General features: G+C 43.6%; 1 protein-coding gene across 1 annotated transcript; it reads left to right on the top strand.

The window, feature by feature from the left end:
• The first annotated feature begins 13,531 nt into the window (after nt 1-13,531).
• PAMR1 (peptidase domain containing associated with muscle regeneration 1) lies at nt 13,532-71,524 on the top strand. Its single transcript, XM_074909114.1, has 12 exons — nt 13,532-13,629; nt 25,124-25,300; nt 26,049-26,177; nt 32,327-32,441; nt 37,516-37,733; nt 41,781-41,888; nt 60,016-60,216; nt 62,856-63,068; nt 64,872-64,938; nt 67,115-67,347; nt 69,350-69,645; nt 70,884-71,524. The coding sequence occupies exons 1-12, from the start codon at nt 13,557-13,559 to the stop codon at nt 71,418-71,420; spliced, it is 2,367 nt and encodes a 788-aa protein (XP_074765215.1). The 5' UTR covers nt 13,532-13,556; the 3' UTR covers nt 71,421-71,524.
• Nucleotides 71,525-71,871: the final 347 nt, after the last annotated feature.

Raw genomic sequence — 71,871 nt, 5'->3', positions numbered from 1 at the left:
CCTCCCCATAAGGTGCTGTCTCTTACTGGTTGTGCAAGGGCACTGCCTGTAGAGATGCTGGGTTACCCCTATTCAGCAAGCCGCTGCTGTGCCCAAAGTGCCCTTATAGAAGTGTCACTGCGGCATCTTTGCTGCTGCCATCCTGTAGGGTACAGGAACAGGAGCATCTCTTCCTGGTATTTCTGCCTGGAGGGTGTTTGGGATGATATTGTAATTGCCATGCCAGGAAAAGTAAGCATTCTGGATGTAAAGTCTTGAAGAATACAATGATTCACTTAAATAAAAGCAAAAGTAAAGAGAAGTAGTGGACAAAGTAGTGAAAAATGCCTGCATCTTAGTTTTCTCTGACAGGCATTTGACTAGAACAATGAATGAAAATGACTTTTTTCTTCAGTCATGGTGTTTCTCTGTCACTTTTCTTCCTTCCTACAGAACAGCTTGCTTTGCCTGCCTATTCCCACACATTAGGAGAAGACCTTCTGCTGTGAAAACATTTATTTGATCCTCTCACCTGCTAACGTTTTCTGTCCTTTGTGAATTCCTCAGTTTTATACAGCCCAACACCAACATCTGGTCCTTTTGCTTTGATGTTAGACATCTTCCACTTTTCACTTCCCCTTTTTCTCTTGCAGAGAAGTTGGAGGAGCTAATGAACACTTGTAGCCAGCCCGTCCTCCCAAAGTATTTCCTTTAGGCAGGCTATAAGGGAGGTTTAGTGACTGCCACCTTCCCTTGCTGGCAGGCACTTGTTGAGACACCACCAGGCCACTTTCCATGGCAGAGCACTTCTGGAAACCAGGGTTCACGCTTGGGACAGAAGCGCCTGCTCCAAAGCTGGGTTTCTGCCTTGAGTAAAGGTACTTGCAGAATGTGCTACAGAGTTTGCTGTCACACTGCCCCAGCACCTATTTAGTTCTGTGTTTCATAAATTAAAAGTTATTTTACATGACAGGTAAGATGCGTAAATCAAAGGCAATCTGCAATACTAAAAGAATCTCTCCACTGGTGTGTGCCCAAGGCTGCACCCTAGGCCAAATAACTCTCTGGCAATTAATATTCAGAACACCCATGTGTTAGTTTCTGAAGAGTCAAAAGAAAGTACAGAAAAGGTAAATGCCTTTCATGGCAAACCTACTATCTAGAGATTAATTTCCCATAAATACATTCCTTATTCTGGGGAACTACAAAGAATAAAAGAAACAATGATGAATTTCTGTGGAGGCTGAAATTAGGTGTTCATTGCCTGCGATCTCTAGGGAGTTCATATTTATTTTGTTGAACATTTTACTAACACTGGGGAAATAGTCTTTTTTCCTAAACATTCACCCTTTGTCACGTTGCCAAAGCTTTATAGAACAATGAATCACTCGTTAGTGACAGTAGTGATATTATTTCTCGTTTGTAACATAAGCAGTTTTTCTGGTGCAAAAATTTCAGTCACCTTATTAGTGATGTTGCAATGGGACCTAATGCCTGCATATTTGAGCATATGGTGAAAAAGTTCATGAAGCTATATAAAAATATCATAATTCCTTTGGTAAAATTAGGCAATAGTCACACCAATCACTCATACCAATGGGACTGTGTGTATACTTGACAGTGAGATCCACATCGTAAATAGTGGGGAATTGCACAGGTGAAGACAAAAGTTCAGCAGGAACCATCTGTGTCTGCATCAGGTGAGGACAGAGGTAGCTGTGCCAGTGCTGTGAGGAGCTCTGCGCTCCCATAGCAATGGGCATTGCAAGGCAGAAATCCAGTGACTTTACATGGCAGTAAAGCAGCGGGTGGAGGGTAGCTGGTTGCCGTAGCTCAGTTAGACTTCCCTGCAGCCCCTTCTGAGGGGCCTTACAGAAGGACAGAAATAAATTTAAATCATCATGGCTTAGAAACAAAGAAAACTGTCTGAGAGGTAGGAAGAAAGAGCAGGAATGAACGTTTTATTCTCGTACCTGACAACAGGTGCAGTGCGGTGTGTAACATGGATGTGAAGCTGTATGTAGTTTAATACAAATATTAAAGAGGGGTGAGCTGAGACCTAGCGATTTGACAGGTAGCATAAGGTTAAGCTGCTCAGTCCAGACCAAGAAATATCTGTGAGGAACTTGCAAAGGGTCCAAGCACAGTGTAAGCAAGGGTCTTGGGACGCCGACAACACGACAAGCAGAGTTCAATACAAGGCTCAGAAGGGTAAGTCACCCCTGCACTTGTCAGTTACAGGTTAGCTCAGCTCAGGCAAGTGAGCCGGGTCTTGCTCTGGGCAGGTCAAGGAGGTGGTGACTGCAGCGGCAGCTGCATCCCAGCAAGCCAGCAAGCATGGACAGAGAATGATGCCATGCTTGGATCTAATCGGTGTGATGGGTGCTGTGGGATACTCAGCTCATCCCAGTCACTGCATTTCAAATGAATGTTGTGAGACTAGAGGATGGAGAGGAAAAAGGGAGAGGCAGGGAAAAAACATTAAACTGGTCTCTTAGTAACAATTAAAAAACTCATGAGAATTGTCTTAGCAAAAAATAGTAACCTGTAGAATCAATAAAATGTTAGAGATGTATGGTTTAAGTGTTTGCCTTGTTTTTTAGGAACCAGAGGTAATTTAATTAAATAGAAGGTGGTCACTTCAAATCTGACCAGAGAAATGATTCTTGGTGCAACATGTAGTTAGATAATTGATCATTTCCATTGCATACCTCTGAGAGCAAAATCTTAGCAACTTTAAAGGGGTTATTAGACATAAATGTAGATAGCAAGAGGTAAGGAGGATAATTGCTAAACCATAGACACTTTAGGAGTTGAGTTAGTCCTTATTAAAAGTGGAGAAAAGGATAGAACTGTGAGCTGGAACAGGTTAACCCAATGAGTTTACTGTCTATGCCTGTTGAAATACACGGTCCTGACCATTTCTGGAGGCAGAACACTACAGGATATATCTATATATCTATTTATCTATATATCTATATATCTATAAAGAGGATACTCAATCTTGTCTGGCCTGACTGTGTTTATGTGACAATATTCCAACAGACCTATGAACCCTAGTACCCGAAAGAAAAGGAGGGACTGAGGAGTGAGGCTTTTTGGCAGAGCAGTTTGTAGTCCAATAACAAAACAGCAGGGGATACTTCAGGTCAGTCCTGAAGTGCACTGCAAGAGCCATGCAGTAATAGAAGTCATCCATTATCACTCAGGCACAAATATTTTGAAAGTAAAAAATCTGGACAGGCTCGGAAAAGCTGGCTGGCTCATCATTCTGATGAGATTTCCATAGAGAAGTTACAGTATTTGCAAGGTTGCCAATTTTTAAGCAGTCCTCTCTCAGCCAATTTCTTTATTTCCCTCCCCACGCTACCAAACATGATTAGATCATATTATGAGCATATCGCCTGCCAAATTTCATCTCCAGTTAATCAAACTGAGCACTGTGGCCTTATAAAAGAATCTTAAACTGATTAACCTGTTTACTCTGCGCTTACAGACAGAGGGGGGAAAAAAAAAAAAGTCTCAGCAACTTATTTTGGAGTACTGTTTATTAAAGCATCCTGATTCATGTTTGTCTCCTCTTTTTGCAGTTGATATATCATACTTCAAAGGGAGAGGCTGTAAAAGAAAACAGTGGTTCCACCTTAGTTGTGATCACATGGAGGACGGGGATGATACAATATACAATACTAAGTACACTCCAGATAGCCAGGAATATGCCGATCTCTGTCATTTGCATCTTATTGTTCCCATTTATTTGTTTACACAGTGGCCCACGTGGCTTCTTTTGGTTGAGAAAATCATAGAACATTTAAAGCAGCTCATCTGTGCTGGTCAGTAACGCATTACTCTGCTAAAACAGCCGAGAAAGTCTGGCACTGAAGGCCGGATCCTCACGTGGCACTTATCGGCCACCTTTCTGGCATCTGTACTCTGTAAAAGTAGGTTCACCTTATCTTAAGGTGATAAGATAACCCTTAAAAGGGTTCATCTTATCTGACATCATACATCCTAAACATCAGTGTTTACATCAAAGGTAGTAATGTAAGAATGCTTTCTAGTGCATGGAGAACAGAATGCTTATCCTAATGCTGGTTTTTAAAAGAATGCTATTAAATCGCATACCAGAAGTTCCTAGTTCTCTCCATTTCTAATGAAGAGCACTAACTCGGATATCTACATACAAGCATCTAACCTTTGGTGAGATGGATGCTACCCTCATGTCTGAAACGGAAAATCCATGCAAGTGTACAAAATGCGAGAGGCCAGGACTGAGACATGTCGGTTGAATTACACCTTAGATCGGGAATAGATGAGGCAGGAGAACCAATTGTCACTGACTGACTCCCGTTGAAAGAGCAGAAGTGCCGTGTATTATGAAAAGGAACATGATTGCTGTCTACCTCAGTTATGCACTGTAATATTCCACATGTGCAACAATTCCATTAAGTGGGTCACTGAGTCGCTATTGTGGGCTTCTGCCTAAGATCTCTTACTCATAATGACGTGTGTGATGTGTGTTTACAGCAGAGAGATAAAAGCTGCACTTGAAAACTAGTTAAGCATTTTGAGGTGCTGGTATTGGCTTCAGCCTTGAGATACTACTGTTAAAAGTTAATTGTCTAAAAGGAAATGTTTACTAAGTGGCTCAGGAAAGATGCATAGTTTTAATATGCCAAAACATTTGGGAAATATAGCTGAAGACATCAACAAGAGAAGAATTTCCCTCAGAGGTCAGACAGCTGGATGTACTCAGTTGTTCTCCTGTCTTTGACAGTGGCTACTTTTGAAGGTGTAGAAAAGCCAACTTTTGATAGTTATGACATTAAACAGTCCATACAGGAAATTTCTTCTTAATGTTTATTTTGATAGTGTTTGGGAAAGTCCTTGTTCATGAGCACATTTAATACAGAAAGAAATGTTATAGGTAATTTACAATTTTGCCTGTAGTCACACAGTTCTAGAAAATAAAGTTATTTGAAGTGGTGCACTCATATTAACTATGCCTGTATTGTCTGCAAAGGGTGGTCCCGTGACTGCCCCAGAAGATGAACTGCCTTCCTGCCGTAGGATGAGCTTCCATCCATGGCCTGAGGTATAACTGGATCATCTACAGGATCATGTATGCCCAGGCCAGCCAAGAGGTAAGTCAAGACAGGCAGGAAAGGAAACAAAACAGGCTCACAAATGCTCCAGAGGTTTCTGTTTCAGCCTAGCATAGACATGGCCTTCAATTTCAGTTAAATTTGTATCAGCTAATCATCTGGGCCCTTATGGGCCTGCCCTTATGGGCAGTGAATTCAGTGATAGTCTTTCCATTCACTTCAGTGGCTTTGGATCAAGATGTTTTGGATTAAAAATACATGAAGAGAAACCCAAAGCAAATGTCAGTGACCAAGAGATTCTCCAGACAGAAGGCAGTGACTGGATACAAACAGTGGAATTATGGACAGAACCAAATATATAGGAAAAATCCCCACAATAATCAATACTCTTTTAGAACAAATGAAAAATTCACTGCTGGGTTCCAGACTTCCATTCTGAGGTCCTTCCTGAAGCAGTTTAGACTACACAAAGCAGACTTTTCTGTGCAGACTTTTCTTTCCTTTCATGATTTTTTTTTGTGTTATAGTGCAACAGGGGTTTGGGAAGGTCTCAGGGAGCCATGAATACATATTAGAAGTTTAAAGCTATGCTGTTATGAGGCACATGCTCTCATTGTGGTTTCAAGATAGAGAAATAATAACAAGGATGGAGAAATGTGGATTTCCTAGCAGGACGGAGTGTAATGGAATAGGCTATTCCTTTCTTTTACTGCTTAAACTTGTAATACCAGAGTCCTGCTGGAGAAAACAAGAATTGCTATTTCTTTTCTACTCCTTTTTGTTGCTTCTTTTATATGAAGAAATGTTCAAAGTAATAAAAATCAATACCCTCTCTGTCAGCTTGCATGCCACTGAATGCTAACAGTCAAGGGGAGCAACAATGATGCAGTAAAATCTTTTACTTTGCTTCAGCTGAGTTTTTTCAATCTTTAAAGAGAACCAGCGGTGTTGATTTCTAATCCTGGAGGCCCCTACATAAATATTTACTAAAAACTCTGATACGCCTATTAACAATGAATGCTGAAGGCTGTCTTGTTTAGAAACTCCTGTCCGTCTTACAGTGTCTCTGAAGCAGCGGTCTGGTGCTAGTCTGTTGGTAATCCCAGTGGGAAATCTGGTCAGATGGAAACCATTTCTTTTTATTCCTGGTGCAAAGCAGGCAGCACACAGCAAAATGAGAGCCTCATTCCTGTCTGCTGCTGCATGATGACAGCAGTGCTCCCCACCTCTGGGGGTGCGGAAGGCCAGGCAGCCCGGGCACCCAGGCAGAAAGCTCTGTGTGACCCCTGGAACTGTCACTTCTCCCACTTTCGTTTATGGTTATCCACTAAGACCTTCAGGCTTCAAAAACTTGAAAGGCTGTCAAGTGGCCCCACTGAATTCAGTGGGATTACTGGTTTAATCAAAGTTAAGCATGTGCTTAAATCTTTGCTAGGTCAGTTTAAAATACCATTGTGATCAGCACTGTGCAGTATCTTCACGGGTATTTTAAACGGAAGTCTTATGAGCTATACAAAGTCTTCCATTAACCCGAATGAACTTTTTAGCTCATGTTTTTTTTCTGTATAGTGTTTTTCCTTGATTAACAGCTTATAAATCTTCTAAATCTTCCCAGGTTATATAGCTGTAAGTAACAGAATTATACTAAGGTTCATTTTTTGGGTGGTGTTAGATACACAGAGGGGGATTTCCTGAAAAAAACCCATATGCTACTACTCACTGAGCATGCATTCCTGAAAAGTGCAACAGTTAGTGATCTGACAGACAGCAAAACAAATTTTCCCATAGAAATTAATGTAAGGGCTGTGGGTGGGACCTGTGCTTCAGAATTACTCCCAGTTTAAATACTGAGGGACTGTATGTTACAACATAGGATCTTTCTGATTCATATCCCAATATCGCTGCCTAAAAAATAATGAAAAAAAATTATTAGGAAATTTTTTTTTTTTAAAAAAGTTTTTACGTGAAACATCAATCTGGCATGCCAGAGTTTGAAAATGACAAGGATGACATGGAGAATAAATATGTGGAAGCAGAATCACTGGGACTGTCAACTGCCACACTGATGTCTGATAGGGACAGAAGAGGTGGACAACGTGCTTCTTTTCAGCAACTTGCTTTTCAGCACCTGGTTTTGCACTAGTTGAAGATGCTGATGACTTTTTTTTAAATAAAACTGAAGACATGACTGCATATTGGCCTGCGATTTTGATCAGTATATATTTTTATACCACGAGATCGAATTTTGCAATTCCCTGGTGACCTTGTCCAATTGGTTTCAGAATGGACTACTGCTTTGAAAGATCTCAGCCACTTCACCTATTAGTTTGAACAATCCTGCTCTATCTTTCTGAATCATTATATTTTTATTGTCTTTGTGATCTTATTCAGTTCCCCCCCCCCCCCCCCCCATTTTTGTCAAGGTCAGTCAAGTCATTCAAGGGAGGACAGAAAAACTGGGAAAAGTTTAGCCTAAGAGGATGTTAAATGATGGGTGGCAGAACTCCCAAAAGATGCATTGGGAAGATCCATGGCACGTTACTGTACATACTGTACATTTCCTGGTTATTTACTGGTATGACATGTAAGACAACTGTATAAAAGGTTAATTACTTCATTACTCCTTGTAATTAGAATTGCACAATTGTTCCTAACTAGACTTTCTCACAGAACATTCATAAGGACATTTTGGCAAATTTGACCTACAGGGACAGAGAAAGTGATCCTTAATTTCAGTTTTTATGGGGATCAATGAAAGGAGAAAAGGAGATCACAAAAATCCTGCACTTTAAACTAAGCTCTTAATTTGTTAGACACCACTGCTCAAGTCTTACATCACTCCATTATTTAACTGCAATGCAGTTACAGCTTGTGTGAATCATATTTCCAGAAGTGCTCTACTTTTACATTTCCAGTGTGGAAAATCAGACATTCAGCACCTCTGAAAAGCTGACCTTCCACCAACTACTTCCAACATACATTTTTCTGACCTTTATTTCATGCTTAGATTCATCTGGCTGGACTTCGTCCTGCAGTGCTAGGCTTGCCTCCTAGATGGAGCATGGTTAGATTTTTATCTCAAAATCATATTATCTTCTTGGTTTCCGTGCTGACTCACATGTACACAAGGTCATAAAATATAAGACACATTTAAATAAAACCAAAACAGTTGCTAATGTTCTGTGTCTCTGTTGGTGATCTGTTTGAATCTGCTATACAGACTAAAAGTTTTATTCATTAACCTAGAAAACCTTATTTATTAACCTGTGAAGCAAAAACGTGTATCACAAAAATGAATCTACAGGTTGTTCATGTGCATGTAGAGAAATATGTAATTGCAGCCCTTTTTTGTTACCCCCTTAGACTCTAATATCAATGTCTGACTGATTGTTAAGTAGGCTTGACTACCGGCTAGTTTTAATTTCAAACCAAACCTTCCACCTGTTTCTTTTCTTACATGTTGCTATGGTGAAGATCATCCTAGACTGTATACAAAAGCGAAACACAGAAGGATCACTGAAAAAAAACATCCAGACATATTAAGACATGAAATAACAACTGAAAAAAAGCATATTTCTTGTTAGGTGTCTTTTTTGTTTTTTTTTTTTTTTTTATATTAGCAGTCATATTTTTCTGGCCTTATTTTGCTGATCACCTGTCTAGGAACGTTTTTGGAATCATAAACTTTACCTCGATTTTTCTGTCAAAATCTCTTTAACAAACCTAAGCATTACCATTGTCGGTACAAATCCCATTAGGTCAGGGGCTGTAATGTGTGCTGGCACTATGGCTCCTAACTCTTTGGCTTCTCCCATTCTCACCTGTTTAGCTTTCCTGGACTGTGGTACCTCAGTCACTGAGGATTAACATCCCACACAGAGATGGGAATAGTTTGTGTAGCTCAGGCCAGAAAAAGCCCTCGCCTGCAGGTGCCTGTGTAGGTAGGCTGCTGCAATTCTACTGTGGTTCATAGATGCTGGATATTGCATTGCACACATTTGGCAGAACTTGAAGCCCAAAGGGCAAAGTATACTCTTAATACTCCCGGAAACTTATAAAATGTTCCTCAGATGTTACAGTAAGGTCTGGGATTTCTTTTAAAAGCTGCATTTTAAAGGCAAACACTTTGTAATCTCTTCTCTAAAAGGACTCCCTTACTTGACAATTATGCTTTGATGGGAGGAATAAAACATTAGTGCTAATTTTTCATTAACTGCTCTTCCTGCTACTCCTAAAGCTCCAGGTCTGAGTTTCATTTGAACTTTATTTTCCCTCTGAGATACAAGACCTTTCCAGCCTCCCAGTGAGTCCCTTTTCTTTTACAATGGCAAATTACAGCCTTTTAAATGGTTTCTTCAGATTTTGTTTGAGTGGGATGGGCATTATTGGACAGTCACTAAAGTTCAAGACCTAACTCCACCAACCCTGCTGGAAGCATGTTTGAGCTCAGATGATTCAAACCCTTTCTTTGGCAGAAGACTTCACTAGTTTCAGTGGGAATCTTGCCTGTGAGAAGAGAGAGAGAAATGGGATCCAAATGTTCTTGTAAGAAGGCTGTCCTGTGAAGGCATCCAATCTGTAGTAGTGTCACTGAATAACATAGAAAATCACAGATTTCCTTCCAGCAGAATCTCTGGAGCTCTGGAAGATCATCAGGACCATTTGGGATGGAATCATCTGAGCAGAAGTCACAAAAGAAGAAAGCTTTCTGGTAATGTTCCAGTAACAGAAATGAGATTTCAGTAGTTTGTGAAAATGGGGGGAAATAAAAAGTTCGCTAAAATTTCAAAGACTGAAACAAAGCCCTTCTGGCTCCTAGACAGTGATTTTATTTCAAGTCCAAACTGATTTTATTCAGAACTATACATTATTCTTCACTGAGTCCTCTCAAGCAGGACAGACCAGAGTCACCAAACGGGGGTGAAGTTACTGTGTTCCCTTCTTGACCTGCCACTGCTTCAGGATATGAACCTCAGCTCATCTCCCTGCACACCAGTTTTTCCCCACTATAAAACAGTGGTGTTCTTTCTGTTCTTGGAGATTCGAGCACACAGTGTTTTCATGTCTCGGACTTGATGTCAGATTATCAGAAGCACAAGTTAATGGTATTAATTACACATTAATTATTCATTCAGTGGTCAATTATTAATTATCAAAGGGCCTGTTATACTCTAGGTTGAAATGGGTTGCTAGGTACTTTAAAATGACTATTAAAATATGGTAACTCTATCAATTTTTGCAGCAATCTGCTTTACAATTCAGTTTCAGTGGAATGTGATTTTTCAAACCTATACTCTAAGTATGTTCAGCAATAGGGCAGATACAAACATCGCAGCCAAAAGCTACAGTGAGATTCCTCAGCAGCACAAACACATGGTTAAGAGTTTTTAGCTTTCTTTCATGGCAGATTACATACCGCCTGAAATATTTGGCCGGTGCAATCTGCCTGGTTTGGTCCCTGCCTCTTAATAGGAATGCAAGAAGTGCATTCAGGAGCACTGTGTAAGTTGCCCAGAGTCATTCCTGGGGCTAAAGCTACACCCCACTGGACAACCTGTGTAAATAGGCCACGTGCAAATCTGTGGGATCATGGCTGAATCCACTTTTTTGGCTGCTAAGCCATTCTCTAAGGAGGAGCGGATCCACCAACTATACCAATTTTGCAAGGTGCCAAGGTACGATGAGCTAACCCTAAAACAGAAGGTGTCCCTGCAGAGCTGCTCCATGCATGGAACAAAGACACAACGTCAGCTACTCCTTTTCCACCGTGTTGAGCGTCTCGCCACAGGAACTGGCTCAAATAGACAAATAGTTGTGGCCCTTGTGGGTGTGTTTTCCCTGATGGTTCTGGCCTTTATGAGAAACCTAAGTGTTAGGTCGTCTACATCTGGCCTTAACACTCTGTTTCCCTGTGTCCAGTCGCATTCAGTGCTCTGGGATTTCCCTTCACTTCACACACCAAAAGCAGATTTTGGCTTACATCCTCATCAGACTTCCCCTCAGAGATATCTAAGCCTCAGATATCTGTAAGCCAATTTTCAGTCCTAAAAGGACGCTTAGTTTAAATAGTTTACTAGAAAAAAGGGTTAGGAAATAGACTAATCATGATTCTACAGACATTAAAACAGTTTTGTGTTTCTTTGTGAAGAGGCAGGGGCTCCCCATTTTCACTGTTTTCCTCTGGTTTAGGGGGGCTTCAGTTTTTTTCCTTAGTTTTTTCCCTCCTGACCCTCACCAGCAATGGCTTGTTAGAGGAACCCAAAGCTGGAGTTAGCAAAGAGTTCTGAACATGTGTGTGAGCCATGAGAAAGGAGCAGGGGACCACCAAGGCAGAGTTTCAGGGCTCTGGGGCACAAGATGCCTATCAAGGGCTCCGGGGGAACGGGGTGGCTGAACCATCACAGGGCCCAGTGGCACTCAGAGAGCGTTGGTGGCCACCTCCTGAGGTGCCGAACACCCTGGGCACCAGCTGGTCTGGGACTGCGAGGACAGCACACGCACTAGGATTGGACAAAGAGCTTGAGTCCACTTGTTAGAACTCTGGTTTCAGATTGCTACAGACTGTGGTTGCAGTGACTCCTGTGCCCTGAGAGAGCTTTTCACTCATCAGCCTTGGTTTCTTCACCTTTTACAAAAGCTGTGAACATTTTGCCTGTGATGTCAGAGGTGGAGAACATGAGCTACTACGAAATACAGGGGTGTGTGAAAAATAAATTACTGTTTGGGTTTCCCTGTTGAGGGCTGGTAGTGGGGGCTGCAGGGGCCTCTGTGAGGAGAGGCCAGGTCCACCCACCACAGTTAGTATCTATAGATCAGACTGAAATTGTTAAAAAGATGGTGTTTGAGAAGTGCAAACTATATGCTTATTGTCTGATTGTTACTGTATTTGCAGTTAGCATTGGTTCCATTGTTGCGAGCCATGCAGAAGGTCAAAGGCAGCTGAGTGTAAAATGTCCTTCAAGTACTATGTTATGTTGACATGTTCTGAGTAGCATTATGTGCCATAATGGTTAAAATCTTGACATCTATCTCAGGTCTTTTTATATTGGTATTCTCAATGGTGGGTTTGCATCAGTGTTAAGAGATTTAGAGAAAAAAGATGAACATTAATACTTTGGTATTGTTTTATATGGAAGGAGCACAAATACTTCGAAGACTGTTCACAGCTAAAAGTCAATAGGTTGGTAGACAAGCATAACCTAGAGAGCTGTCTGGATAAAGGAATTCACCCCATGAAAGACCACCTGAAGTTGTAATGGATTTTCCACTACAGTAAACTACTCAAGGTTTCCATTGGCTACTGCTCTCAAATTTTTGAGGTTGCTCGACATGCTTAAGAACTTTACAAACAGCTGTAGGTATTTGTTAAAACTTTTTGAGATACTTGAGTTTCTACTCCAAAGCAAATGCCAATAGTTCAATTCTTCCCTCCTAACAATATATGTGAATTTTGAAAACTAGCTACAGAAATGGAATTGAGAAAGTCTAATTTAGAACTATGAAATATTTCCTTGAAATTGTATTGAAAAATTGTGCAAGAAAAACATTAGAAGAAATGAAGTACACTGCTATGAAATATGAGCTGAAGACCAGATAAAATCAGTAGCACGTGTTAATAAAAAAGGCAAAACAAAATATGACACAAAGATAAAATCCAAATTAAATGGTCTCCTTTGTTTGGATTGAACATTTCCTCAATATCAACATGTTCCGACAAAACATTTCACTTTTGCCAAAATCACATTTCTGGCAGAAATGGACTCTGTAAAAAGGTTTTGACTAGCTCGAACGCATGTATGCCAAGTGATTCCTTTTGTGTTTTGTGGTTTCATCCACTGTAGAGTGAACTTTTAGCGAGCCTCATTCATTCATCTGCCCCACCGTAAGAATGCGTGGCTACTTTAGGCACGTCATGAAGTGGAACATCTCACTTGGCCAGGCTGCCCAGTGATGGGAGCGTGGTCCAGAATCCCCCTCTGTGCCCACCCTGCGCCCAGCCCTGCTGTTCGGGGCAGCAGCATCCCGGGGGTGCATAAACCCCGGCATGCCCAAACGGAGCATGTACAAAGTGCCTCCTCCTGGAGAGGTCTGTAACTTCAGCTCACCCACAGCAACTGGGATGACTCATATAAAGAGATATTCGCATTTCTGTTTCTTCCCCCTTTACAATAACTTTCTTTCCGAGATGAAAATCGCTATCTATCTCACTGAGCCAATAGACCCATCACAAAAGGGATCGGCTGCCAGAGTCCAGAAAGGGTTAAGGCAGCAGTTGGAGAGGTTTGGGGTGACGTCGTGCTTCTGGACGCCTGAGAAGTCTCTTGAAGGTAGTTCCCCTCTGGTGAGGATGGGAGCGAGCTGAGGTCTGAAATCCGAGATCCCTCGCAGCCTGGAGCTGGTGAGGTCCCAGTAAAAGCTGTTTGCCTGCTTTCCTTTCCTGAGCAGTCACACCGCTGCACTGGCCTGGGCAGTATGGAGCGAGCCCCCTGGACACATGTAGGACTCACTCTCCTCCAGCTCCTGCTCATCTCCTGCTTGCCAAGAGGTACCGTAAGCGAGCGTGTGCGTCCCCGGCACGGCCGAATGAGTCCCTTCCCTTCAGTGTGGTCAGAGGGGTTTGATCTCATGTGCTGTCATGGGAAGTGGAGAGATCTGCAGGGATGGTAATAATAGAAAGAAGGGGTTCTGCTTTATTTATTTTTTTTCTTGTTGGCATGGAGTGGGTGTGGGGGAGGTTTGCCCACGGATGATTTCCAGACAAACTTAACAGCCTTAAAGAGAAACAACTGGCTGGATTTTTTTTGCCAATGGCCATCAAGAAAAGGGTATGCAATCACTTCGCTTACTACTGCTTTATTTTCTCAACACTCAGTGCTAAGGAAATGATGATAAAAAGAGGCATTTAAGTCTCTGAATTGTAAAGCATAATTTGTTTAGTTTGGCAAGACAGAGACTTTCCTCTCCAGTCCCAACACCAAGAATGAAGGCAAAGGAGAAAAGAAGTGAAGGAAAAAAAGAAAACAAAAGCCACACATTGTTTCCGATCTGGGCTTTAATTCTGCCAATATTATTCTTTCGAAGGGGAAGCCTTGTTAAAGCAGAATGATCTTTTTTATGATCAAGCCTTGGTCCAGTTTCTGCTGAACCAGCATGTATAGTTTCTTCTTGATAAGATTAAGCAAAAAGCATTTACTGTTGATTGAAAAATTGCTGTTGTTATGGCCACGAATGTGGGCTGTTTACACCTGGAGGTGGCTGGAGCTGCTTGCAGCAGCTAGCTGTCAGCATCGCAAGCTGCTTTCTCAGGAGCTGCAGCCCCGAGGACTGGGAGGTGAGGTGCCCTCAATCACCCACCCTTCATGCTGCCGCAGACTGAGCGCTCCTGGCGAGGTAAGCGCCTCTTGCCAGGGGAGCTGTCAGGTACGCAGCACCCCAATTGCCATGGCTGTAGATAATTGGTGTCGAGGATGGTGCTTCAGAGCCCGCCTCGCCAGGGTCTGTCTCTGTGATGCCCTTCCCTGCCGGCCCCTGGGGTCCCAGGGTGCGGGTGACAGGTGGTGGCCAGGGACATCTGCCGTCCAGGCTGGCCACCACGCCAGCAGCCACCCTGGCAAGCTGACCTCGTGCCAAAGCTTCCCCCTGGGGCACAAGCACAGAGAGCGTCCCCACACCTCTCCCCACATGGACCGACTCATCCCTGCCATGGCCTGTCCCACAGCCACGTGCCACCTTGCACACTGGCCAGGCGAGGTGGCTCCGTGGCACATGCCCGAGTGGCACAGAAATAGTCCTGCCAGTGGCAGAGCAGCCATGGCTGTGGCTGTCCAACAGCTACACGAGCACCAAATCCTTCCTGCTGTGGGGGTGACATGTCTCATGACGAGAAGTGGGCAGACACTGGACTGCTGGCGGCCCCCCCCCAGAAGCAGCAATGAGGGGAGGTGGGAAGAAGGACAACGACGGGCAATGGGACATGAGGGCTGTGAGGCTGCGAGGTTGGGAGGGAGGACGCAGGTTCCCCCCTGACAACAGCTCCTCGTGTGCCAGGAACAGTGCGAAAAGCGCCTGGGGGACACATGGAGGGGCTCCATCCTCCTCGCCCTCTCTCCTCCCTCACCATGGCTCTCCTGCCCTGCTGGGGGGGTGCCCAGCACACAGCTGGCAGTGGGGGGGGGGGGGCAGGAGCCCCCCTCTGGCAGTGGAAGGAGGGGCACTCAGAGACGGGGAGTGATTCAGAAGTGCAGTGGCCTTAGCATGTCAGGGCAGGTTGGAAAATAGCATTTTTCCTCCTCCCCACAGATGTATCCAATTTTTATCCATATTTATCACACCCAGTTGCACAGGGCTTGCCTCAAGACTTGGGGGCAGGAGTCGGGGAGGTCTGGGAATTGATATTTGTAATAAACTTGAAGTGCAAGTGACTCATATTTCCTTAAAAATATATGTGTGTTTGTGTGTGTTTCTGCCTATCTAAACCTTTCCCAACCTCTCTTCCCCTCCCCCTCCAGCCTCTGTCTAGAGAAGTGGAGACCAGATGCACTCAGACGTATCCAGATGCATTCAATCTTAGCAAATGGGTTACTTTAGTTCACATGTTTAAGGTCCTAGCATGGACAAAGGGAAAGAAATTTGCTTTTTATTTTGGAGAAAAGCTGGGGTTACTCACTCTCAACCCCTTGGCCACTTCAAGGGGCTCCCAGTAGCCCCTGCAAGCCTGCCAGTGCCTAAGATTGGGCTCTCCCTGCTCCCAGAGGGAGCCCTCACCACCGCAGGGCCGTGCGGGTGCTGCGGGCAGCATGACCTCCCATGAGGACGTGGGTGCCCCTCTCCCTCCCGCAGGACCGGGGGCAGGCAGGGAGGGAGCCCACAGGGCAGGGAGACAAGCTGCCAGCAGGGACAGGGGCTGCCAGCCTGAGGGCATCGGCAGTCCTTGGTTAGGGCTGGCCGGCACACCCTGGGGGAGCTGTGTGAAGTAAAATTGGAGATGGAGGCTCCAGGGTTTCGCTGCTGTCTGTGTGGACTATTTCTATCTGGGTGACATTAACGGCAGTTAAACTGCCAGCGTGACCCAGGACTCGTGCTGTTACAGCAAGCAAGCGCTCCCGACAGGTCTAGCACCACTCCTCCACGTTTATAACACAAGCACATTCTCATGTTATGTGGTCATGAATCTCAATACTGCAGCTGCTTCTTCTCCACAGATTCCCAGATATTCTCCCCTATCGCAGAAGCCCCCCAGACCCCATTAGCAAAGGCTGGGCTGGGCTCTCTAACCTCATCATTGCTGTCACTAACGCAGAAGTGCTACATTCATTACCTGTTTCTGTTCCTTGTTTTGCAGCTCAAAGAAAAGAAAATCTCTTCCTGATCGCACTAGTATAATTTTTCTAGCCTGTCCCTAAAGGGAAAGGAGGGGATATAAGGGTTCACTACAAGAAAATGGGGAGAAGAGCAGCGTTTCAACTTGGGAGATGTGGAGCATGGCTTTATGTTGCATGTTACAGCTTACCACCAGAGAACGAGGGCTGCTGAAATGTAGGAAGAAAGGGAAAGGGAAGTTTCCAATAGCATCCTACCCTAGAGCTGTCCGTCCTCTCCGTCCTCTCCGCAGCAGGGGGTAGAGTAGGCAAGAGGAGGGGCTGCAGGGCATGCAGGTTTATGGAAAGAGGAAGATGGTGGGAGTGACACAACCCAGCAGGTTGGGCATCACAGTTGAGGCCGGGTTGGCTGAGGGGCAGTGGTATTACTGAAAGAAAGACTGAACTGACAGTCCTGTTTTCAGTTAAGACTGGAAACAGAAAACCCTAGAGCTATTTGTGTTAATGCTGTTTTTGCATTATCCCATCATTATAGCACTTAGATGGGTGAAGTCTAGACCTCACAAATAAAAAGCACAATTTTTATTTGGCTTTCCTTTTAGTTACACCAAAATACTTGATTTTTATCACGGACAAAGCAAAACAAAGCAGTGTGGAGAGAGGTACAAGCTTTGGAAGTCACAAGAGAAATCCTGTTAAGGACCAGATGGAGACCTCAAAAATAATTTTTTAATTGAACAACAATTATTCTGTCCTTGGAGCAGGAGTGTTGGCAGTTTATGATAGGTTTGTCACAGCCTCGTTAAGAATAGAAGCTTACAAATGTAAAAAAGGCACTACTGTAGAAACATGATGAACAAACCTACAGTCTATCAGGAACAACATGAGGACTATTTAGTTCTGAATTTATAGCTACTAAACACTGCATGTCATCAGGAAACCTGGAATAGAGACCGTCCTATTTGACAACATTAGGCAGATCCCAATTCCTGAATCGAAGGAGAAAGTGCATCAGTGTTTTTTTCTATGTGAAACAGGATCTGAATTGTGAAAAAGGTACAGCTTAAGACAACGGTGGTCTCATCCAGCAGAACACAGTTGTACTTACACTAGAGAGGTTTTCAGTGAGTTTCTTAAACAGAATATACTTTCTGTAGTAGTTTAGTCTGCTTTCAATTCTATCCTGCATTTGGGACATAAAAAAGACAGTTGAGTTAATGCACATTTATTAAGTGGACAGATTCATCTTAGTATAGTAGATTTCTCCCCTGTGTTCACAAACTGGCTTTGATTTTTTTGATTTTTTTTCTTTTTTTCCCCCCACTCCTACCGCTGTGTGAAAGCATGCAGTAATGGCCAGGAACGGATGCCTCGGAAGGAGAAGCAGTCTAATTATTTAGCAAAGGTCTGCGACCCATAAAGTAAGCACACTGAGTAAAACTAAAGCAGGGATGTATTTTAGCTCCTCTTTTAATTAGCCCAGCTGCTAAAAAGAATAATAGGTACATCATTTCTAAAGAGAAGCACATGTTTTTAGAGACAGCATTATCCCTTTCATCTTCTTAACACACCTATTAGGAAAACAGGCATCATTTGCACAACAGGTTATCTGAGGCAAAAAGAGGTTAAGAAAAAAGACCTGCACTTTCCTTCATTATGAATGGTTTGGGCTACACTCTCTTCCAAGAGGCCCAGTAACAGCCTCTCAAAGGGAACACCTCTCTTCCGTTCCAAGGTCTATTCCTCTTGGCCTTACTGAAATCAAATGGAGAGTTTTACTCTTCATCGCAGTGGAGTCACAGTTTCACCCAACATGTTTCTCATTTCCAGCTGACAAATTCAAGATCTCCTGTGCGCTCAGAGCTCTTCCTGTTAATGACCACACACATGATACCAACCGGGTGGGGCCCAGCTTGCACATCTCTGCAATGACAGTAGATCTGAGTAAGAAAGGAGCAGGACAAAACAGTAATAAAAAAGAGACAGACCTAAAGAAAATGTCAGATGTTACCGGTCTCAACTCTGCTGGACCTATTTTTTCTTTAAATGAGAAAGCTTCATTTTAGAATTATTACATGGCCAAACATTCCCTAAGAAGAGAGCCTTAAGAAATCGCTCCTTCAAACTCAAATGCTCTCTTCTACAGAAGGCAGTAATTGTTTTAGAGCATCATGCTGAAAAATTAAAATGCAATCATATAAAAAGGAGCATATTCCCAATTGTGGAACATGAACTGGTTGAATAATCACTTTGAAAAAGTCATTCTCTATGGACTCTAATTTTAGAGATATATCTGTTTGTATCTGCCCTTACTTACAATGCACTGTTAATTCATACAGCACTTTTCAAAGTAATTTGAAATAATACTTCTTTGAGCCTAAGTCATGTTTTACCAATGTGTTGATGGATAAATTGAGGTATGGAAGGAGAACTCATCTTTTCAGGGAAACAGAATGGACTTGCAGGATGGGAAGTTCCGTCACTTCAGACCAAAATATGGGTGTACTTATGAAACACTTTCTTCTGTCTTTCAGGAATTCTGATAAATACATATAACCAGCAGGGTCCTAAGGTGATCTCTCTTTTGGAGGACACTATAGCACATTTAGGTTGTAAATTTTCTTTTTTTTTTTTTCTCCTAAGGATGGATGGAGATGGCAAACTGGTTTTCTGCTGGATCAGTTCTCTGATCCGTCCACATAGTAGCTAATGCCAGCATAGAGAAAGGGAATGGGAATAGGAAGTCAGGGGGAGAAGAGAGAAAAGTGTCCCATCTCGGCAGCAGCATGGGCTTATATCAGCTTAAAGCAACTGCAACCTGAAAAAGTAATTATTCTGAAGGAGTGGAAGACACAAGAGTTAATTGGTGTGATCGGGCTTGCTTCAATTCACCATAGTTCTTAGCCATATAATTTTCCCAGCTCTCAGACCTTTGGAACAGAAATCCTCTTTCTATCTAGCAAGGTATCTATGAGTGATTCACTATGACAAAAGACAAGTGTGTGGAAGCTTAAGTTTTACCATAACGAGCTGCCTGACCCACCCCTGATCCAGCAATGTGAATGTGCTTGTGAATCTGTTCCCAAATCGCCAAAGCTTTAAGCCTGACCTAGTAAAATAAACTAAAATTGAAGCTGGTTTTCTTGAATATGCCAAGGTGCAAACTGTAGTTGGTTAGAACCTCACTAATATGTGGATCACACTTTATTTCTTTCCACATCCTCAAACCCTTGCTCACATAAACAATTCCCCTGAAGATGAAAGCTAATAATTCACTACATTCTCTACCACAGTCTTATATTTCGCCCGCACCCCCATCCCACAGGAGTCTCTCTTCCTCTTTCTTTATTTCTTTTTTCTTTATACGGCTGAAGAACCTTTTGCTATTATTTTAATTTCCTTTGCAAGGTCAAATTCAGCTTGGCTTTTGGCAGTTCTTCCTTTGTCCCTGAGCTCTTAGACATAGCTTGCTTTGATGATCAGACTTTTTTCCATCCCTGATAGGTCTCTGCTTTTCCACTGAATGAGAAATTTGACTGAGCTCATTGTATGTCCCATAGGATTCATCACTATCTTTTCCAGCAGACCCTGTATTGAATAGAACTAGTGCTTTAAGATGGTCTTATCCTTGCAGCTATTTCTTTATTACTTGGGCATCCTCTTTGAACTCACTTGCATAAGAATAAGTAACATATCTCCAGTCTTCAGGGTGAGTGCTCATGGAGCATTCACTTACCTTCCGAGGAGACTTCTGGCTCTGCAGAATGGTGCAGTAAAAGCTACCCTTTTGGAAGGTTGCATTTCCACACAATTTCAAACAATATTTCTGTCAAACCTCCATCACAACCCTTCCCAAGTACTAATAAAAGAATTTCTTGTGTGGTTTTTATCACCTCATTTTCCAAAGTCCTGCAGTTTGGAACAGGATAGTATTTGAGGTTTAGTGAGGACAGAGATGGCTGAGTCATATGTGTGCCCAGACCATGAGGGTGATAGGAAAAACAGACACACTTTGTGAGTGTCAGGGAGATGGTGACTGCATCGCTAACTGTTCAAGCTCCTCTGCTGCACCCCAGACTGCCCAAGCACATCTAGGCCAAGGAAGTCAGTATATTTTGAAAAGGTGACGCAAAAAATAAGAAGCAACAAAGGGAACTCTGGGCCAGAGAAAGTGAGGGATGTGGGAGAGCCTGGCAAGTCAAAGCAGAGCTGGATTTGCTGCAACTTTGTAAAGGAAGTGAGTGACAGTAGAAGCTTGATAGTCCAGAAGATTAAAACTATCATCAAGCTATTTCAGCACCAGGAGTAACCCAGTTCCACTCCTTCCCTTCACCGGCTCCTGTGGGTCAATGTTACAGAGGCAGGCAGGCAAGCACCACTTTTTAAAAGGCAAACACTGAGCTGAGTCAAAATCAAGAGCAAAGGCTGAAAGTTTTGCCTCTGGAGTCTTCAGGATCTGTGGAGAAACTGAGGTCCTGCTACCAACAGAAGTCAATAAGCATAAAACCGCTCAGCAAACTGGCTGTGCATTTCATTCGGTGCCAGGTCCTTTGCAGATGTTCTTCATCTGCTTTTCAGCAGCTCAGCTCCCAGCACTGGCTCAGCGGAGGCCAGAGCAGGATCAGTCAGCCTCACCTCCACATCATCCTGATGCATCTTCTCCTTGCTGCTGCTCATGACCCACACGCAGGTTTTCACAGAGGAAGCTCAGGGCCCACCTGTCAGCGGGGAGGGCTCCCCAAAGTGAGGAGCCTTTTGCTCCTCCAAGGCCCTGGCTCAGCACTGGGGAAGTAGCAGCATCACTGTGATGAATTGCTGCTGCTGTAACTCAGGCCTGGGACTGACGCCACTAGCAGGTAGAAGGACATTGAGTGGGAACATCCCCTCCTACTGCCGTTTTAAAAAAGCTGACAGGATCTGACAGCCTTTAGGATCTGAAATGTGCTCTAGGGACTAGGTGGTCTCGCTAGGTGCAGATGTCAGTGAAAAGCATGAAGGTGTTGCCATCTGGACCTGGAAATGCATGAGAATTACCAGTCACCCTGCATAGGCCTCAGTGCTCATCTCCCACCTCACTTGTCCCCCAGGCTGGACTCAAAGCTTTGGGTCAAATGCTGCATTGTGCTTTGCCAGGCTCCAGAGCCAAGCAGGTCTTCCCTCCGACACCTTCCCCAGAGGTTCGTGTGCTTTCCCAATGCAGCCATTTCTTGCTTGGTTTCCATGGTCTTGAGCTGCTTCCATGTGTACTGTTTATGCCTGGATTTAATGGGCTTTTCTTCCGTCATTAAAATCCCATCAATTAATCCACTGTTTGTTTGCCTGTCCAGAGACTTGTTTGTTCTTTTCCACTAAACATTTTGCACGGGTTGTCAAACAGCTTCTTCCTGCTCCTCTCAAAATCAGGTCAAGCCACTTTCTGGACTGTGTTTGATGCTGAGAGGCACAGCCACTGCCTGCAAGCCAGACTGTCTGCTTTGGAGGATTATCAAAGTCAAGCCTACAAAGCACCCCACAATTATCTCTGCCACAGCTGGCCAAGGCCTGGCTTCCAGTATTTTACTCAGTCAATAAATCTCCCCTCAGTCTTCCCTGCTTCATTCTCTTCTGTTTTGGGGTCACAATGGCCAAGTGTGGGTGTAGGGAACCGCCAGTGGTTACCATTCCCCGAACACACCAGGGGGAGTGGGGTTATGGCTCTTCCTCCCTAGAGCCAGGCTGAGCTCAGCAACACAAACACAGAGCTAGAGCCTCTGTGCACCTCCCTCTTAAATTTCTGAAAGGTTTCCTTTGCCTTTTGTTCAGTAGCCTGGAGATACTTATGCAAAACAAAAGGAATCCTGCCGTTACTAGAGAGATGCATAAAGTCTTCACACAAATTTCTTTAAAGAACAGCTTCTATAAAACTTCAGAATAATAGATTTGAAGATTTCTGTAAGGACAATCCTGCAGAGGATCACGTAAAAAAAAAAATCTCAAATCCACATATTTCCTTGTCAAGGCTATATATGTTGACCAAACTGAAGTACCTGGGAACCTGAAAGGGAATTAAATTGTCAGTAAATCAAAAGACAGTCTATTTTCATTCTCTCAGTTGAGACAGGGGCAAGAAGTGAGCAAACAGCATTTCTAGGTAGCAGTAAATTTATCTTTACAATTCTTTAAGGGCCAAGATCTGCTGCTCCCATCTTAACATTAAATATTACCTTAAACTCGACTTACACTACAAATACACATATTCGATTCACCAAGAGTGTGACATCTGCCCTGTTGTGTACACCCCTACATATAAAAATAAATATGCATGTGCACACAGACACACTCTCTACACATATATAAATATATGTGTAATATTTTATGGAAGCATAGAGTAATTTAGATTAAAAGGGACCTCTGGAGGTCATCTGGACCAGTCCCCTCTCTCAGAGAAGTGCTAACTTGGAAGGTACGTTGTGTTGCTCACAGATTTATCTTGCCAGGTTTTGAGTTCCTGCAAGGATGGAGACATTGTTAGTCACCCTGGTGCAACTTTTCCTGTGAACATTTGGATCATTTTACAGATGCAATTAGAAATTTCTCCTGGACAATTTACAACTACAAGCCACGTGGATATAGCCATTTTATTTATAAGCTTTAGAATCTTGAGAGAAAATAGATTGAGTTGGGAAACACGAGAATTTGAAGGAAGCTCCTCAAAAGCTCCTGAGTGTTGGGTAGTTATTTATTACTCAGACTCTGAGGAGTTCTCCTTCAACAAGGATTGAGACCCCCACCCCCACCTGCCACAGATACAGTTATTTTCAGTCATGTATGGTGAGGTGTATCAAACTGAGCGTCAGTTCTAATAAGATAATTAGACACGTGTAATCAATTTGCTCTGGAATCTGAATCAAATACAGTTCATAGATAAATGGCTTAATTAAAAGAGAATAATAGCCACAGGTTAAGAAGTCCCAACTTGGCCAAGTTGATTGACTGCTGTTCTGGGAATTAGAAAGCATGAGTTTAATTCCTGGCTCTGCTATTGTTATTTTTCAGGGACCTTGAGCAAAGTCACTTCACCTCCCTTGTGCTTCAGTTTCCCATCTGGAAAAAGGACTTTGTAGAGCATGTCGAGATCTACAGGAAAAAGGCTATATAAGTGCTGAACATTAAGGTTATTTCGATGCAGGAATTTATTATTGGAATAAAAAATTACAGAACCTTACTGAATGACAGAAATGGCTTTCTTTTTCTGTTTGGAATTATTATGGGGGCAGGAAAGGGGAAAGAAAGGTTTCAGCACAAACAGCAGCCAGGTTTCCAAGCTCAGAGCAGTGGTGGACTCTTCCCGGTCGGTACACCAGGCACAAGGGAAAGGCTGAGTTCTGAGGAGCAGGAAGGGCTGAATTTCATTTCCCAGCCAAAGAGAGAAAAATGAAGAAACAGTTTGGTGGTCCGTTTTCTATGGAGCCAGTAAATATCATTAGGGGAAAAGATAAGCTTCCAGGAACCAGGCTTCATGAGGCTATGGAGAATCAAGTGAGACAGAGCAGCAAGGTTCAGTGGTAGGGAGCTCCAGCAGGCATGGTAATTAGGTTATGAGGCTCAATGAAACAAAAACCAGCAGTGTGAGAAGGGATCCAGGTACAGGCACGGAAGGGAGTGCTGCGCCTTAAGAGATGTATGGCTTGTTGCAATGACAAGGCAGCCCTGTTACTCAGAGTTTAAAATAAAAGGCAAAAGAATGTTACCTAACCACAGTGAAAAAAAAAAAAAAAGAAAAAAGGGGAGGAGAGAGGGAAGAAGAAAGAGATAGTCTCATTATGTTTCCATCATGTCTCATTTTTCTAGTCTGCTCTCTCTCTCTTTACCATCAAACTCCATGAAAGCAGTCATCAGGTCTGTCAGCTGGTTAGGACACATGCTGACAGCACCCTGTGCTCATTAGAATTCACTTTGTAGAATTTAAACAGCATGCTGGTGGAGAAAGATAGGATCGGCACTTCCTGCGGCCATCCAGAGTCACAGTCTGAGGTAATTTCCTAAAAGGGCACCCAACATAGGTTAGATATCATCATATGAGGTTATGCTAAATAATAAAAATATATTAATAATGTTACCATAATAGAAATGCCAGACAAAATGAACCTTTAAAAGTAATGAAAAATCTTGTTTCCTTTGGCAGCGAAGCCAAGTGTAACACCGTGTGCTTCTGAGTGAAAATAGGGAGTGAAACCAGCTAAAACCCAGCCTCAAAATTTGCCTTTCCTGGTGGACACCCTGGTCTTCAAGAGTAGGAAATTAATGAACAGAAATATGACTAAACCACGTTATTATACTTTAAATAATCTATATTATATATGAGGGTGTAAATCAGTCCTGTGATCTGGAGAAGACTCTCTCATGTGACATCATCCTCTGTGGGTTTTTTAAACTTTTTTTCTCATCACAGAACTGGGAAGGCCTTGCAGGGAAAAGACTGAAGTGAATATATTCCTTCCCTCTGGTCTGTTTGCCTTCTCCGGCTGGCACTGCAAAACTGCCCCTGTGTTCTTTAGACGCACAAACGGAGCTGACATTTTGACCATGTGTTACCATGTAGTTTGGGACTTCCTGGGCTGAGGACCTTGGCCAGCCTCATGACACACATGATCTGACAAATCACAGAATAATAGATCCCGTCAAACCTCAGCTTCCAATGGATAATTTCTGTGTATCTCCCTCTCTGTTTCCCACTTGCAGAGTACACCGTGATCAATGAAAACTGTCCGGGAGCTGAGTGGAATATCATGTGTCGGGAGTGCTGCGAGTATGACCAAATTGAGTGCATCTGCCCAGGACGGAAAGAAAGAGTGGGCTACACCATTCCCTGCTGCAGGAACGAGGAGAACGAGTGTGACTCCTGCTTAATCCACCCAGGTATGCTTAGGGTCCCACTGTGTTGACACCAGATCTTTGGCCAAGGCATCAGCATGTAAGGGCAGCTGCTGCACAGGCGAGCGGCAAGAGCAGGCACATCTCACCGGGGCATGGCACTGTCCCACATCTCCTCAGGAACTCCCTCTGCCGCTCTGCTGGCAGCAGCAAGACGCTTGGCAAGGTGCCCTCGCAGCAGGTAGCACCACTGCCAGAAAAAGAACACACTTCCTACCAGCAGTGTCATCCTCAGGGCACGCTGGGCAGGCTTGGGAGCTGCCAAAGGGTGATGTTGCAGCTGGCTTCACACCAGGAGTGTTTCGTAGGTGCTCTGGGATGATGTGCATCCCCAAAGCGAGAAGGGATAGATGACCTGACAGTCCAGCGAGCAAGGAGGAAAGGGCAAAGAGCAGGAGACAGGACCAGGTTCAAGGACACCAGAGTCCCTTGGGCTGGGCCCAAGCAGCACCAGCATCCACGTTCAGATCCCTGAGAAAGACATTTACAGTCAAAGTAATGAGATTTAGAGGTTTGGGCAAGTCAGACTGGGAGTTTGGCTCCAAATGTCAGTCTGAGCTGCCTAAGGCTTGAGGGTGGAGGTTGGGTACAGTTCACAGTGGGGAAGCTGTCAGCACTGCAGCAGACACTAACATAATTTGTGGCATTTTTGTGGAAAAGAGAGAGACACTGCTCCGCTGTCTGCAGGACAATCCGCCATGGCTTTCCTCTAACACAGTGGCTCTCCTTTCAGGCTGCACCATTTTTGAGAACTGCAAGTCCTGCCGCAACGGCTCCTGGGGAGGGACACTGGATGACTTCTACATCAAGGGGATCTACTGTGCAGAGTGCAGAGCTGGCTGGTATGGAGGGGACTGCATGAGTAAGTGTCCGACACTTGAACAGCAAGGGAGGCGTGTCAGGGACAGGGGGGGTGGGACGGAGCCAGAGCCATGCTGTACCTTTCCAGTTACTCCTTTACGGTGACTCTTGCAAAGGACACAGGCAGGAGAAGGCAAAACCAACCAGGCAGTAAGCAGAGCTACAGTAGGGAAAGCTGCTCCCAGTGCTCATCTGCTAGAGATTGGCCCGGGGCCCCAAATCATGGGAGGTTACAACCCTACTAAACTTCTATTTTGGTTTGGTTTATTTTAAAACTTTAACTACTGTGACTCTGGATATCTTCTGTTCTCTGCATTTCTTGGACATACTTCAGCATAACTGATTCCCCAAGGCCTTCGGCAAAGCATAAACATTGACAAGGGCAACAGCTATATCAAAGAGCTTCTCCTCTTGTCCTCCTTCAACCCCTGGGCTGCAGAACCAGCCCCCAGGAGGTCCCAGTGCTCCCTCCCTCCTTTGCACAGCTCCAACGCACTCCAAGGTGGCTCTGGAAAAGTGTCTTGGAACTGCTAACAGTGCTGTTATGGACCAGGCGTGTTTCAGGCTCTGTAGTGGTATGTAAAGGCTTTGTTCTTGAGAGCGTACAAAATGTTTCTGCTTCTTGGGTTCGGGTAAGATGCTGGTCCCAATGGTACCTTTCAATAATGAATTCAATAAGCTAATTGGATAGTTTAAGATTAGTACTTCCTTTACCAATTTCCCGCCTGTGAAGGTATAGCCTCTCACCAACCCTCTTTCAATTTTTATTGACTGTCTCTCTGTTCACAGTTCATTGAAACGGATGAAAGCATTCTGCATTTCTTACTGTGGTGTCTGTTGTTCTACATATCTTAGTCTTATCTCCTATTAGTCACGGATTTTAAAGTAACAATTGAACCTGCTTTCCCAACACAGCCCATGACCATTCAGGAGGTGAAAGCAAACAAAATAAAATCATTGCTTCAAGCAGCAGAATATGGGGAATCAACATGTTTTAGCAACAGGGCTAACTCAACCTTGGTGCTTTGGAAGTTGATAAACTGAGTCCCTTGCAGTTTATGGTGTGATTTCTGATAGCACTTTAAAGTTCCATTTGCTCTGGGTCGATGCTAGAGCTCCCCTGGCACATTTCATAAGAGCAGAGCCAAGAAAGAATCATTAGCTCATCTAACGCTGCCTCCCTCTGCCTCAGTAGATCGGCTGCCTACAGTATATTTCAGACTGCTCTGCCTATTTGTGTTCTAAAGCAAAAACACCCTCACACTGCAGCCTGTTTGGACATTTTTGCAATACTGAAATTTTGCAGAGCTTTGTCATATTTTTCCTGCCGTTTGCTCTTCTGAGGGAAGCAGCATGACACTGAGGATGCGGTCTCTTGTCCTATTGCCTCTTCCACTCTCAGAGGAGTGCAGGGGCCAGTTGTGATCGCAGTGCCCTCCTGAGCTCCCCTGCTCCGGCTCTCATGGCTAGCTCACTTTAGCCTTGTCAGTAGCCCAGACACTGCCTGTCCCGCAGGTGCCACACCAGGCACATCACACCAGGTGCCGGCTCACAGCTGCGTGGTGTTGGGCCTGGGGGGCGGCCAGCCAGTAGCCCTTTGGGCCACAGCGCACACTGGCTGCTGGCACGGTGGCTGCGCTAACACAGCACGTTTTGGAGACCGGAGGAGGTACCTGCGCGAAAGGATCACACCTGAAACTTCGAAGCCTGCCCCGGGCACCTCGCCAGCAGCAGAGTGCCAATAAATCCTGGAGAGACGAGGGAGCGCAACCCCAGTACCTGGAGGATGGAATCTGCTTCACGCTGTATTGCAAATGCTGCTGCCCTCTGCGATCACGGACGGCCCGTGGGACCTGCCCTGACCAAAATGGGCGTGTAGGCAAGGCGCCCACAGAGCTTCACCCCGCAGAACGGAGGGCTCCTCCTGCCAGAAGAGCCCTTGCAGGGCGTCCCCAGGTGAAGCGTCTTCCCCGGATTTTACCTGCCCAGCCAGGCCGGCCTCAACCTCGCCCCTGCGCCAGGGCAAAGCGCCCGCAGCCTCCACAGCCCGGCCCGCGCCTGAGCGCTTTCGGGCCGCTGCCCGGAGCACGGACCGGTGCGGCGGGGAGGCGGCCCCGGGCACCCGGCGGGGCTCGGGCCGGACCCGCCGCTGCCGCCCGGGGAGCGCCGGGCTTTGTCTCCCTCTCGCGGGGCGCGGGCGGCGTTGCCGCGGAGCATCGGCCGCGGCCCCGGGCTCCCGCTCCCGGGGCCAAGGCGGCGAGCGGTTCGGGCGGGCTCCGCCGTAACCAGGGGAGCGAGCACCCCTCCGGCTCCATCCCGACACTCCCGGACTGCGCTCAGCGGCCGCCCCAGGCCCGTCCCGTCCCGCCTCGGCGCCCCGCCGCTCCGCCCTCCGGCCGCGCCATTTCCCGCAGGGGCGGCGGCGCCGCCAGGTGGCGCCCGGCGGCCCCGGAGGAACGCGCGCGCCCCGTCCCGTCCCGTCCCGCTGCTGGAGGCAGGTGGGGAAATGGCGGCGGGGGGGCGCGGGGCGAGCGGCGGGATGCCGGGGAGCGCGCCCCGGTACCTGTGGGCAGGGTTAATGCCTATTTAACGGGGGCGGGCTGTGGCTCCCCCAGGGGGAGCTGGGAGGCCTGCCCGCGGGGCAGCCCCGCACCCCCGGGTACCGCCTGGCTCCCGCCGCCGCCGTCGTGAGGGCGGGATGAGCCCCGGGAGGCCTCTCTGGGGACTGCGGGTAAAGGCGGCGATGTGAGGAGGCGAGGAAGAAGTAGCATGGGCCAGCCTGTGGGGCCGTTCGCCTCATATTGTGGCGTATCCGGACACATGCACACGGCTGAAGAGCAGCCAAAGCGCACCAGATCGTTTGGTAAAAAGAAATGGTATAGGGTATTCCAGAGGAATGTTATTAGGAAAAAAACCATACCGAATAGAGTTAATTGGGTACTGAGACATTGCCTAATGGGACCGTTTATTGGATTGGTCTATCATGCCCTAAAAGGCACATCAGATTCTAAAACCAGAAGAAAAATGACCCTGCAGGACCCTTTCCTCTGTACCCTGCACTCCAGCAGCCCTTGTCAACCTCCAGTTGTCACGTTGCTTGAGAACATGTACTCCATCAAAGCAAAGGTGGCGTTACCTAACAGCTGTCCTCAGCGCTGCTGTCCGGATGGGGGCCTGTGATGAACAGCAGTACTTGTAGTTTTAGAGAGTTTGCAAACATCAGTGGTTCACATAATACTGGTGACCAACAAGCAACAGGTAGCAAGAAGGCAGGACGAGTGACAGCTGCCTTCCCGTATATCAGCCTGTTTCTGAACACCAGTAATGTTTCTACTATCAGTCTCCTTTGTTCACTCCTCTTGACCTTTGAAGGAGCCCAACATCAGTGCTGTAGCACTCAAACAGGAGATCCTGAGTTCTTACCAGAGGTCTCCTCAGGACCTCTCCCTCCACTGACCCATGGGTCTCCGTGGGCTACAACTCGGAGGTCTCCTGAATTGTTTTCCTTTCTGTTAGTAACAAGCCTTGGAGGAAATCTTACTGTGGCCCTGAAAGCTGCTTTTTTTTCGGGAACAGGAACGGAACAAGGATGTTGACACTCCGCCAAAGTGGATTATTTTTTTGTAAATGAGGCAGAATTTGCCAGCATTTGTGTTTGGGATGTAAGGTTTTTTTTTTGAGAGCTTTCCAGATCTCCCACAGATTCAGAATGGAAAGAGAAAAGACTCCTTTTGATCAACAGATGATTGAACTGTTGGTCTGGGGAGTCAGCCTAACTTCAGCTAGAAGGGCTGGAGATACAAGAGCACAGATCTGATGTGATGAAGCAAAGGTGCTTCATGCAGAGAAGGGCGGTAGCAAATCTGAGAAGGTTCTTTTGGAGGCGGTCATTGAATGGCTCCTCTTTAGACTCTGGACCACCTGCTTTGCTGGCCAAACCTACTTCCTTGGCAACAGTGTTCATAGAGTTCGTGCTGTACCACTGAAAACAGAAAAGTGTGTTTAGTATGCTGTGCATACAAGTATCTCTTTGCACCATTTCTTTGGCTTTCCTTTGTTAAAGGCATTGGAAACTCAGAAGCCTTTCGGGATGAAAGGGAAACTTTCTTTGAGGTGGTCCAAGCCCCCTGTCAAACCATCTGAAGATTTCTAGCAGCTTTGTCTCAGGTTGTTTTTGAGGCACGAGCCAATGGCAGGACAAGGTCCTGTTTCTTGCTGTGGGAAGGAGCATTATCATGTGCACCATAACAGATCCTGCTGTACTCGCTGAATCCTAATGTGGTTGCTGGGCACAGTCATTAATCCTTGCCTTTTACAGCGGGAACTAAGCAAGCCACAGAGGAGGATGAAACACTTTTGAGGAACTCTTCTGAGCAGGATTTCTGTTTCCTTGGGTCCTGTTTAATTAAGGGTAACCAAGGGTGAATGAACAAAGGGTATTTCATTTGAGCAACACTTTCTTAAGAAGAAAGAGGAGTAATTGACTTGAAGTTTTCACATTTCCCCATAGACCAGATGCAGCAGGACTGATATCCAGACACTAAGATCAATGGGAACCGCAGATGCTTGGTACTTCACCAAATCAGGTCACTGTCACCCTCTTTTCCCAAAGGAAGGAAGGCCCTGAGACGAGTGTTAAAACCCACTGTTTCAGTAGGAAACATTCATCCTGTGTTACTGGTTAAAATTTTAGTGTTCCTCTCTGGAAACAGATGGAAAGAGCAGGGCTTTCTGTCGGACTAAAGAGGTAAAAAGAAGTGAGAGAGTTGCTGTGGAGGTCTTTTGGGTCATTTGTCTTTTTAATTATGCTTATTATCTGTGGTGTGCAGTTTATCAGAGTCCCCTGGTTCAGTGATGCTGTTAGACTCAATTGCAATTTCTAACTTACAGGTACAGCCTCATCCCCCAGCAAAGCAGCAGAAGATTTACCAAGGAATGTAGCCATGTGCAAGACTCCGTTTGGAAAGATGTAGTCAGGAAAGTAGAAACTGAGAAATTAGATCAGTTTGGTGCGTAATGATTTAACTGTGCACTTGCATTTACAGATCACAGAAGGCTCTACAAAATTACTAAACAACTTTCCTTCTTCCACAGAGGAAAACACCATTAGCCATATTTTATAGCTGGGAGAAAGGGAGAAGTTACAGAAGGTTGAGAGAACTCTCTGGGCTAAAAATTTTTATCATCCAAGATGAGGAATTAGGATGGGTATTCCTGGACAGATGCCTAGGGACAGCTGCAGGATAGGCGTGAAAAGGTATTGCTTCCTCAGTGTGTGACCTTGTCTGCTGTTTGTTCAGGTCATTGTTCTCCGCTGGTTTTCTCACACTGGGCACACATGTCTGGAGGGCTTCCTCTTATTCTCTTGATGCTGGGCACTGAAGTACATTTCATAATATGGTGAAAAGCTGAGAGTGACACAGGCAGAGTGGGACAGGAGGAGAGTAAGGATAGGAATGAACCTGAGATAAAGGATGAGTGCTCTGTATTATATTGGTGTTACATTGAGTCGTTGGTGGAGGAGCTGTGATGGTTATATGTTTCCATTGGCATGGTGGCATTAACATGGAAGGACAATGTGGTGAATCCTGAGGATAAACAGATGTCTTCTCTAGGAATACATCAGCTGTTTTTCCTCCAGGAGTCTCCTTGTGAGGGACTTGAAACGATGATGTTGGGTGTGACAGCTCCTCCTCTCATTGTTTCTCTCACTTGAGCTAATTCAAGTGTTCACTGTACCTTTGGCACTTTCCCACCGCCTTCCCCAGCTTCAGTGGTTACACAGGTCAACATGAAATCCATCAAAACTGTTGTGAGCTGGAGTGTCAGCCAGGTGGGTGGGTGGGCTGATCAAGAGTGGGGGCAAAAGCTGTAAGAAATGGTTTCATGGGGCTATGTTGCAAACAAGGGAGAAGCAATCAGCTAAAACTTTTCTGGGAGTGCTCTTAGCCTAGACAATACTCCAGCAGAGTTGTAACTCTTTATAGCCATTGTGTTGCTGTCCCTTCTTTTTATATACTGCCTTGTAAGAAAGTGTGTATCTCCTAAGCCACCCTGTCTTCTCATTCTGGTGTTGTTTCTACATGAATTTTCTTCAAATGCCTCTTGAAGGTCCCTCACACAGATTTTTCTTCCTCTTTTGCTCTCCAGGATGCGGGCAGGTTCTTCGGGCTTCTAAGGGTCAGATTTTGCTGGAGGGTTACCCACTGAACGCACGATGCGAATGGACTATTCATGTTCAAGCTGGATTTAACATTGAATTAAGGTAGGTTATACTGACTGTTAGCCAGCATTGGTTTCAGGTGGCCACTGGGATAACCAAGAGTCAGTGAGGGTCAACAGCAGGGAGCCCTGGGGCAGTGAAGGTACTGCCACCACTTTGCATTTGGTAGCTCAGCTCTTCCCCCTGGTCTAGCTTGTGATGGGCAGCCGCTGCACAAATGATCAGTGCGGTGCCTTCAGTTCCCATTTAGGACAGCTGGATGCTGAGGAGAGTTTCTCAGATATTGGGCACAGTGTATCTCCCTAGAGGTCTCTTCAAGACCTTGACAGCAAACACCCAATATTTTCTGAAGAGTGTACCAGACTGAACCAAGACATTCTTTGAAGAAAAGCTGTCGGAACATTTTGATATGATGTCTTATGCCAGGGGGACCTGCCTTGCATTTAGCCTGCATTTTCCCTTTCTTATTTTTCTTTCACTCATTTTACCAGCCTTGTCCTCTACCAGCTTCAGTTATTCCTCTTACCATTCCTATGTCTGGAGAATGTAATTGGCTCTCCTGCAAGTCATTGTTCCTCTGTCCTGTGTATGTTTAGACCTGTTAACCCACCCCTGCTGACTCAAGCTCACAGTTCTTGATTGGGTTTCCTGCCTAGTGCAGGAGAGCCCCTAGTTGGGGAAATTAATACTGTTTTCATGTGTGTGCAGCAGGGAGCTCACACATGCAGCAGGAAGCTTGGCAGGGGATTGTATTCAAAACCAACTTGTTAATATAATAAAAACAGTAGCTAAAGCCTTCACATCGATGTTTCACCAGCTTTGGAACGAGGCAAAAGAACTACACTAGATACACAAACAGATTTCTTCCTCTGTGTTTAAAGAGAGACTTAATATTTAATAAGAGGAAGAGAAATCAATTGTCTAGAAAAGAAGAGCTTGTGGCATTCCCACACTAACACCCTTTCTTTCAGACTTGCAAATGCAAGCCTATTGTGTAGTTAGGAGCAGCTGCAATTATTGCCTGGATAGAGTTGGAGCCTCTTCCCTCTGGAGAAATGTGTAGGAGACACAGGGGAGCAATGCTGTGAGGAGGAGTTTTGTGTTCTGACACAACTGTGCATCAGTCTCAGCAGGTACCTAACTTGTTTTTAAGAGATGTTATTGGTTAGGTGTGTGATTTGCACAGCACAAGCTCAGGGAGATGGTAACCTGGTATTTTTTGCATTTCTGAACAAGGCTTTGCCAATTTTAAGGCTTAAAAAGTGCTTCAGGAGCTACAGGTGTCACCTTGCCTTCACTGATATGGTGGTGCGTGTGAGAGCGGAAATGGCTGCCCATCAGTAGTGCAATGCACGCACGGCACTAGTGAATGCCCCTGTCTCTGGGTGCGGAGCTGACAGCCAGCTGGCACCAGGCACACGCTACAAGAAAGGGAGGAAAGGCTGTTGTAACAACAGGCGCTGGATCGAACAGCAGTACTTGCTGTGGCTGCGCTCAGGGGATTCTCAGCCTTTTTCAAGGCAGAGGAATGGGGAGTGCTGTAAATTAAGCTAACAGAGGTAGTAACTCCTTGGAGGAATCAGACCTCCCTTCTAGGCCCTGAGGGCCACCCACATGCATGCTTGGAAGATGTTAGTGTCATGTGAGATCTGTACAGTTCTCTCCGTTTACCTTTGCTGTCACCAGAAGATGCAAAACTTTTAACATGAGGGGCATCCTGCAGAGAGTGCCTTTCTCTTTTTCTCTGTGTCCTACAAATTTGTCAAACAAATTCAACACTAGGCCTCTCCTTGTTGTGACATAACGTTACATTCCAACCGTGGAAGTCTCCGAGAGGGGACCCGAGCTACCAACCATCTATTGTCAGCAGCTATATTTATCTGGGTTGGGCAGCGTTGGAGAAGCCTAAAGCCCTGTGCCAGCCTGAGCTGAGCTTGATGTCAGGGTGTCTAAGATCCCAGGAGATGACACAGCACTTCTAGGGGAAGATCAGGAACTGTCCTGAGTGTCCACATTTAATCCTTCCACCCTGCAAGTCAGGAGGCAGAGGAGGAAGCCTCCAGGGCAAATACACAACACAGGGACCTATATCTACCTCACATGCGGTAACCTTGGAGTGTGTTCTGAATCAGCTGAGGTTTCCAAGGTGGGCCACCTCAAAGCTGGCCACTGAGGTACTTCAGCAGTTAGATACTGTGCAAAGCTGGTACATCTATCCTAAAGCTTCTCCTTTAGGCCACTGCTACACAGAAGGGCAGGTACAACTAAGGCCCCCAGAGCCTTCCTCCTGGATCTGCCATCCATGCTGAACTGCTGCCTTCAGTGCATTTTCATATCAACGTGCTGATCCTCTCTGTGGGTGCTAGCTCTGCTTAGAGCTGTAATGTGCAGCCAATGTTGTGCTGAATCAGCACAACTGCTGACAAAAGAACTCCTTTCTTCGTTCTCTCTGGGCACAAATCCTGTTTGCTGCCACTCTGATGGCTTGTGAGGGTAGGGATGGGGACAGTGTGATACAGAAGGGGAACAAAGTGGTTTGTCTCTGCTTACATAGGGCAGGAAGAGTAAAACTCTCAGGAGCACAGATAAATCTTCCCTTGCTCCAGGCTGTGCTGCACAGTCCTCTGGGGTTGGCTAAGCAGAGCTGTTTTGATAAATGGTGCCCAGATTGTGGTGGTGGTTTGTTTTCTCTGTTTTTTTCCAGCCTTGTTTTAATTTGGGTTGTGATGTATAGGCTCCCTCAGCCCCAGCCATGTCAGGGATGTCATACCACAGTAGGAGCAGCTCGCAACTTTCAATCATTTTCTTTAATTCCTCAGCAGAGATGCGGTTTTAAATATTTTCCTTTGCCTAGAAGCTTTCCTCAGAGGGGTTGGTGAATGTATTCACACTGCAGACACCGCTGAAATCAAGACAATACTTTGAATTCTATTTTGTGTCTGATGACCTGTAGCACTAAATTAGCAGGCTTAGTATTGTAATATCCAAGAGAATGATGATATAGTTACAATTTCACAGGTGAGGGAATGGAGGTTCATTACACTGCCTGTAACTGTGATTTAAACAGCAGTAGACTTCGGGGTCTGTAAAGGGTCTTGTCAATCCCTGGCCATAGCCAAGAGGTTTTGAAAAGCTGTGGCAGGTTTCCTGACCTGCCAGTTCTGAGCCTTAATCATGGGACCCCATGTCACCAGTACAGTGTATCCGCTTCTGTGTTATGTTAAATAAAATGCAAATCAGAACCCCCTATGCCTTTCACATCTTTCGCTCTGTTTTCGTCATTTTTGTTAAAGCAGAGAAAGCAAACAATTAAAAGCAGTATTCTGTGTATGGCTCGCTCATTCTGTGCCCTCACTCTGTGTGAGTATCTCTTGATATTCTTTGTTCAGGAACACACTGCTAGACAGTTTACCTTTACATCTATAAATAATACTACTCCCATTATGTGGTGGGCATCCCAGGAACTTTCCTTCTGTACTTATACTTCATTTTAATCAGAGAACTGGTAAATATTTTTCGGATTGAGTCTGGATAAACTGCAGTCTGGTAAGTGTGACAAGGATGAATGGGTTAATTTGTATTGCTCTATAACTTCCGTAAGGGTAGATCCCTGGGGTATGATTCAGCAGTGAAAGAATGTTCTGAAGATGTAGTGTATAACCTGATGTCTGTGTGAAAATCTCTGGCAAACCTGACAGAACTAGAATTCAACTCATGCATTTTATGCAAAGCTAAGTTGAACTAATCTCTCTAATGCATATTTAAAGCAGATGTCATTTTTTTCTTATTCTACATTTTGCCAGATGATTTAAAAAATGAGGGGCTCTGCTTCATTGGTGTAGCTTCCTACAACTGCTCGTTCATTTCTCTGGATGTAGTGTACTCCTCATGCTCTAAAATCAACTATATGACCTGGACAAAGGTGACTGAGTGAAGAGGCTGCTTAAGTCGGCTCATGAGTCATCAAAGAAAGGTCATTTCACATAACATGAGGGTCCAAGTCTCAAGAAGAGAAGAGCAGGAAATAGGCTTCAGTACTCTCTTGCCTCTTTAGACTGTGAGATCCAGCAGCAGATCCAAAATTTATCTCACCTCTTTGGTGTGAAAATGCAGTCTTTGCAAATCACTAGGCCCACATTAGGCCCACACTGAAACAGGCAATGTGAGAGATTTAGCCTAATCTAAATACACATCTGTGGCATTAGGCGTTCTCAGGAAGACTGAATACATGTTTCATTTATAAAATATTCTGCTGAACAGTTAGTATCATGGCCTGTCCCGGGCCCAGATCTCATTCTTATCTGCTGTACCAAGGCTGGGCCCAGCACCCCTGGCCATCGCTCATGCTCCAGGGACATTTGGTGTTTCTCACTCTGTTTCTCATTCATATTCTCGTGGGATGCTTTGTCTTTGTGCCCCACTGAATTCAAACCGCAGCATGTGACACTGAATGGCTGGATCCAAGCTAGGAAAGACAGATATTGTGGGAAAAGCCTTTAAATATTTCCCTTCTGCACTAACCCCTGTCCCTTATTTCTGCCCTCCAAAGAAGGGCAAGTGCCAGATATTGGGAATTTACTACCATTTTGCTTTCGAATGCAAAATGTGCCATAGTGTTTCGAATTCCCTTTCTCTGACTGTTACTGCTTCTGTTACATCCTCAAGCTTTCCTTGTACCCTGATTGCTGACTTCTGAACATCAAAATGTAAATAGCTTTTGAGCCTTGGTCTTTGATACTGTTACTTTCAGTACCTAGAATAAATTTAGGGGAGGGAGAACAATTTTTAGCAAACAGCCACTATAGAAATATGCCCCCTACAGTATCTGCCCTTAGATGACAGTTCTAACATTCTGATGTGGTTAGGGACCTCATGCATGTGAACAGGCTGTATAAGTTCAATGTAGACTTCACTGTTCTGCCTGTTAAATATTCTCACGGAGCGAATGTGCTTCCAAGAATCATGATGCAAAAACTGAGGGGGACTCCATGTGATTAGGGACTTGCTGATTCATTGAGGCAGAGGAGGCACTGACATAGCTAAACATCCAAATAAATCAGAGCCAGGGTGCACAGGAGAGAGTATGCAGTCTGACTCTGTGTCCTTGTTCCCCAAGATTTTCCATGCTGAGCCTGGAGTTTGACTACATGTGCCAGTATGACTATGTGGAGGTCCGTGATGGGGACAATTTGGACAGCCGAATAATTAAGAAATTCTGTGGAAATGAGAGGCCAGCTCCCATCCGAAGCACTGGGTCTTCACTCCATGTTCTCTTCCAGTCTGATGGATCCAAGAACTTTGATGGATTTCATGCTGTCTTTGAAGAAATTACAGGTAAAATAATCTTAAAGTGGAACATGCCACTCATTAATTCAATTTCACTAATCTCTCTCCCTGTTTTGCTTCGTTAAAAACTTTCATGCTGTGTTGCCAACAGCAACTTACACAAAGTCAGTGCAGGGAAGATTCAAAAGCTGTCAGATGGCATGTGAATGTGAGGCTCTTCTAACAAAGACTTAAATTCCTTCCACCTATGTGCAGAACAAGCACATCAGCCAGCACAGAAAAGCTGCAGTTTTGTGAGACTTTCCTGTTTGAATATGAGAACTAAGAGCACAGAAGGAAATAGAGGAAGGGGCATGGGTATCTGCAGTTGCAGAATTGCACAATGCTGTGTGCAGGAGCAGAGTCACTGTCTCAATTAGCAAAAACCTGATGCATAGCCTCATAATTTGCTCAGTGAAAATGTCCCGACCTGGCTCTTGTGTTGGCTTATGTAGCATACCATTAGGGCTCTAAAAAAAGAAGCATGTACAAAGGCCAGATTATGATCTTTAGGAAAAAAAAAAAAAAAGATGCATTTCCCATTCTGTGAACTCAGTGTTATGAATGACAGAAGCAGGGTTCCAGGTGTTTTTGTTAGTACTCAGTGCTCGAGTTCCCCACGCTGCTTTCCATCTTTTCTTTCTGGCTACAAAATAATATGGACAGTGTAGCTGGCTCCTCATTTTGCCATCGCCTTTGAAGCAGCCTCTACGCTCTTCCTGGTTCTTCCTTGTTTAGCTATGTAGGCAATTTTGGTCAAATCTGTCCCCAGTACTTCTGGCACAGAGGGCTGATCAGAGTCTTTGCCACAGATAAACCCTGCAGGATCTACGACTAACCATAACTTGCCTTCTGCACATCCTCGTGACCTACATTTCATGAGGTCATCCAGGGTATATCTGGCTCAGGAAGTTTAGTTAGTTTATATAATCCTTGCATAAATACACAAACCTACAGTGGGTCAGCTGTTAACAATGATGGGGGTGTAACTAGCAATCTGAAGCGTGCGTACTGCTGGATGCAGTGCTATGCCTGCCCTGTTCTTCAAACGTTACCTCTGGTACCTGTTAGTAATGTAGCAGGAGCAGTTAGCTATTGATAGTTCGCCTGGGCTTACAGCAGGAGAAATGATAGAGAACAAATGAACGTGGTGTGGGCTATGTTGCGTAAGGGCTGCCTACACTCAGGGAACTAACATTTTCCATATGGTGCAAGCTGAACTGATTTTGTTTTCTCTGCCCAGCAGGGAACACTTGGTATTCGAATACTGTTGAGCACTTTATTTCCGCCCCATTTTTAGTGGTAATTATTCTGAGGCTGGGTGGCTGCAAGTGTGGCAATCCACACAGAGCATGTTCCAAAGGGCTTCTTAGAGTTTGTGAGGATGTCTTATTGTGCACTTTATTATGAGGCTGTTCTGGTGTTATGTGTAGCTGCAGTGAAAGGCTTTTAAAATGCTCCCGGTGTCTTTTTATGTGAAGCATTAACCTGGCCAGCAGGACAGTTCAGGGGAAGAATATGGCATGTGTGGGGCAGTGTAGAATTGAAAGTGGGGACAGCACAGGATCGAAAGCTCTGGTGGCACGTTGCAAACTGAATCATTTCCCCTGAAATTTCCCTCTGTGAACAGCACTGTGGAAAAGCTGAGGTCCTTGGAGCAGAGGGAATTGCTAGAGCAATTCCCTATGCTGCAGATGAGAGAAGCAGCAGCACTTGTGCTTACAGGATGTGGACCAGGCCACGGAGGTGATCTGATGTCCCCAGCTCTTTAGTGGTGTAACGGAGAGGACTGAAGAAGCATCTTGTTCTATCAGACCTGAATTCCTTCCCTTTCTGTCCTCTGAGCAATGTGCTGGCTTATAAGTCACACTGCTGAAGCAGTGACACTGGGTGCACAGAGGTCACTGGTTCAACTCCCAGAAGGGTTTTGATTGATAGCTGCAAAGCCTGTATCCCCTTTAGAGAAGGTCACTGCATGTGTAGTTATTAAAGAAGGAAACCACACAACATGCTGCCCTGCCTGTCTGAAAGCAGGCCTTGGGTCCATCCCATGCCAAGTGTCAAATGGGAACCAGTAATTGGCATGAGTGACTAGAAGTCACTCAGCAGACTTCAGATGAGAAAGATGGGGGGCCAGCTGGGGAGGCATCAGGGTCTCTTAGGGATTAGACATATGCTGGATCTAGTTAGATGAAGGCCTGTTATTGAATGTCAATAACGCTTTGCTTTCTGTACCCCCAAGCTAGGGATCTTTGACACAACATATGGGCTTTAACGTTTTGTGGTACTGTCCCATGTTGTTTGACTGAAGCCAGGAAATCAAGACTCCTTTAAAAGGAAAAATATTTAGTGCTCTTGAGTATCAGGCATTTTTAAGGACAGTATCTGGCACTTACCTTTGTTCACTTGACACGCTTACAGAATCATGAGACAAAGCTGGGGCAAGGACAGAGCTGAAAGTTCACTGGCTTCAAACCAGTGACCTCAAAATATCAGTCTGTACAGGCTCTTCTGCTTCTCCTTCCCTCTTTCAGTGATATTTTATGTTAGTTGGATACAATACAATTGCCACATATACATTCCTTTTAACAAATGAATTTCTGTCCTTAGTCAGACCTTAGTCTTCAGCGAGACCAGGCAGATATGCATTGCCTAGCCATGTATGAATTGCTGCTACATCACCATGTGAAACCTCCAGAGAAATCCATATGTGGCATCTACATATTTCTTGTCTCTTGCCATCTGGATATAAGAGACTCAAAGATCATGCTTCAAGTGAAGTCTTTGCAAGGAAAACTGCTGATTCTGGTATCTGTCATTCTGGACTGCTACAGAGAGAATGTTTTAAATATAATAGTGCACAACCTCACCATAGGTCCCTCAGGGCACGTTGCTCATGGTTGCAACACTCAACAGTTGGTATAAACATATTTCTGTTATAACCGAAGTAATCAGTGTATTTAGTGTGGGAGGACAATCATGATCTGTAAATGAATTAGAATGCAGACCTTTCCAGCAATCACGATTTCAAAGTTTAATCAGTAAATTGTCAAGCATGCTTGGATAATTCTTTAGGATGGCAAAAAATATGTTTTGTAGTCAATGTGAGCTGAAACTGGACTCAACTTCTGTTATGGATCCAGGTGTGAACTTCTCAGTCTTGTTTTGTTAAGATGGACTTGAAGCAGAGCATCAGATCCTGAACTCAGGTGCTGGAGTTACTTGAATCTTAAACTGGATCTAAATCTTGAGATTTTGCTTCTGCACTCTGCTAAAATCCACACTCAGTCTGGAAAATAATCTAAGTGGAAATAATTTATTTGTATTTTTGAAAGTAAATTATGTTCTATTCATCTCCCTTTAGAGCAGGCACACAAAAGTGTGTGTGTTACTGCACAGTAGAATTTGCTGATATTATATGGTGCAATTACACATTCTAATATTAATTTATGCTAGTAAGTACAGTTTGATGTGTATCATTTATATCTAGATCATTTATATCTATATCATCATATCTCGATTTGCAGAGTGCAAGACCTTCCCCATTAGACTTAGGGTAAATGACCATTCAGAGCTTTCTGAACCCAAAGAAGTGCTCCTTAGGGGCAAAGCAACTCCCAAAGTCTGGGATGACAAGACCTGAGGCCCAAAAAACCCACCAGAACCATGGATGCCAGAACTTATTCCTAACCTCTGGGGTGAATGGCAGGAGAAATGTATGTTGATATTAAACTTGTTTAATTTAGGATGAGCTCTAAACACAGTTGGAGCTTGCTGTGAATTATTTTTCTTCCACAAACCTTTCTCACCACTTGACTACAGTTAAAGGAAGATGGTAAGAGTAAGTGATGAATGCTGGGAAAAGCCCTGCCCATACCTATAAGATCACCTCTCTACTAAGTAAGAAAGAAGAGCAGAAGGCTTTTTGACACGGATTGTGTTGGGTCTTCCTAACCAGAATATGTAATTTATCCCAAGACACAACCATCATGAGGAAAAATAGATAGGAACCCCATCCTATGAGAGACCATGAATGTTTTTGCTTTTCTTTTGCAGCTTGTTCTTCATTTCCATGTCTTCATGATGGAACGTGCATTCTGGACAAAAGTGGTACCTACAAATGTGCCTGTCTGGCTGGCTATACAGGAAATCGCTGTGAAAACTGTGAGTACAGGCACTGTGTGTGTGACCAACCTCAGGGATGTCACTGATGTGGGCCATTGGTAGGAGTGTCATCGATATGTAGGTTAGGTCAGTCACAGTGCCAGAGATTGCACTGAGCTTCTTGTGGCATTTTTTAAGACACGTTGCTTGCAGTTTATAAAGATATCCACTAAATATTTCTGGAGCTTAATATCTACATCTAAAAAGGTAGAACAGAATTGGAGCTGGGAAACAGCACACAAGAAATCTTATAATGGCCTAGCCTTATCAGAGAGATGTATCTGCCTGTTTTTTCCCCCGTGTGGATCAGCTGTTCTCTTCTCAAAGCACGTACGCCAGCTGAGCCCTGCGCTTGATGCTCTAGCCAGTGTCAGTCCTAGGAAGTTTGTCTTCCCTCACAGCCAGCTGAAAGGTAGAGTTCTGGTACCATGAATGACAGAGATTTGGGATCAAAACAAATGAAAGAGTAGATTCTGTCCCTCTCTGTGTTGGTGGTTCTCACTGTATGTGTAGTCATACATCTGTTTTTGTCCTGCCAAGCAAATTATGAAATAGGTGTGTTCAAATGAATTCAAATCAATTGTCTGTTCTAGAGGTTTAACTCTTCATGCTTGAGCAAATGTCTTCATCTACCAGGGCTTGAAAAAGCAAGAAAGAGTAAGAATTGTGCAACATATGCTATGATAAAGGTTGTATCATCTCTACTGGTTGAAAGGAGTATTGTGCAATATTCAAAGTCACTGAGCTCCAGCTGACCCTGGAGGATATTAGTGATACTAGTGAAATAAACTTGGGATCATATTTGTCCCAAGACAGAAAGCATGGCTTACTGTGCCCTGCTGTGGCATTACTCTGGCTGTAAGGCACACGAAGACTTGCTTGCTTTCAGAGTTTTCAATTCTATGTCAGAGCAGCCAATACACACCAAAACTCACTACTTCAAAATCTTTTCCCCACACATGTCATTGTCAGGAGTAGATTTCTCTTCTGCTTTTTCTTCATCAGGGGAGTTAAATCATAGTGACGTGGTACCTCCTCACAGTGACATGGTATTGAGATAAAAGACCTTTCAGTTTCTACAGATCCAGAAGTAGCTTGTAAGACTTGACTTTTCTCCCAGCAGACCAGAGGAGAGGTAGTTTTACATTTTCTATAAACCTACAAGAGTTTTGTTTCTGAACAGCATGCCACATTCTGTCAGACTGCACAGAGTCCTGGTATGTTTTCAGTAGGGAAGGGGTTGCTGAAAATTGAGGGTTCCTGACCTCAGCACTAATGTGTCTGGCTCTTCTGCTAACAGCCTCTTTGCTGTGAATAGTTGTTTAGCAGGTCATTTAGGGACTGGAAACTCATGAGCTCTTTGCAACTGCCCGGTGAGATTAGTTCCGTTCCTGTCTTTAGGAGAGAGTTTTAAAAAAAGAAAAGATCCCTGTCTGGTTCAGAACCAACCTAAATTTCAAATTAATTAAATTTCCAGCAAACCTCAACACTAATTTTGGCAGGCTCTACACTACAGTCAAGGCAAGAAATGAAGCTCACATTCTTTTACTAGTTTTCTTCTGCAATTCCAGTTAGAAACCTCACCCATGCAACACACAGAGCAAACAACAGAGGAGGTAGATGAAGAACAATAGGATGAAACTTCTGTCTTGCTGTAGACAGTGAAGGGTATAGGTAGTAACAGAATAAAAGGAGGGAGACACTTAAAAATATATACAGTAAGATTTTTAATTTGACAGGAATCCTGTAGTTTGATTTGTGGAAGAACAGTTTAGGTGGATAAAATACTGTTACTTTATGATGTTTGTAGCCATACTCTTGCCTTTTGCTTACGCTAGGAAATATTTTTTCCAGCACCCATATTGCTGCCTTCCATAACATAGATAAAGGTTGACTTTTTTTTTCTTGTTTATGAATAGCAACCTTATAGTGGGAAAACATCACCGCAAATCTCTGTTCTCTGTGGCTTCAAAGAAGCTTTTTCTTAAGATATTTCCTTCAGGTTTGCCAAAACATATCCTAAGTATTTTCCAGTGTATGGGGGGAAGAGGGCAGAAAATTAAAGTTTGGTTTGTTTTTTAAGAGCGAAAGGAAGATCTGGAAAAAATATCTGTGGGGTAATTCTTTAAAAATTAGTCACGTAGTGTCCTGAACAGCATTGCAGTTTAAATGTTAAAGGGAGATTGTGTCATGCTCAGAATCTTTCTGTCTGTTAGGTCTTGCAGCAATAGTGCTGTCTTGTGAGGTGGAGCCAAGGAAAATAAATTTATTTCTGCAGAAAACAGTCATAAAATGGTCAGTTTTGGAATATTGAATATGACTTTGGACACTATGAGGCTGATCCTTTCAGTCTGGTTTTCTTGGAGCAAGTCAGGTACAATCCCATTAAAATCAGTGGATTTAAGTTGATGAAAAATAGGTATAAGAGAGAAGAAAATTAGAGCACCTTAATGTTAAGTGCATGTAGAAGATTTGAGTGGTGCAACAGAAGGTACCTAGAGAGATATGAGGGTTTTAAAGAAATCCAAGGGACATACTTCAGAGGAAGAGACACTGTGGGATTATCTCATTGAGGAATAAATTAAGGCCAAGTTAAACAAATTCAGCAACAGACATTTCATGACAGAATCAGAAATCTTCTAAGTCCCTCACCATCCCAATGCAGCTGTGTGTCTTTCTCTGTTTCCAAGTTCAGTTTTAAAGATCTCGGAATCACTGTTGGAGTTACGGTAATCACCTTAGTGAGATAAACCATAGGAACCTGTTTTTTCCTCTGTTAAACTAAATTCCATCTGTTTAACAGGATGATCAGCATTGGTCAAGCTGCTTTCCTGGGGTAATATTCAACCCTAATTGCTCTGTCAGTTACAATTTGCAATATCAGTAAAATAATTAAAGGCCCAGGTTGCTTGTAACTGGCAGTCTCTGTTCTACCATGGCAGCCAGGAAATTGTCTTTTTGTTTACAATTTGAGGGGCACGTATCTTTCTAACAGCTATTAATATTTCAGTCAGTCCTACTTCAGGACAAGAAATACTTTATCTATCTGATGTCTGATTTCAATCCAGAGACTGTTTAAAAAAAAAATAAATCTATGGGAAATTGTAAAACAAATGCTAACCAACAGAGTGAGATTTTTCCTTTCTTTTTCCCTAAAACACAATAAAGTCCTAGAAACCATCAGCAAATACCTTCTTACTCATAAGCATGCTTTGTTATGATGATACAGTAAGTAGAGAAAACTAATTCCTTTTTTAAATACTTGGGCTTCTTTCTGATCTTGAGCTGAATTTGCAGTATAGCTGCATACCCCTCCCAGTGACCCCTTAGCTGTGCTGAGATGATTGAGGTCAAACTCAGCCTTTTCTGTCTGACCTGTGTGTTTTTTGATGCAAAGAATCCTGCAATCGGAGGCATTAAAAAAAACCAACAAAACACAAACCAGATCAGCTTGTTCTCATAGCCTGCAATACCCTGAAACAGAGCAACAACTTCCTCAAAAAATGCACATTAGGAAAAAAGTAGCAAACTGACCAGTGGCCTCATCCTGGTGCTCTGCATGCTAAAAAGCATCCACTCAAGTATCAGACTGTCAGTGATTCTGTACAGCGTGACAACTGCTTGATCAGCTCAAATTCAGAAAGCTCTTTTCCTGACTCTCGGGGTTGAGTTTGTCTGCTGAAGATGCAGCTGTAGAGGGATGGTACTGCTGGTACCCCATGGCAAACGCTCTCCCTCTCTGCTTGTCCTTCTCTTAGGACGGGGTGTTCTGACTCAAGAGTCCTCCCAGGACTTGCTGGCCCCAAAGCAAGAGACCTCGACCTCATCCTGCCCTGAAATTTCCTGTTACCTTTATTTCAAACAAAGCTAGGCGAACTAGAGTTCCTACGCAAATAAGAGGAACTTGTATTGAATGGAGAATTCAGAGCTCAGATCCGATTTCCATTTTTATTCTGTTTCTCGCTCCTGTCTGCCAAGAAGAGGTTTGTTCTGCATCCTAATGAAGGGTCTAATCGAACTGACTAAGCTGTGTAAACTAACTCCTTGCTGTAGCTTTTGATGTTGCTAGGGCTAGCCTTACTATGTTTCAACGAGGCCTCTGAATATAGCTGTCAGACCCTTCCCCACTGCTGATATAATCCCCTTCCATCCTTCTTGGCCCCATACAACTGTGATTTAGACTGGTTCTTAGGGATGTGCTCACCTTAACAGGCTGACTGACTGATATTTAAGATAGGGAGAAAGCATTAACACTGCCCCACCCCCTGCCTTGTTCTGTTATGGGAGAAATGAGCCCACTGTCAGTGCTTGGCACAGGCTAGATGGAGTTTTAATTGCAGCAGTCTAGGATGAGGCACTGGGGAAAGGCTCTGGACATTAAACCTAATTTTCTTAGCCATGGATATGTAATGAAGTCTTCTAAGGGAACATTTGGAATTTATTAATTTTTTATGTCAGAAAGGTTCTCGGTTTTTTCAAGGAGTGCCATAACCACTGTCTATAATCACTGGTATATATTGTGCCATTTGCAGCCCACATGTGTTAGACCCTGCCTACGCTGCATGATTACAGTGGAGAACTTCAGGTATAACCTAATGCCCCTAAGCCCTTTCTTGACACTCAAGGCCTGGAAATCAGTCCTATTCCAGTTAGGGAAAATGTTCCAAAAAGTTATATGACTCTTTAATTTCCCTACTCCTAAACCTGACACTGATTTTTTTGGTTGTTTGTTGGGTTTTGCATATTTTTTTTTCCAGTGGGAAATAACATATTACAGCTTTTTTTAAAGTGGCAGGGTTCTTCCCCACTTGTGTCAAGGTGGCTTTTTTGGTGGCTATGTCAAAGCGATGAGATTAATGCCACTCTTGCTCCATCACATTCCTACTGTTCTCCCTATAGGCTTGTGTGTATAGGGTGGGAAATGAGAACCCAACTCCTGCTGTTGCCAAAGCATATGTATACCTGGAGCTGCTAAGGAGGAAAGGCTACTGGCCTTTTTTCACAATCACAGTCCAAGGGTTCACCTGTCTCGGGACTCACACAGTAGCAAAACCCTTTAACTGGAATGTGGCAGTTCTCAGGTTTTGCAGACTCATTAGGGGTTACAAGCTAAAGCTTAAACCAGCACCACCCTTTGGCCTGCCATACAGCAATGCCGTAGTGTGAACACAGGCAGGATACTCTCAGAGGTGGCTTGTTCTCCAGAACCTTCCTGGAACTCCTTCTGAGAGGCAACGTAGTATTGCTATGTGTGCCTTGAGCTCTATTGCTTGGTTAAACTGCTCTTTATGGGCAAGACTCTTCAGAAGGACAGTTAGTTCAGACAGGGTGAGGTAATCCTGTGGTGAAGACATGGCCAGTGCAGTCATACAGGAAGCTTCATTGACCCACTCGTCTCTGCAAAGCCAGGTAAGGTAATAGCACTGCAGTCCTCAGAGAGGTTTTTAAAAGTCACCTTCAGAATTCAGTTCTGTTGGGATAATGCCCTCTTTTGTTCTCCTGAACTGATCAGAAGAACATTGTGATACTGGCTAGATGTTTGCTAGGATGTTATCCCTGCTGCCCCGTACTGCCCCACAGGATACTCCTTTCCAGGAGGATCATGTCTTTATGAGGCAAGATCTGCATTGTTTAGTGTCTAGTGTGTGAGTTTGGCTTGAGATGGAGGTAGAGATTTCTTCTCCCAGTTTTCCCTTCAGTATATTTCCTGGAGGTCTCTCCCTTGGTTAGAAGGTTGCTGGAACTGTTAACACAGCAACCACCAAACATGTCTGGTGCTTTAAGGTAACCTAACATCAATTTTGGGTTGTCTTAATCCACTGAGCAATAAAGTAAAGCTGTTCAGCTCCTGTTACACAAACAGCCAAGCTGCCCTATAGGAGGACAGAAAGACCTACGAAAAAAATATGGCTGAGGATGGAAATTGCTACAGACATCTGAAGCAATCACTAAACAACTGCTGCTTGTGAATCAGCATGCAGAAAATTGTTCCCTAGGACTGCTCTTTCCTTCAGCTTTGTCAATACAAGTGTTGGACTGGGCAAGTCATGCAGTTTCTGGGAGGAAGTTGCTCATACCATTTAGCAGTGTTTGATCTCATAATATTTTTACAGTGTTTTGAAACTCCAGTGAGTAAGCGTAGCTGCCAGCAAGGCTAAAAGAGACAGGACATCTGTTTTATTGACAACTTCTCTCGTCCCTTTGTTATTTTCTCAGTGTATATTAACTAGACAGTTTTTTAGTTTTTCAGAAAGTGAAACATGTCTGGTAAAACCCCATGGTATTCTGCCCAGAACATAGCCACAGGCATTGCCATCATCTTAATAAATCAGAAATTCCCTCTCTGTTAACATTATCTGTCCAAGGATAGGCCTGCCGTAGCAAAAGAGGTGTATTTCTAAACCACATTAAATGGATTCCTAGGGAATCTCCACTTGCTCCACCCCAAAACAATCCTGATCTTTTTGCTCAGTCTGCTAACATGACTGGGATATAAACTGTCCCCAGGATTCTCCCTGGTGTGAATTGCCATGTGGAAGGATGAATCAGTGTTGCAGGAGGACAGGTTGTACCAAGCTATATTCCAAGTATTCTTCCCATGCTGGATGGGACAAAGATACTTTTCCCTGTCATTTCATCACTGAATCACTTAGGAGACTAAGCCTTCCTGAGAGGTCTGCTCTAACGTATGGCATAAATCAGCTCTTCAGAATAAGGCCAGAAGAACAGTCTGCATCACTGGCATGCTTTAGGCTCACCCCCACCTTTTGCAGAGGTCACAACAGTGGGGGGCTGGTATGGAGTTACAAGTTGCTGATGGACATGTTTTCTGCCTCCTAGCTGAGGAGGAGCAGATGTCTCTTTTGGTTTCTTTGGAGCTAAAAGAAATGAGTGAAGGGCCCAGAGTGGTTTATAGATTTGGGGTGTCTGCCTCTGACCACTCCTTGTCCTCTCTGAAGACTACTGATACTCTGCAGCTTCTGGGGTGCAAGCACACAGACTGCATCTTCTCACAGTGCTTTGGGATAACCTGAAAACTACTTTGAAAGTTTGCTGGAATAACCATCATGCTTAAATGCTGATGGTTTCGTTCTTTCCCCCCCAAAGTTCATTCAGAGGCTTCCTTCCTCCCTGAGGATTTTACACTCAAACATCCCTGAGGCAAGCTACCTTACACACTTCCCTTTATTGGCTCATGGGTATGATTTCACTGTCTTGCAGGCTGTTTGCAGCTGATGCCAAAAATTGCCAAGGCAGAGTGGCCCCAGGCGGTAGGAATGATGACACAAACGACCAGGCTGTATCCCACTTGCTCTGTCTTATGGCTCCCATACTCCCTTTTGCTTTCTTCAAGAGCTCAGGAACTGCATTTCATAGCCAACGAAATTGCCCTGCTGCTTCCTTAGTAGTCTCCGGCTTCTTAGTTCCCTTCATTTTCTTTTTCCCTACACTCCCATCTCAACGCTTGGTAATTTCCATCTCTTTTTTCTTAAACAGGCAATGCCAGATCTTCCTTTCTGTCTGAAATCCAGCTCAGATCCCTGCAAAAGGCTGACTAAACTGTTCTGTCAGCTATGCTAGGATGGATCTATATCATTAGATGGTGTTTTCCTGTTACAGTTAATGCACATTCCCAAACACTGTTTCAAAGCAATATGCATTTCTTTGGAGTGTCTTTCTGATCCAGCATTTCCTGGGCTTGTCTCAGTTTAGCTGGAAAGCTCACATCTCCAAATTGAAACACCTCGAGATGATTTACTCTCCTTTGTAATTTGGTATAATAATGAGCATATCAGCTTCTCCCATTGCTCTACAATCTTCCCCCTGAGCTGGTAGTGCTCTCCTCTGCAGTGTAATGTTTTCCAAGGGACACACTGTGGAACTTATTCTAAACATTAGTTCTTGCCACTGATAGAGAAAAAGAATGTCGAAGATCGTTAGGATTTCACTCACTCCAGTATCCCATGCACAAACAGGTCCAGTTGTATAATTAAATAGGCCATCCAAGTACCGGAAAGGTTGTATCCAGAGACACAGCTTTCTAAGGGCTAAGAACAATGCTGATAAAGATCAAGTGGCTAATTGTAAGCAACAACCTCCAAATTGCCTCCGGATGAATAAATCACAGTGGGTGATCCAAGCATATTTTCACATGGATACGGTCTCATTCACAGTAGCAGGGAGCTGGAAAACATCAGGGGTAAGTTCCAATTGGCTGGAAGGGAATGAAAAGATTTCGATTTCAGTAGGGATTATGTCATAGTTTTGTGTAATTATTCCTAGCTGGTGGAACCACTGCAAAAGCAAAGAGGCCCAGAGAGCAGGACTGGAAAGCTACTATCTCTGGTACTTGGGGTTGGCTGATCAGCTGCTCTTGTTATGATTTCCTTTGACATTTCCAAGATTAATGTGAGGACTGGCAAAATGCAACAATGAGAGGAGATTTAAACTTCCAGGAACTCTTTCATGGGGGATAAATTAAGGCAAAAAATCTTTGTGGTGAATTTAAGTCCCAGAATTTCTGCATGAGCTGTGGCTGGAGCTGGGCATGGAGCTGGGACAGTGTGACCTGGGGCATCACAAGAGGCATGAAGCGGGGTGGAGAGTTTCCTCTCTTTTGAAACATGAGTGAGGGCAGACATAGTTAATCCAAAATTCTCCCTTGCTAGCAACCTGAATGGAAGCTACTGCAATGCAGGGGGGCACTTTTGGGGAATAATCCGTGTTACTTATCCAGGACTTATATTTGATACTGAAGGCCAGTTCCTAAGTGACATTTAGGCACCTGTTTGTTCTTTTAGCTTTTGAAATTGCCATGACATGGGCACCTTTATGGAGCTGGCTGGTCGTATCTTAGCCTTGCCAGCTAAAGTACCTGAGATAACAGAGGCTGGAGATACTTCTGAGACCCTCCCCTAAAGCCTCCCATTGCTGAGCCTGTGGTAACAGGCATGACCAAGAAGAGCAGTGCTGCTTGGGGGTGTGGCTGTAGCTGTTCAGAACATCCTTGTTCTTCAGGGTCCAAGAGTCTCCTTATTCCAGAACACTGCCATCACTGTGAACACCTTTTTATCACAGTGGTTTTCTTGTCCTTTCCTGTACAGGATCTACGGCAGTATTTGCATGTATTTGTTCTCTGCTTTGAGAGTCTTGCTTTACAAAAATAAATTTCAACCCAAACCTTAGCACTCTTGGCTTTCCTTGTTCAACCCCTTATAATTTCTGGTTGTAAAAGTTGCAACCAGACTCTTTTTTTCACCTAAAATGCAGAGCCTACCAGCTCCAAAAAGTAGAAGTTTTGTGGAGCAACAAAGATGACAAGCAAGCATGCTAGACATCATCAGCCCCCTCAGACATGGCCCATGCAAACATACACCAGCTCTGGAAAGCATTTCCTTCAGAGAATCCTGACCAAGACCACCCCTCCTCTGAAGTGGTTCACCTCCCAGCAATCTGGTCCTGCTGTGGGGAAGAATGATGACCATATAGCAAAGCTAATGCCATTGAGCCTCTCCTGCTCTCATTCACATGCAGCTCTTGCCAGGGTCTGGAGGAGGACACTGGGCTGCTTGTCAGTGTGTGGCTTCCCAGTCAGCAGCACTCTCCAGCGCAGGAGGGGTGGGAAGTTCAGGGAGGTGGTGGCAAGAAGGTTAATGTCTGATGTTGGACGTTAACACAGGTTAATGTCGTATGGTGGATCCCGCAGTGTTTGTGACCATTTATTCAGGAGAGCTTGAGCTGAGAGTTGTTCTTGAGAGCAGCATCAGAAGATGGCCAGGTTCTTCCCGGAGTGTAAGCACCATCCTTGTAGGATCAAAGCCTGTGCTGAAACGATAGCAGGCTCAGGGAAAGTGTCAGCAGTGTCACCGAGAGGACAGCCCCACCACAGTTTACACAGCTTGCTCTGTGAGGCGCTGCAGGTCCTCAGGAACCCAGTGTTGCTATCAGCAGACTTACGCTATGCCCGTGATCACAGCATGCGGAGAGCCTTGAAGCAGACAGGCTCCAGGCGAGCACGCTGGGACTCCATACGTCTGGAGTCAGGGCTCTGCACAGAGGAGAGCGTAGAGCCATGCTGCCTCAGGATGGCAGGGTGGCCTGATGCCTCTCGATGCTGGTGGGCTGGTTCATCAAATCCATCACCAAATTCATATGCTTGCCTAGAAGCCCTGCTCCCTGCTTACGAGAAGGAATAAAAAAGCAGTTTTCATGAGCACTCTGAGCCACGGCCTCCAGAAATCCCTCACCTCATTCCCTCGAGGACACAGCCATTCCAAAACCATTTTGACAGCCAATGTCCTTATGCTTTTGACTAAAGTTAGTCTCCGTGGGTTTATGTGTTAGGCATTAACTGTCTCTGGGCTGCTATGCCAAGCTGCAGAGGGATGATGTCTCAGGAGAGCCATCTGAGTCCTCCCCCACATCAGTTCTTGTCTGCCAGCAAACCCTGTGAGAACCTGGGGCATCCTCACCTTGTGGGTGCACGCTGGGGAGAGAACGGGTAAGTAGGAATAAATGGTATCAAAAATTTACATGGACTGACAGAGCTCATGGGCCAAGATTAGGAAATCAACTGTTGTGAGTGAAGACCACAAATTCCGTAAGTCTGAATTCAGAAAAGCTCTTCACTCATGGGGCTTTGCAAAGGTCATCACAATACCCAGCAGTAACTGCTGAGCTGTTCACGTCTGGTTCCCTCCTTAACTCATGTGCTTTGCAGTCAGGCACACTGAACTATCTGCTCCCATATGGCTCCATCACCTTTGTACAAAACACTGCTACTGAGAATAATGTGCGGATTACATAATGGTATAATTATTTAGTACTGATTTCTGCAGAAAGTTGTCTCAGTTTAAATGTAAAAGTAGGAAAAATAGCAGGAGATGACAGGACTTTTCCTAGCTCTGCTACTCACTTGCTGTTTGCCTTCAGGTAAATCACTTAATATCTTTGTGCTATCTATAGCTTTCCCAGCAGTAAAATGCAGACAGACACTAATTTTGTAAAAAACTTTGGAAATAGAGAGATTATAAGCTTTTAGAATTGTTACATAAAGGTAACTCAGGTAGTCATGTAATCAGACTTGCCCTCAACACAAAAGTTAAACCAAGAAAAAGCATTTGATCAAATCAGAGACTTTGGCAAGCCAAAAGTCAAACCTGATGGTATTTACCACCATTTACTTTAGCAGACTTGGCCATAGGCCGCAACTGCAAGTATCAGTGAGCTGCGTGAAATGCATGAAGAGCTGGCTTGGAGTTTTCTGTTAGAGTGGCTTCATAGCAGTGAATTTTCAAAGAAATTTATTTCTGCTGGATTTTTAAAAATTATTCTTAATCAGAGAGAAACCAAAAATCACTTCCACATACACTGCACCTTATGCTCCCTCCAGCAACAGCACCTTGGAGCTGTGATTTCTGGGGCTTCCAGGTTCTCTGGCTCCAGAGCACTTGCCAGCCACTGCCACGGAGCCAGGAAACCCCAAAGCTCAGGATCCAAAATACTGATGCTGAGGTTCCCTGCGCAACGTTTCTCTGGCTCGGGCACTGCTGTGGCTTTTAGCAGTGTGCTGGGTCATGATAGCATTTGCTGGAGGAAAGCATGCCATTTAGGCTTTCTCATGGCAAAATGTCCTCTTTCTGGGGTTAATTATTTAAATTTCTTCAGTTTCAGTCTCTGTCAGGCTTCCTCTGACAGTCATTAGATTGGTTTGGCTAGGATAATGTCACCAGGGGTCCCAAAGCAAGTCCATAGCTCTCTCTTTCACAGCAGAAGACATATGCTAGAATTCATAACAGCAGAAGCTGCTCTACTCCCCTACTTGTTACCAAGTGCAGTTTCTGTGGCCATTTTCAGTGTTTGGCCTCCACTGAGCATGCAAGCACACCTTATGTGAAAGCAATATTACAAATACATCAAGAAATGTTCTCCAGAGCCACTACTAGATAGTCAAAATGTGCTATATACATTAGCATGAGTCAACCTGAAAGCCAAACTCTGACTTCAGAATATGCAACAAGATAAATTTCTTTAGCCGCAGCAGTATTAAAAAATCCTGTAAGCAAATTAAGAACAAAACTCCATACAACTCCTACAAGATCTTACACCTAATATTTCAGGGGGGATAAAAAAGGAAATGTAAACCTTTTATTAGTACCAGCAATGAGAAATGAGATTTATTTCAGGCATGCAATATATTATTGAAAGGTTGTGCAGAATTTAGAGATAATGTATGATATGTGTGAGGGGGTATATATTATTTAATGAGGAAGTGGGCGAGAGAAGGCGGCAGGAAAAAAAATGGTGCTCATTTAATGAAGAGACCCTGGGACAAAAGCAAATGATAATTCCATCAGGAAGGATTTGAAGGACATTGAAGAGAGAAAAGTTTAGCTCAAGAGATCACCTAATTTATCTCACTGGTGATAAAATGAGTGTGAGAACTATTTCTAAATGGCAGATAATTCTGATCTGAGGAATGTTTCTTACATATAATTTAAAAGGGAGAACAATTTGCACTGTTATTAATAATGGAGAATTTTACTTAAAAATTCAGGAACTTACTGTTCCTCTAGTCAAGTTTTTCTCAGATTATAGAAAGTTGTCTGAAATGTGGAGACATTTTAATGTTTCATATGGGACAGAAATATTGTTTTGGTCTTTCCAAGACACCAAAGTAAGAGGCAAGAAGGGACGTAAGTTTTATCAGGAATCTGTGAGGTTTTTCTGTAGACACTTGAGGCAGCTCTGATTTTTATTCTCTCTCTAACAACTGGGCTGGGCTGTCACCATTGAACATTTCTGCCAGAGGTTCCTGTAGCCACCTTGTCTTCCTTCCTACTTCCTATGAACCGTACAGAGCTGTATCAGGCCAAAACTTGTCTCAGTCCCTAAAGTTACAAGGATTACCTATATGACTGTATAGATTAATTGTGAAATTTCCCAGGAACAACAAAGTGTAGCAAAATATGGAAAAATTAAAACCGAAAAATTCTCTCAGCTCATAACGGGCCTGCTAGTGCTGCCCTGTTCTCTCCAATGTCTGTTGCAGTTTTTTTTCTTAGCTGGAGTTTCAAATGATGAGACACATACCATTTCCACTTACAACCTGCTACACCTTTCAAACATTTGTCAAGGAGACTTTTATAGAGTTTTTCATGAGTAATAATTCTCCTATTCTTAATATTATCCTGCCTGCATATACCTCTGTCCTCATTTGAACATTTTACTGTATCCCTTCTGGTTTTAGGTTTTAGATTATTGTAATTTTTAGCTTTTGCATCACCAGGGTGGTCATTCTTAGCTCTTAGCCAGTCAGTCTCAAGATTATATTTCCCTAACATTAGTTTCATCTTTTCCTGAAATCTCTCCAGGTTTCTGATTGTTTTCTAGATGTAAATTCACCAGAATCTATATATGGTGTGATGACACCATGGCATGAAGACTCTCATGGAATCTCTGGGTTGCTAAGAGTGCTTTTGGCAGACCTTGAATGAATGTCTTTTGTATTTGTCTGCCCATTACTATCTCTTGGTAGAATTTTGCAGCCACCTAGTCCATTTTCTGGGTTCCTGGTGGCTTTGGTCTTCTGTTTGTGGAGAGAAAGGTGCAGAGACCGAGTCCTGCAACCTGAAATCCTCATGCTCCTAGTTCCATTTTGGCAGGGTTGTCTCAAACCTATTTGGAGTGAGTATTACTGACTTCATGGTACATTTCATAGATAATTCTGCCTGAAGCTCTCTACCTTGTCTTTTGCTTCATCCTTGAGCTGCTTTGCAAAGTGCACGGAGAGAAAAGATAAGGTATTAATTTTGTGAAAGGCTGGGCAGTGACTGCTATTCAGAGGGCACTGCACTAACGATAGGGCATTGTTGATAAGGCCTTTAAGTCGGATAAGACCTATGGATGCCAGTTCTTTCTTTAACCATTGCTGTGTCAGTGAGAAAGTCCTTCCATGGGTTGTCAAGACAGATCATAGAAACATAGAACACCCTGTTGGAAGGGACCTCAGGGATCATCTGTTCCAGCCTTTCTTTGCAAAAGCACAGTCCGGACAAGGTGCCCCAGCACCCTGTCCACCCGAATCTCAAAATTGTCCAATGTTAGGGAATCCACCACTTCCCTGAGGAGATTATTCCAGCGGCTGATTATTCTTATTGTGAATAATTTTCCTCTTGTGTCCAGTTGGAATCTCCCCAGGAGTAACTTGTACCCATTACCCCTCATTTTTCCATATGACTCCTTGTGTAAAAAGGGAGTGTTCATCTTCTCTGTAGCCACCCTTTAAATACTGGAACATGGTGATAAGATTTTCCTACTCCTTCCTGTCACATTTTGCTATGGACAAGTAGTGCTATAGCCAAACACAGCACAAATGACATATGTCTAAGACACCCTGAAGGTATGAAGCCAGAGTCACAAGGCAGTAGGAATCATTTATTTCATGTGGATCAGAGCAGTCTAGCTAGTGGCCTAGGAACAGTTCCAGCCCATGGAGTGCCATGGCCAGCCCACCACCTGCTTCCCAAGGAGGTGCTGTCCAAATGGCTCAGAGCCCCATCTCTGCTGTAGCCATCAGGCTAGAGCAGGCACAGGTAGAGCTGGGGGTGGGTACAAGGTGGGATGGGGAGGGCTGTGGGTGGACGAGAGCTGTGAGAGAGATCCAGCCTGCATGACTAGGGAAGCTGGACCATACAGAGAAGGAGCACTGATTTTCAGAAATACTCAGTAGATGGTAGGATCAGGCCCATCCTGCTTAGGCAAGGGAATCTGGAATCATATCAAATATCTTAGAAAGCTTAGAAACTGAAGAGTTCAGGTGGTTGGATTTTATGGCTTGTGTGTGTATCCAGAGGGTAAGGGCAGAGCTAGGTATGAATGAAATTTACAGAATGTTCTTTTCCTTTCTTTTTGACTTCTAAGAAATGTCTGTTGGAGAGTTGGATATAGTCTTACACCAGGAGATAATGCTGAAAGACTTCAATAAAATATCTCAAAGGAAGCTGTCCTAAAATTCAATGGAATATATATGCACATTTTGAAAGATTTAAGATTTCCTTCACAATAACTGCTCAAAGCTCCATTGCCTGAAGTGTTCACAAGTGAAGGGGAAAGATGCAGAAGAGCTGCCTGAAACATATTTGGTGAAAGGGATAAAAAGCAAGTCAAACTGAAGAGGGGAAAAAGCCACAGAGCTCAAAGCAAAGCAGTAGAGGCAGGTACTAGAGTAACTGTATGTGACTTTCAGGCTAAATAATATAGCTGAAAATAGAGAGCTCAGCTGTGGTACTGAGATGCAGGGAACATCTCAAGATTCAAAACCACATTTAGTTTGTAGAGAGAAAGAATGAACTTACAAAATGATCCAAAGAAAAAATAAAATGCGTGGCTGTAACTCCAGTGGCAAAGTTGGAAGAACGAGACAGACCATGAGGGAAGATCCTGTGTTACAAGAGAACAGACAATGAGTAGATAAAGGCATCGGTGGCAAAAGAGACACGCTTATTAATAATACTGAGCTGTTTTGTCATCAGAAAACCCCCACAGTGGCTCTGTGACACAAGTGGGTATGAGCTAATGCTTATAACATCCCTGTGAGGAAAGGGGTGCTCTCATCTGTCAGAAACAGCAGATGAAGCAACTTACCCATGGCCACAGTTTTGTAGCTATGATTAGATCTTGTGACCTTCTGCCTCCGTATCCTCTACTCTAGGCCGTAGTTCCCTCACTAAATTAATCTATGCATGAAACACTGAGTTTACATCAGAAATAAAGCCAGAGCTGTTCCAGCTGGGTCACACTGGCACAGGGAACCTCAAGAAAGTCTGGCAACCAGAGCAAATCAAAAGGACTAGGAACAGGCTATCGTAATCACTTAGGAGACTGAACAAGAACAGATACTTACAGTTCATGGAAAATAAAGTAAGTGTAGTTTGGTGAAATTTTTTCCAGGGTGGACCTAGAACACAAAAGCACCAAAACATTTGTTCTGCAGAGCTGAACTGGACCACAAGCAAACCAGAAAACCTGTATTTATGATAAAAAGGAGAACTCCGAGTGGTGCACAGATGTTTCTAATCATCATCTTTTCTCATTTGACAAGCTGAGTGTGACTTTACATTGAAAGAGAGAAATATAAACGTAGTGAAATTAATTGCTATTCAGAGAAAGATATGGAGGGAGTGACTGAGAATACAAAGCTCATGACTGGGAAAGACAAGTGTTCTGAGAATTCAAAGCACCTAGAAAGCCTGTGCTCCCATTATTTCCCTTTCATTTATGTATGTGCTTGTGTATACACATATACACCTATATATGCATGTATATGTATGTGTGCCTATATGTCACATGAGAAACGTCAAGGGCTAGGAATGAATTATATTGAATTTTTATCATTATTATTTTGCTAACAATGACACTGATATAGAAAACTTGCAGCCAAGAGGAAATGTTGAGCTCCCCTAACTGTATGTGCTTTGATTTGGAGCAGTGAGTCTGGGCCCTTCTCTAATGCTTAAATGTTAGACAGTTTTTCTTTCCAAGACTTGTGCTTACTAGTGCACGAATGATTCTGCCAACTCATTGTTTGATGGAGTAGTCTGTAAATCTGTAAATTGAGGGGAATTTTTGTGGAGCCTTCTTCTTACAAATGCTGCTGCTTTAGGACTGTTAGTCAAGTATCTCTTCCTTATGAGACTAATTGGATGTCCACAATCCATATAAATAGATGCATTCATGTGTGTTCTCTGTAAGGACTAAACGGCTGAGTCCTTAGAAAAGCTTTTTCTCTGGAAATGTAAGGATCAAAATTTGGCTGTAGGTTAGTAAGCAGCTAGTATAAGGTAAAACAGAAAAAGTCAAATTCTAAAAGCATAAAGTAGGGATGATCTCTTTAGAATTCATCTGTCTTCAGTGGAGTACCACAGGTCCCAGTTAAAAAAATGATATGTGTCTCTAAATTTTGCACTGAATCCTTTCCTGTGCACTTTTCCACAATGAATGGCCAGGCAAAGCCAGAGACACTGTGTAGATACTAAAACCTGTGTTTCCCACATTGTTGTGATTTCTACATACAGAAAATTGGTCTTAAAAAGTGACTTGGAGAAGTTGAATAGGGCATGGACATTCTCTGTCTCTCATAATGGAGAAAGTAGAGCATCAAATGAAATTATCAGGTGGCAGGCTAGAAACCAAACCAAAGAAGGGAGTGTGTTTTTCACATAACACTTAGTCTGTAGAACTTATTGCCGCAGGATATTGTGGACACCAAGTATGTGGTTGAGTTTGGAAAACACACAAATTAATGTTAAAAAAAAAAAAATCACCAGGGTGTGTTATACCAAAAATACCACTGTAGTCCTTGAGCCTCAGATTGCTGAATGCTGCCAGAACATGCCAGGAAAGTATTCTATATGCTTGCTATGTTTTTATATTCCTTCCATCAAATCTACTGTTTACTCCCGTTGAGGACAGGTTTCTGTGCTGGATAGACCTTTGTTCTGATTTAGCATGGCTGGTTTGATGGTCTTGGAGAAATCTTGCTTATGGTGTTTAATCTAATATTTAATACTTGCAGTAGTTAAATAGACCCTTGTCTGTAAGTGTTTTTCTAACAGAGAACACCCTGTGGAAAGGGTAAATATCACAGTTTGGTAAATATCAAGATTCCTTTTTAATGTCATTGCAATAATGTTTGATCTACACAAATAATGATGCTTTAATATTTCAGTGAGGTTATCTGAAAAACTATATAAAAGTGGAAAGAAGAATTTGAAATAATTTCAATATTTTAAGGATCTAATTTTTTTCTTGACCAAGCATTGTGGTTCATTCAAAACCCCTGTTAATATGAAAAGTGCTTCAAGTACTAATATTTTGAGTCTCATGATACAAACACTTATGCACATGATCACTTCACACTTGTGAGTAATCCCATTGACCTGAATGGATCAAGATTTGTTTTGAAAAGTGCCGTATATGTAAGTGTGTGTAAAACTGATGTCTAAAGAACTTCCTGAAGGTTGGCATATACCTGTCTTGTAATTTTGACTCCTGTGCCCATTTTAATTGGTTTTTCAATGTTCTGAATAAAGAATCATCCTAACACAGTCCTGTTTTTGTAATAAAGTGGATTTTTTTGAAATATCTGAACTGTCAGTGGTGATGTGTAGGACTCCAGGTGCTCCCGCTCATGGTATTGTGGAAGGAGATGACTTTAAATACGGGGCCCAGGTTTACTTCAAGTGCAACGCAGGTTACAGCTTAAAAGGCAGCCGTGTTGCCTACTGTCAGCTTGATGGGATTTGGTCAAGACATCATCCTGAATGTGGTAAGGTCAATTTAAGTTTTGATTTTTATCAAATGTTTTGGCCATTGTATTCATGTGAGACTAGAATATTCAGGTGTCACTTGAAATTTGGTAGATCCATGGTTTAACATGCTGTTCTTTTGTCTTCCTGTCTTTAAGAAGCAGTGGGGATTCTTATTTTACTCTACTGCAGCCCAAGCCTGCAAGACTTGCTTATGTAAAGCTCTGACTGAAACATCAAACAACTGAAAAATGATTTCCTTAAAGGCTTTAGGCACATACCCTTCTTACACACAGACTGAAAATGTCTAGGACCAAAACCAAGTGAGGGACATTGTGCAACAATGAATAGCAACTTCCGTTACTGTGTACCTCTGATACCTTCTCTGCAGAAGTCTGGTGCACTCTGTGGGGTTGGTTAGGGGATTGCTGCATGAAGATGAAACTCATTTCAACAGAATTCCCATCCTAGTGAAAAACTGATGAAAGAGAAACTTCCATTCATTCTGCCGGTGCAAGCTAGCTTGCTTACCATTCACACTGACTCAGATGTGAAATTCCAAGGCCCTTCTTCTTATCCAGAGAGACTTCTAATTTTTCTTTAGTTGTTTTGTATTGCACAATTTTATTTCCATATTTGAGAATAATTTGTGTCAATTGGAAAAGCACTTTTACACATGTGTTGTGGCAAATGTAAAGCTGGGGAGAAGTGTTGTGAAACAGCTATACATAAGTTTGTCTGAAAGAGCAAGTAGTAGACATTCGAGAGAGAACATCTCCAGTTGCAGTACATGTAATCTCAGGACTGTGCTAAACTCCCTGCTGCATGATGTCTCTGGCTAAAGATTTACTGAAGTATCTGTCTCTAGACTTGACTGTACTGAAGTGCTAGGTGGTGTAATTTGGATCTCTCCTTCCCAGATGTTTTCTCTTTGTTTTTAATCCATCAAAAAAGTCATAATCCTGAGTTTAGGGAAGAAGAGATTTACTGTTCAAGTTACTGATAGGCATAGGATGAAATACAGAAGGCCTTCATTGACTTACTTGGTCAAGCTTAGGTACATCTGGAAACATGTATTTTGCTGATCAAATGGTGCCTCTAGGCTAGATATCAGTGCAGAAAGCAACTTGCATTATACTGTGGGTGATCCCCTGTTGTCTTTAGCTGCTGTCAAGTTATCGGTCACTTGTGGTTCACAAGTGAGAGAGCCTGTGAGGTACAGAGAACTAAAATGGAGCCAAATTAAAAGGAGACAGAGCTCTGCTTCTCCCTTTCTCCTGGTTGAGACGAAGTTCAGACATCCTCTTTGTTTACTGAATATGACTCATGTGGAAAAATATTTAAGTACATATAGAACCTTCAGCATATGCTAAAATTCAATGTTGTTAAAGAAAGCACTGAAATACATGCTCAGCTTCATTTGTATACTTACTGTTAAGAGTTCTTAATTGAATTCATACTGTTAGAACAAGGCTCTGTGCTTACGTGCTTTGCTGAGCTGGGCTCTGTCTGGTGACATCAGGACACAGGGAACAGGACAGGGCCGTACCTGTGCACTGTTACTGTGCTGATTTCAAGGGATTTAAATAAACATTGAAGTGCTTTGTTATACGTTGGTGCTTTTGTGACGTGAGTGTCAGCAGGCGGCTGAGTCTGAAGCAATGACATGAAGAGGTCACTTCTGGTCAATTGATATGTCACAGTCTTCTCAGCCGTCCTTGAGCAGAGCAGCACCAACACTAGCTGTCTACGCTAGATGTTCATGGTTATCATGCAACGAGACATCAGACAGAGGAATTAAACAGAATTGCATGATACGGTCACCCTGACAAGAAAACTGAGATGAAATCCAAAAGAAAAAGTGCCTTTTCAGCTGCTAAATAAAGCAGAGGAGTGAAAAATACAGGGAAAAGCATTTATTGGCATCACACAGAGAATACTCTCATTCAGATTTAGGCCGAAAATTTAAGTTTATGGAGAGAAAAAACCCACAATAACAAATAAAGAGAAGGCGAAAATATTGGGAAGGAGGAAGTAAAAGAGGTTTTATAGGCAAAACCTAGCATGAGTAAGCTTTCCGTATTAAATTTTTAGTATCAGTAAATGTATATATATATGTTCTCTTTCAGTTCTCATATTTCTCTGGATTACTGAGATCTTTCTTTCAGTGCTAAAAAAACAGTATGCAGCCAAACATAAAAGTAAAATTACATAGTCTGGTTTTATTATCCAAGCCCAGTGAAGTATAGAAAGTACAGAACAGGGAAAAGAATGCCAACTGCCTGTTTCCTGCAAATAGTTTAAGTGCATCTTTTTATGTTCTTGAAGTAGCCCTGTTAATGTTGATGGGACATTAACATCATGTAAAGTCAAGGTTCTCTTTCAGGGTTATCAGCTACATTTTAAGATCTTTTTAACAATTTGAGAATCTTTCAGTGAAGACTAAAGTGTGTATTGTAAACAGACATCCGTATATTAGAATTTCTTCTTTAATATTTGATCTTTTTGAAGACAGAAATCCCAGCTGGGTCTTGAAAAGGCATCTTTAATAAAGTACAGATTGTGTAGCAACATTTGAATGAAATGCCAATCAATCTGATGGGTGAAAATAATGCTGTGAACCTGATAAAATGGTTACTATTTTTTCCCCTATCATTAGTTCTAGATGAAAAAAACTGCTCAGATCCTGGTGGCCCACTCAATGGCTACAGAAGAGTAGTAGAAGACACTGGGCTCTTGAATGGACGCTATGCAAAAATTGGCACAGTCATTGCTTTCTTTTGTAACAACTCGTATGTTCTTAGTGGGAATGAACAGAGGACCTGCCAAGACGATGGAGAATGGTCAGGGAAACAGCCAATCTGCATAAAAGGTAGTTTACAACCTTTTTTTACCACAACTCACAAAAGCTGCTATGGTTTTACTGGAGTTTGTTTTATATAGGTTACATTTGCCAAACAATCATTTTTGCTAAGAATAAATTGTCTGACTGAGACCTGATGCTGACTTTAGTAGTTTGCCAGCTCTACTGGTTGCTAAACTCAGCCAGAGAAGATGCCAGCGATTCCAGAAGATATTTCCATCTTTAAACATGGAAAAGAATATTCCCTGACACCCTTATTACCCTCATTCTAGGATCAAACCTGCGTAAGATCAGAATCAAAGAAGATCAGGAAGGAATTGGAATAGAAGGAAATAACTGACTCATAAAGAGTTGCTGTCACAGGGCCCAGCTCTCCTCTCACAATCCTTTTAAGTCAATGGGACCAGTTATGAGTGTAAACGGCCAAGCCTGTAGATTGCAGCCTTGAAGGTTTGGTTTAGAAAACCACTTGAGGACATGCTTAAACTATCTGTATATGTCAAAACACATCTTTAAATACTTTGCTAGGAAGGGAATTACGCTGTTGACCTGGAGCTACTCTAAGCATGTCTGAAACCCTGAATGGATGAATGAGTTTGGGCTGGGGAACTGCCAAATTCATTTTCCCAAAGTATTTGTTTGACATGTAATGTTGTGGTGGTTTTTTTTTGTTGTTGTTTTTGGGTTTTTTTTGTTTTTTTTTTTTTTAACTGAAGTAATGATAATGTAAGGAAATATGTCTGTCCCCTGGGGAATTTCATAGAATCATACAACACCAGGTTGGAAGGGACCTCAGGGGTCATCTGGTCCAACCTTTCTTGGCAAAAGCACGGCCTAGACAAGGTGTCCCAGCACCCTGTCCACGTGAATCTCAGAAGTGTCCAATGTTGGGGAATCCACCACTTCCCTGGGAAGATTATTCCAGTGGCTGATTGTTCTCATTGTGAAGAATTTTTGCTTTATTCTGTTCTTTTAGATGGAAATACTTTCCCTGAAGCATATAATCATCTGTGAAAAGAATTTTTATTGATGATAATAATTTGTGGAAACCATCTTTATTGATGTTAACTTTGATAGTGACATAAAGGTTCACATACAGAGTAATCACAAAGAGCTAGATATTGTTAAATCCCACAGAACACAAGTGCTCAGGCATACAGATAAAATCCATCCCGCAAGATTCCTTTTCTTCTACTGTGTGCAGCGGGAAGGAGATCCTGGCAGAGTTATTTGAACTGATAAACCTGAATATTTTATCCTGCTCTTAAAGTAAATAAATGGAATACACAAAATTAGAAGTCCTGGATCTCTCTTCTGTTATTTTGTGCATATTAGGTAACTCTGAGTTATTCCTCTGAGTCAGAGTCTCCAGGTCCTTTCAGTGGGTGCATAAGCAAACAGAATTCTGTAACATCCTGCAGCCTTTCTCTGTATGCCAAGCCACTGGCATTAGCTGTGTGTGGCTACACAGATGGAAATTGAGTAATTTTAATATAATTCCATCAGCTGTAGTGGTGTGGATCTGGCATTCAGACACACTGATGAGCAAATCTTCCTCCATGGCTGGAAGTGCCAGTGCAGAAGGCACTCAATTGCTTCCATCACTCTAAAAGGGATAGAACTGGTGATCTGTGGGGAAGTATTTTTCCAAGGATTTAGGGCCTATCTTTATTTTCATCCACGTAATTTACTGCCTCTTTTCTTAATCCCGTCCACTATAGCTAGTGAGAGGAAAGAGTGGGAATGTGTATGAACCGTAACACTTGAGCTGTGAATGTGGAAAAGTACTGTGCAACATTATATTTTTTCTAGCCTGCAGAGAGCCAAAGATCTCTGACCTGGTGAGACAGAAAGTGCTTCCAATGCAGGTTCAGTCAAGGTGAGAATGCAATATCTCAACTACAGTTTAAAGAAAAAAATGTGATTGCTTTTCCCCTCCTCTCCTTTCCACCCTGTGTGTTTAGCCTGCCTGAGCAGCTATTCCTACAACTCCACTGATGATAACTGAGCAATGAGAGCTGCTGGGAGGGGAGGTCTGATTAACCACAGGTTTACAAGCTGCTGGAGGCAGCCAGGAAGAAATGCACACTTAGAAATGTGCAAACTACTAGACGATGCCAGAATTAGGCTTGCAAGCTTGTGACTGGCTGTGAGAACAGTCTGAGAACAGTTCCTTGGGGCTAATGATGTGTCTTAAAATATGAACATGTGCTGTCTTAGTAAAGAAATGAGAGGGGAGAGTGCAAGGAGAGAAGGGGGTATAGTAACGTAATCTGCTCCCATTGAGTTTCACCATCCAAAGCAATGTAGCACAACTGACATAAAGTTGGGTCTGGGATGGGCATGGGAGAGAGGAGGAAGTAGAGCAGGAGGGGAGGAAGCAGTGAAAGATCGGACCCTGTCTGGGTTTACCCTTCTGCTCATTTTTTGAAATAAGCCAGATCTGAATTAGTTATGTTGCAAAGGTTCAGATTCATTTTTGTCCAAGTAGTAATTTCTCATTTCAGGCTTTTTTTTTTTTGCAGTGCATGATTCATTTATTTTTAGATGCAGTGCAAGAACTGTCCTCATCTTTGGTCTTGAGAACAGCCATACCAGGTCAGAGTAAAGGTCCAGCTCAAGCCATATCCTGTCTCTGGCAATGGCCAGTAGCAGATGCCTAGAGAAGACTTTAGGAACAAGGCAAGCATGTACTTCCCAAATACTCTCCCACTCTCCAGCTGTGTGATGTATGATTGTAGAGATGGCTCTGAGAAGCCATCAGGAAGCGTTAGTAGCCATCAGGAGATTTTTTTTGCTTAAATTTCTCAATTCAGTTTTGAACACAAGTTCTTTCATGCTAAATGTTTCCGATATTTCGGAATTCTGATATTTCCAGCTGTATGAAAGCGCATACATGCCCCCACCTCCATAGCATCATGATGGCATCTCATGTTCATGGACTGCTTTTATCCCTTGAAGTAGGATCTCCATTTCATAGATTAACAGTGAGGCAAAGGGTGGACTATGCAAAATTGCACGGTCACGTGTGAGTAATGAATGGGACCCTGGAAGTCTAAGCATGACCACAGCAGCTCTCATCCTTCTTCCAAAAGACGAGAAACTTGCCATTGCTCTTGTTCTTAATAACTTTACTTTCCTTGAGTGCTGTTATGTATCGCCTCACAGATTCTATATGATGGAGACAGTCTGTGTCTCTCTGTGACCAAAAATGGAATTACCACATGAAAAAACATTCATACGGCTTTTCTGGATGCAGGCAGTACCAGAAATCTCAAGGGAAATTAATTTCCTGCTGAGTTTTCCAGACGTAAATATTTTTTTCTGCAGATATGTGCTTTTAAGCATTAGAACAAGGGACGTGTTCTAAGTGATGAAGTTTTAAGTATGACTGTAGTCAAGCTTATGGTCCATATCTAGGCTGGTGCATATATTTATTTTTTTAATTATGTGCTGTGTTTCAGCTAATCAGTACAATTTCTAAATGGAAGCTTAGTGATTATTGCAATTATGAAATCTCTGTGGTGAGACAGTTATCTCTGTTAATTGCTAAATCAAGCAACTTTATCAACATGGTTTAATCTGAATCGATTCCTAATACTGCCTATTAAATTGTTCACTAAAGAAAAGATGTGCCTAACTCCTCTCTAGTGAGAATAAATTATGGCAATACCAACTTCCAGTGTAATTTCTTTATTTAAAAACCTGGTATCTCAGTCCTTTTGTGAATGGCAAAACTGTTCCGCATTCAGAGGCAACTGGTTGCAATCCAGAAACTGTAAAATGAAAAAAAAGAGACACAAACAGAAAATTTATAAACATATGTGTATGTATATATGTCTACATGTATATATATGTAAATAAAATAGCTGGGATGTAAATGGGAGTACTGCTAAACTATGTTGGAGTGATATTTTTGCCTTATTCTTTCACAAGCAAGCTTCATGTGCTTTTAAATGATACTTAACACAGCTGGTGATAAAGCTATGGTAACGATTGCTTTTATAATATTATTGTTATTATTATTACCTCTTGGTCTTTGTGCCTTGAAACAGGGAAACACCTTTGCATCAGCTTTACTCATCTGCATTCAGCAAGCAAAAGCTTGAAATCTATCCAACCAAGAAGCCAGCACTGCCATTTGGAGACCTGCCCCCAGGGTACCAGCATCTGCACACTCAGCTTCAGTACGAGTGCATTTCTCCTTTCTACCACCGCCTGGGGAGCAGCAGGAGGACTTGTCTCAAGACAGGAAAATGGAGTGGGAGAGCCCCTGTGTGTATTCCGAGTGAGTCGAAAAAAAATGCACACATCTCTTCGTGGATGGGGGAACAGGATGTGTATTCATCTTAGATAATTAGGGAGTCCCAGCGGAGTCGGCTGCCTGTGCTCCCAGCTGGGAGGATATATGGCTCTTTTTATCCACTGGTAGAAATTGTGCAGCTGATGGTAAAGGGATCAAGCTTTCAGCACTGTAATTTGCCATCAATTTTATTATTTACTCTTTTATTGAGCAAAAGGTGCAGTGAGTTTGTCTCCTGATTTGGAAGTGTTTTCCTACTATCACTTCAAGTTTTCCTGTAGTATTTACTGCAAATGCGATTTTTCTGTCAATGATTTTTTGGCACACAGCTGACAAAAACATCAAAGTTCAAACAACAGAATGGAGAGTCTGCATTTTAAAAAGCCTCTTCCTTTAACATACCCTGCTAAGGAAGCGTTCATATTGCAAACTGTAGGTCCAGATAAAATCTTATCCAGAGCTAGTGCACAGAGTAGGTCAGGGTAGGAACATCACAAGATTTGGTACCACCCACTACTGACTGACATCAAGCAAACTGTGAAAAGTAGATCCTAACATCAAGCAAATTTTTAGAGTTCTTGTTTGTGGTTTTGCTTTGAGATCATCTTGGGTGTTGAAAAGTATTGCTTTCAGTCCTCTTCACTGTGGGCGTGCAGACGCTACATCCCAGAAAAAAAAAAATGCCCTAAGGGAGACTAAAAAATGTGACCACATGATGTAACTCTTTCAACTGAAGTAAACCTTTCCTAATACCTTTCCTAATACCTTTTCCCTACCCCAGGTCTGGGCTCGGGTAAGATATTCCTAGAACAGGGCAGAGCTGCTTCTTTTCCTCATGATGGCTATTGGTTTAGATGCATTTGTTTCAGGGTTTTGTTGCAAGAGAAGTGTGTTCTCATCGGCATGAACTCATCTGTGCTAAGGTCAGTTCTAGGAGAGGACCTCACAATTACTCTGTGATGGCCTAGGGTGAGTTTTAGTGCAATGCTAGTTTTATGGTGTTTTACTATAAGCAAGAATCAGGGGTATTCTTTCCATTGCTTTATGCAGTCATTTCATTATAGTGCAGCTTGATAAGGTTGCCATGAAAATTCACTTGCTCAGGTGCTAAATCCACATTCCTACTTCAGCCAGGAATTCAGATAATAATAGAAAAATTGAAAGGTTTTTTTTTTTTTTAAAGCTGTATAAAATACTTGTGTATTGTAATTTTGCAGGTTGGAGACAGAGGTTAATTAGAAAACTGTTCTTCCTGTTAACCATTTGTCATGGTTTAACCCCAGCCAGCAGCTAAACCCCACACAGCCGCTCACTCACTCCCCCCTGGTGGGATGGGGAGGGAATCGGAAGGGTAAAAGTGAGAAGGCTTGTGGGTTGAGATAAAGAGAGTTTAATAGGTAAAGCTAAAGCCGTGCAGGCAGGCAAAGCAAACCAAGGCATTCATTCACCCCTTGGCACGGGCAGGCAGGAGCTCAGCCATCCCCAGCACAGCCGAGCTCCACCACACCTAACGGTGACTCGGGAAGACAAAATCCATCGCTCCGAACGTCCCCCCCTTCCTCCTTCCCCCCAGCTCTATCTGCTGAGCATGAGGCCGTATGGGCTGGGACCCCTGGGGTCAGTTGGGGTCAGCTGTCCCGGCTGTGTCCCCTCCCAGCTCCTGGTGGGGTGGGGTGAGGAGCAGGAAAGGCCTTGGCTCTGCGTAAGCACGGCTCAGCAGTAACGACACCAGCCCTCTGGTACCAGCACTGATTCCAGCAAAACCCAAACACAGCCCCATAACAGCTGCGGTGAAGATGTCACATCCTGCTCAGATGAGGGGGACAGGCCTGGTTTCTCATCTCTCACATCAGAACACTAACTCTACCCTAGCTGAAACCAGCACACCGTTGCAGTTTTGTTTCTTTTGGCACATCCTAAGTGGGAATCAAGACTTACATTTAGTGGGAAAAAGGCGTTACCTCATTCTTGGTTCATATTTCCTCAGTCTGTGGAAAAGCAGAAAATATCACCCTCCAGAAGACGGTGACCTCTACCAGGTGGCCCTGGCAAGCGGCAATCTACCGGACAGCCAACGGGGTGAAGGAGAACAGTCTCCGGAAAGGGGCCTGGATCCTCATCTGCAGCGGGGCCCTGGTGAACGAGCGCACCGTGGTGGTGGCAGCTCACTGTGTCACTGACCTGGGCAAGACCATCGTGCTCAAGACAGCAGAGCTCAAGGTGGTTCTGGGAAAGTTCTACAGAGACGATGACAGGGATGAAAAGACCATCCAGAACTTGCGGGTGAGTAAGGCTGCTAGGAGTGGAAAATTACGAGCACAGGCAGATGCTGATCACATCTGTCTTGTATGGGGAGAAAAAGATTATCCTTTGAGCAATATATTGCTTTACACGCTGTTCTTGGAAATGCCTGTCTAGAGACTCAACTGGCAGAACTGTCATGGCACAAGGAGGGCATGTGCTGCGATTCATTAAATTCCTCTGACATTGTCCAACTCGTATGTTCACCCCTAAACAGATCACTAAGAAAAGTCAGGTTCCATGGGCCATAATGTCTTGAATGGTATTGCCAGAAAAAAAGTAGAAGAGATGCCAGCTACTGTCAAAAGTGATTAGCATAATTTATAAGGGAAACACTTGTGCTCCTGGTTTGATGCCACGAGCGCATTTCACATCTCAGCCCCAAGGCTGTACGGCTCTAAACTCAAAAGAAGTTTAGGTCTGACTCCAGCTCCAAAAATAGCTTCTCAGGCTCACCAGAGTGGTTTGGTTATTTCAAGTAGAACTAGAAAGGTTGAAGTCAAAATGAGAAGAAATACAGCAATTGTGTCTCTTTCTGGAGTGGAGGGGTGTGTGAGTTAATTAATGGGTTTTATCCAAGAAATCATGATTCTTTCCACACACCACCACCCCACCCCCTCCCTTTTTAGTTTCTTTCTCTAATTCCAGCTTTTTCAGACTTTTCCCGTAAGGAAATATGTTTTACAAGATTTCCTCATAGGAATCGTACCCGTTCTTGTAGTGTTTCATCAAGGTAACTAGTGGGAAAGGTTTGGCCCCAACATTAATTAATGAGTTGCTAGTATATTTTTTTTGGTGGGAAGATGGTTGAATTTAAATAAGAACAGAACACTAATTCAAAGCCCACTCCCCCATTTGAAATTCCACAGGCTGAAGATGATATGGCAGGTAAAATCTTCTCAGTAAACTGGAAAAACTTAAACTGCACATTAATTCCCCATTTTGCTGAAAATGTCTTGGACTGGTTTACATTAGGAAGAGTTTCATGCAATAAAAACTGTCCTGAAACCTAAGCCGGAAAAAAAAAGTCAGAAGATGCTTGATGTCTTTGCATGTTTCTCATCTGAGTGAGCACCATGGTGAAAGAACAGTTTGGGAGTGGAGGGTAGAGGAGAAGTATGCAAAATAAACTAACATGTATTATAGTAGTGTGGAAAGAGTGCTGCTGACTTGCCGCTGCTGTTAACTCTACAATTCTTCCTACTCTGTTTCCTCCTCAGATTTCTGCCATCATAGTGCATCCCAATTATGACCCTATATTACTTGATTCTGACATAGCTATCATAAAACTCTTGGACAAAGCCAGAATCAGCAGTCGTGTTCAACCCATTTGCTTGTCATCTTCTCATGACTTGACTTCATCCACAGAGGATTTAAAAATAATGGTTACTGGCTGGAAGGTATTGGCTGACATAAAAGATCCCGGATACAAGAATGACACAATCCGCATGGGAGCCGTTCGGATGGTGGATTCACTGTTGTGTGAGCAACAGTATGAGGATAATGGGATACAAGTCAGCATCACTGACAGCATGTTCTGTGCCAAACAAGACCACACGGCCTTTTCTAATATCTGCCCTGCTGAGACTGGTGGGATTGCAGCCATAACTTTGCCAGGAAAAGCGTCTCCTGAGCTCAGGTGGCACCTGATGGGATTAGTGAGCTGGGGTTATGATAAAACTTGCAGCCTAGAACTCTACAGTGGCTACACCAAAGCTCTTCCCTTCAAAGACTGGATTGAGAAGAACCTGAAATAAAAAGCTGTGTCTGGAAATGGCATTTCGTAACTATCATAATATCTCTCTCAGTCTCCGCTGCTTTAGGCTTCTCATCCCAGTGATGAGCCACGTCTGGGATAAGGTTAAGGCAGGCAGCCTGGTAATTTGTCCTACAATCAGATGTTCCATCAGGCTACTTTTACTTAACCCATGACAGAGGGTCTTACTGCATGGGAAGTTTTGCCATATTTCACCTGTCTCCCCTGGTGGGAGGATGGTGCTTTGCTCCTGAGTCTGACCTACAGGACAGCAAATTCTGACTGAAATTAGTCTGTAGTGTGGAGTCCTCTAGAGAAGTCAACGGCAAGCCTCCCCTGAAGATCGGTGTGACGGAGCGGATGAGGAGGCTGGAAAACATAGCCTGAATTCACTGCAATGGATGAGCTTGTTACAGTATGTGCTGTCTGTATTGCCATAGTACAGTGTAATC

Source organism: Athene noctua, chromosome 6 (genome assembly GCF_965140245.1).
Source record: "Athene noctua chromosome 6, bAthNoc1.hap1.1, whole genome shotgun sequence".
NCBI lineage: Eukaryota > Metazoa > Chordata > Aves > Strigiformes > Strigidae > Athene > Athene noctua.
This window is presented reverse-complemented; position numbering and strand designations above follow the sequence as displayed.

What these genes read in the sequence shown, in the direction of transcription:
- PAMR1 (XM_074909114.1), top strand. Translation starts at nt 13,557, where the DNA reads ATGGAGCGAGCCCCCTGGACACATGTAGGACTCACTCTCCTCCAGCTC. An exon ending in AGGAAATCGCTGTGAAAACT is followed by an intron (nt 41,889 to 60,015) that starts GTGAGTACAGGC and finishes TTTGTAATAAAG; the next exon opens with TGGATTTTTTTGAAATATCT. An exon ending in ACAGCCAATCTGCATAAAAG is followed by an intron (nt 63,069 to 64,871) that starts GTAGTTTACAAC and finishes TATTTTTTCTAG; the next exon opens with CCTGCAGAGAGCCAAAGATC.